A 71,665-nucleotide genomic window follows, 5' to 3' on the forward strand; every position below is an offset into this window, starting at 1 on the left:
TATGCACTAGTTCATAATACACAGACAAGTATACTCTACTTTGTTCCCACAAATGCAGGCTTACATTGACCTAGCTACTTTGTATGCTTTTATAAGCATTTAATATCACTGATACATAATCAAATAGCAATTACCAAATATATTGTGGGATTCCCTTCTGTAAAACATCACAGGCACCAAATGCTTTTTTTTTTTCATTATTCAGTTTTTGTACTTTTTTTTGGGTTTTTTTTTTTTACCTAAAAGAGCTTTAAATATGTTCTATGTGGGAGCAGATTAAAAAAAAAATTCACTCTAAAAATAATAACAAAAATAAAGGGTCTGGGGGAGCAAGCGTGACTTTGTGTGCCGATGTCCTCACAGGTTGATGTCTCTCACATCTGTGGGAGTGCTGGCCTGGTCCAGTTCATCCACTGTCTTCGAGGGGTTGCTCTGCTGCTGCTGCTGCCGGACTTGCTGCAGGCTGTTCACGAGCACCGCCTCGATCTGTTCCTGACAAGCTTTAAGGCAGTCCTAGAGAAAAGAAAGCAAATTTATCTATTAGTAAAGATAAAGGTGGTTACTTTTCCTTTACTGAGCTAGCAGAAGTTGGAAGAACACCAGTCAGGTATTTCCGAGAAGTAGCTGCTCTGACACAACTCAGCCTTGAATTCTGAGAGGTAATCACTGTGTACAAACTCCCTGGGTTAAACACTGTTAATGCTGTATTTATTAGGCTCTGCATCTTAGTATTTTTTACTGGTCTTTGCTCAACAGGTTGCCCAGAGAAGCTGTGGCTGCCCCATCCCTGGCAGTGTTCAAGGCCAGGCTGGGTGGGGCTCTGAGGAAGCTGGGATAATGGAAGGTGTCCCTGCCCATGGCAGGGAGTTGGAACTGGATGGGTTTTAGGGTGCCTTCCAACCCAAGCCACTCGATGACTCTATGATTATGTGATTTATGTGGTCTTCTTGAGCAGGAACCTAATTATTACAGAGAAATAATTTTTCATTCTCCTATGCAGGGTTAAACCACCTAAGTGGGTCTTCTCTACAAAAGAAGTTGCAACTTTATCCTGAAATAACCTCCACATGCTATACCAAGATCACAGAGACAGATGCACTTCATACAAAGCAAACTGATGGGAAATTGGAGAACTTTTGAGGTCTCTGAACAAGCATGGTGCTCTGGGGCTGAGTTTTATCTGTCACACATTTGGGTCCCCAAGGCAAAGGCAAAATGGTCAGTTTATCTATGGAAATTCACACAAGAGAAAATTCACACAAGCCCCAAACATGCAGCTGCATTATTGAATCATAGAATCATTCAGGTTGGAAAAGACCTCTGAGATCATCAAGTCCAACCGTTTTAGCAAACACCACCTTGACAACCAGAGCACTGAGTGCCATATCCAATAATTTTCTGAACATACAACCAGTTCCAAGAGACCACTACATTACAAACTACAGAACATTCAGAGAAACAGCAGGGTACAGTACAGCCACATAAATATGGGAGCCTGTTCATCAGGAGTCCCCCAATAAACATGAAGTATAAATATAGAAATAAATGTGAAGGGTTCACCACATTTAAACCAGATGCAGCAATGAAGAAGATGACTATTAAAATACTTAAAGGATGTTCCACACTCTTGATAATACACTGGAAGACCAAATAATGTGGTAATTTAACAAAAAAAAAAGTGTGAGAAAAACGTGACAAACCCTGAGTTATAGGAGAAACTGAAAAATAAAACCCAAGCCGTGACTGTATGAACACAATGCCAACCACGTTCAGTGTGCTGGCACTGTGAGTATCAATCTGACATTGTGCAGGGGGACACGTGGTGCTACAAGAAATGGCATTTTCTAAAGGCAGCCCTGAGGAGCCCTACTGGAAAAGGCACTAATACCATAAACTTCCTGCAGCCTCAGTCTGCCTAAGAGCTGGGTCTCTCCAGGAGTCTTCAGGAAATAGAGCAATGCAGGGTCTGGGAGGAGGATTTTCACAGCACAGTGCTTTAACCAGAGCCCCCACAGCATCTGGCAGGGATAGTGAAACTCAGCATCACCATTCCCACTGTCAGGCAGGGGAGCTGAAGAACAGTACAGGGCACTGACCTCCACAGGGTTCCACAGGCACTTGTGAACCCACTAGGGGATGTGACTGCAACACTGAGGAGTTGGACCCTGACCAACACACCCCTTTTTCTGCACAGTACCAGGTTATTTGGGACAGTTTGAAATATTCATGTGTGGAGGATTGATTTGTCATCCCAGCCTGACTGGGAAAAACACATCAGGTAAAGAGGATCTGTTCCGCTGGCGACACTGACGTTCGTGATGGGTGCAATTAGCTCTGGTGGGTAATGAACACCCATTTTTCTTGGCCACCAGCCAGCAGCTGCTGGCTGCAAAATCTTGTCCTCAGATATAGAAAATCCCCCATTATCATCTAGGGAGGGCTTTAGATCCATTGTAAGCATTCACCTGTATGTAAGAGGGCAATGACAACAAATCATGCGTGGGTCAAGGCATTTTCAAGTGTGGGGGGCAGCAGTTTGGAGACTCTCGTAACAGATGACACTCGTAATGTGCTTTTTTTGGGTGTAAGAACCTCTTCTTTCAAAGCACAGTTTCAAAGTACTGTGTCCTTCTGAAAACAAGCCAGATTTCTTTTAAGCAGCTTCAGTCTGAAAAGCTTAATGAGGCAATTTCCTTGCAGGCAGGCTTGGGGAAGGAAGGGTGGTGACATGCGGAACATGAGGCTTGAGCATTTGGAGTCAGCTTTGTCTGTTCCTAACCACCCTCATGTATGGTCATTTACACCATCACTATACAAACTTCTGATAGGCAGTGTGATGATTCAATTCAGGTATGAAGAGGCTGAAATCTTCAGATAACCCTATAGAGAAATGGGTCATTTCTGGTGTCTTCATTTTGTACATAAAATCTATTAAGTGGCCTTGACTGGAACTCTCACATGGATTTTACTTCATATGGGAATCCACAGGCCACTGTGTATTATTTCTCTGGTCTACACTTAGGTTTTGAACCTAAAACCATTGAATTCTTTAAAACAAAGAAACCTACAGTAAAATGACCAGCACACTGCACTCAGCATGAAATAGTTTTCCAAAAAAGTGTTGCTATTTGCATACTAAAGCTCCTTGGATGTTAAATCTCACAGGTGAAAGGAAAGAAAAATCCTAATTTAGAGTATCTGGTCAGCCCAGCTGTCCCAGTGTGGTAAGGCAAGTAGCTTTATTGTATAGATGAGGGCACCACTGGAACTTTCTGTCAATCCAAAGTTAAGGGACATGATACCAAAACTACCAAAAACCCATCAGGACAAACAGCCTGTCCTTCCCATGACACAGTATTTTTAATGCCTCCAAGTTTCCTGGGGATTTGCTGCACATGTACATATTCTAGTGGTGGACTTTCATTTGGCAAGCTCTAGACAGCACTGACCACAGAGCATTAAGTTTTATGAACATATCAAAGAAAAAACCCATGAATTGCATTATTTTCAACAAATCTTCCTTGAAAGAACACTATAATGCACTGCAGTAATGACCCCAGATTTTGCAATACAAGGACACGGCCATTCCTTCAGAATACTGCAGGGTTTGCCTTTGTTGTTTTTATAAAAAACTTTTTTAAGTGTGTGTCACATGGATCAACTTCCCCATTCTTCTATATGGTCTAGTAGTTTTAATGATTAAAATAGTTCTGGTACTTTCCATTCCATAGTTTTATTTTTACTTCAGCATGTAGAGAACTAAAAAGGCAATTAACTTTCAGGTTTCTTTTTTTTTTTCATTTTGAAACCCTTTCATCCCTAGGTGATTTTACTAGCACACTTGAAATGCATTTGAAGGAAAAGAAAAGCTTTCCTGTGTCTGATGAGGGGCAGCCACCTGGCTATGATGGAAATGCTGGCAGTGAAAATAGCTGGAAGGAGGAATCAGCAGCTCTTTGGCATGAGCTACTTATTCAAGTCAATAATCATTGAAGATTTCAATTTCCATTCATGACAATCTTGAACGAAAGCACAAGCCCTAGTGAAGATCCTGCAGAATATTACACATAATTCACTTTCTTGAACTTTTCAACACTTCTAGGGTATATGTACATCCTATACTGGCCCCCATCTTTCAGTTTTAAACTGGCATTTATGGTTCATTGGCAAGCTATGAGGGAAGGCCTCCAACTGGACTCAACTTGACTCAAACTCAACTCAACTCAACTCAACCAACAGGCTTCTTGCTTTGCACTGCCCAAAATCCCAAAGCTGGAAATGCTAAGAAAGCCTTCTGGCATTTTTGTGTTAAAGGATGGTTAGTTTTCGACACATACATTAATTACTTCACAAATAAGTGTTAAGGCCTCCAATCTCTTCCTCTTTCTTAAAACTAATTGCAAAAGGAAAATCAGACAAGGACATTTTTTAGGTGCAGGATCTGGTTTGATAAATGGAAAGGATGCTGTAGATACCCAAAATGGCAATACTGTTCACTGATCATGTATGCATTGCTTGAATAATCTAAGAAAGCAGCAATCAGACATGCATTAAAGAGTTGGGATTTACATAAATTCCAGTGTGGAACATGTCATCTGTACTCCTACACACAAAAGCCGGCTGGATTCCTCCACTGGTTCACATTTAAGCCCCAATTCAGACCTCTCCAAAGCACATGCTTCATTGTTGACATAAACAGGGATTCCTTCCCAAAGCGGGGCCTTTGTGTGCTGAGCGCTGGCCTTTACCTCACTGACCTTCTCCAAAGCAAGGGCCTGGAAAGCTACTGTGGGAATATCTTATCCATTTACTGTATTTACAGTGATCTCGCATCTAATGGATGCAGTTTAAAAACAGAAATGTTTTCCCTCCTGAATGTGTGTTTTTGCTGCTGTAACAAAGAGCATCAATCACAGATAAGAATCTACGTATCTTTTTCCATCTGGAAGTACAGAAAATAGCAATTTGCTGTTCCAAAAGGCACTTCATGTGAACTAACAAGGACATCTCATTCAACAAAACAAAAAAAAAAGAAATGCAAAAAACTCATTTATGCCAGAGCTTCTCTACTTACTGTTGCCACATTATTGCAATAATGCAATAAATAAGGTGACTAACGTTAAGAATCTGAAATAGGGGGCATTTTTCTTTGCAATTTTTTTGTCTTTTCAGCAGTTTCAACAGTGTCCTTTCTAGACTCAGTTCCACTGTTTGCTTCACCATTCAGTTTGTTGGTTTCCTGTTGCTGCTGTGGGTATTTCTCACTGCAAACAGGAGAGGACAATGTTTGCAGAACTGGGAAAAGCGAGAGTAAAGCCAACACACCAGTAGGGTGATCCAGGGGCAGATGCCATGATACGGCCTGCTCAACGTGACTTGGGATTTCTGGTAGTCTCTACCAAGTAATACTCTGAAGATGTGAAAAGGTGAAAAAGTGAAAAGGTGTGGGATTTATGCTGTTGTAACAAACACCCTGAGTGTTTAGCGAAAAAGGGGATTTTCAAAAAGCTGGGAGGATCATCTGCCTGCATTACACAGAGCTGCAGGAGCTGAGCAGGGATTCTCCACTGGAGTGGCCGATCCATGGGAGCTGCTGAGCCCTTCCTCGGGCGCCTGGCTCCCTTGGCACACCGGCCACGGCCGCGCCTGTCAATGGACCCGACAGAACTCCGCCATGAGCCCGCGGTGTCACTGCATCACCCCATTGTTGCTACACACGCACAGCACTCACTGGGGAACAAAAAGCTGAATGAAACAGAGCAGCTGCCAACTCAAGCAAAGACAACTTAGGAAACTATCTCATTCTTCCTTTCTCTGGGAGGCTATTTTGCCTGTTGTTTCCTTGCATACAAAATGCGGTCTGCAACAAATAAGACAGGATAAGATACAGCGAGTCCTGTTTCTTGCTTCCAAAACCACAGGCCCTAGACACTACAAAGAAGGGGATAAATGGTGTATGTGCTGTAGGAACAATGTTCAAATGCAATCCATTCAAGATAGATTTCCATGATTTTTTTACTGCAGCTCTGAATTCTTGAGCATGGTGGTTCTTCACTTCCGTTTCTGTGCAGAAATCTGAAGATCTTTATGAAGGGACGTCTCTGATCTTGGGAATAAAAAAAAAAATCCCGACACTGACGTATGTGGCACATGGAAGTGTAGATATTTTAAATGCCATTTATTATGGATCCAGTCTCCAAAACAGCCCCACTCCACATTTTTAAGGGCTCACAGCCAGCTGTTTCAACAAGCCTTTAAAAAATGCTTGGTTCCTTGCTTTTTTTTCTACTTCAGGCCCTTAAATATGCTTTAGATTTTCCAAACCACTCAATACACACCGGTTACCATCTGGGAACAGACTTTTAGAGACGACTTCTGCCCACATACAGGCACTGGCTCTGCCTGAAAACCTCTCCCCGGCTGCTGATGCGGGAGAGACCAACTCCGTGTGTCATCCAGATGCAACCTGGATGGCTGCTCTTCCAGGAGGTGAGGGAATAGATTTACCCAAGAAAGGTCTCAAGCAAAGCAGAATATTGATTGTAAAGTCTTAAAATGTGCCCTACCCATTTAGCTATCCTTCCTCACATCCCGTAATTGTGCACAGCAGGGATGCTCGTATCCTCCTCCAAAGCATCTGGCCCCACCAGGGACAGGATACTGCTCGCACTGGAGTGCTGGTCTGGGATGCTATGGGAATTCCTGACTTCCTGAGTTGTTTATTTTTCCTTTGCAATGACCCACCAAGAGATGCACAGGGAGCTCTGCAGCTTCCTGCCAGTAGGTTTGTTAACTCTTCATTCACCAGCCTCTCCTCTTCAAGCAACCACAAAGGAAATGTTCCCAGCCCCTGGCAGGAGAGCAGACTGGAACATGCAATCCCCATCCTGCAGAGCTGTGTGAAGTTAGAATCAGAGGCACACAATAGTTTGGGTTGAAGCAGACCTTAAAGGTAATCTTGTTCCAAACCCCTGGTACGGGCAGGGACACCTTCCACTATCCCAGGTTGCTCAGAGTCTCATCCAACCGGGCCTTGAACACTTCCAAGGATGGGGCAGCCACTGTTTCTCTGGGAAACCTGTGCCAGGGCCTCACCACCCTCTCTAATTCTAATTCCTTATTTCTTCCTAATATCCAAGCTAAACATACTCCCTTTCAGTTTGAAGCCATTCCCCCTTGTCCTGTAACTACAGTTCCTGGTGAGAAGCCCCTCTCCAGCTTCCCTGTAGCCCATTCAGATGCTGGAAGGTACTCTGAGGTCTCCACACAACCTTCTCTTCTCCAAGCTGAACAGCCCCAACTCTCCTGGCCTGTCTGCACAGGTGAGCTGCTCCAGCTCCCTTTATCAATTCCATGGCCTGCTCTGAACTTGCTCCAATAGTTCCTTATGGTGGGGGCACCAGGACTGTACACAGTATTCCAGGTGGAGTCTCACAAGAACAGAGTAGAGGGGGAGAATCCCCTCCCTCAGTTGTGTGGGATTAGCTCTTAGTGGCTCTTAGGGACAGTAACAATCAGAGAAGGCAGTTCAGATGCACCATGCAGAGCTACTTTCACTACCCTTCAGGCTGCTGAGCTTCTCCACGAGCAGCTCCCTGCTGTTTATTTTGGTAGGTGGAAGGAGTAATGAAACCAGGGTTTGCCTGGCCCTGTTGTCACTTTTTCTCAAGCATGTGATTCAACCCTCACCAAGCAGCCCAGCGCAGCTATTTATGAGAAATAACTGTTATCCCTAAAATGACACTGGCAGGATGCCTTGGACAACCCCATATCAAGTCTGGAACACTGCTCTGGATTCATACAAGGATATCCAACACCAATGTGTTTTTGAAAGAAACACTCGTGTGTTGGTTGTCTGCTTACCCAACAGCTGGGCTCTAAATAACATGTTGTTTATTAATAACATATTTCTGGTCTAATTCTTAATGAAACATCCATTAAAAACATTCATATTAGTCGTAAATGCCAAACTCCAGTCTCAGTTACACTAACGTAAATCTAAAATAACACCACTGATTTCAGCCTCTTGGTTTATGCTGCTATTTCCCAGCAAACAGACTGCACCCTTAAATTATCATTATAAAACAGTGAAAGTTCAGAAAAGCTCACTGCACTTATGTTGCATCAGGGTTTCATTACTATTATTTCTTTTCATCTGCTTGCAGCTTTGAAGCTGAGATTTTACGTGCTTCACCTCAGACAGTGATATTTTTTGAAAAGTCAGTGGGAAAGTCCTATCATCATGCTAAGCAATCACACACTCCAAAACAAAAATTAAGCAGAAGCCCTGGCACCATCTGGCTGGGAATGACTCTTCCCCAGCTGCCTGACGGCTCCTGTGGGCTACCACGAGGCACAGGGGGGCCAGAAGGTTTTCCTCTGCAGAACTGTTAATTTCTGTGGCTTCCCCACTTTTCTCCCATGTGATGATCTTAAAGCCTAGGAACTCTCATTTTTCCTTCTTCGCTAAGCCCCCCTTGGAAAACAAATTCATTCACACAGTGACAATGAATTAATTGTGCCACTGCAGGAACAGCTCTCAGGCATCAGAAATTCGGAAGTGAGAGAACTGAAGCTCTTCATTCAACTTTAATTAAGTCCCAGTGTAAAATATATTACAATAGTCTTTACTCTTTATTAATACAGCCTTGGGCCAAGTCTTACACAATCCAGACAGTACATTTTTTCCAACAATACATTTTACACATGAGGCTGGTATTACTACCTATTGCTAAGCCTGCCCTATGCTTCTCTAAGACCCTATTTTCCGTTGCTTCTCTCTCTCTCAAGCTTTATCATGTGGGATGAAAGTTTCCAGTCCTGGGCCCTTTTGTATTTTTCCAATGCAAAACTCACAGAGAAAACACCTAGCAAAATATTTCTCCCAACTTGAAATAGCAGGCTAATGAAAAGTACACTATTTTGCCCAAGTTCAAAAATTTTGGCTACCTTTGGTTAGGCTGGGGCTTCAAAGCTTGCAGAGAGTTAAGGCTACCTCTGCCCCAACAATGGAAACACCTTGAAAAAAATACCAGCACCTCTAATTTCTGCAAAGGCTTGTCTTTTTTAGCAATTAAATTATCCAGAAACTCCTTTTGTCTTGAGTTTGTTCTGATTTGGGGGATGAGTGAGACTCTCCTCTATAGGCTGTGCTGCTGTGGGCTGAGACCAGGAGCAAAGAGAAGGAGGCTGGTCTCTACTCAGTGCTGACAGTCTCTTGGAGGAGATGGGAACAGTAAAATGTTAGGAGTTCTTTGTTATTTGGGAAGAGTATTAATTTTTTCTTCTGAAGGAATGTAGGCTCAGTCAGATCTGGGAAGATTTTCACCAGGATGGCAAAAACCACACTTTTGACAAAAAAACCCTGCTAAATTTAAAAGGAAAGGTGTGAAGGAATTTTTAGCGCAAAACCAATCCCATCTTCTAACCACTTAAGAACTACTAAGATGTTTTTGTAGGTATTTTCTTTCAGACTTAAACAATCTGGATAGAAAAGATCAGCACAGTAGACAAAGTTTTTCCAATTTGCAAGATGCAGCAAAAAGGCCTTGTAGGCCTTACACCCAATTCTCTCAGGCACAGAAAGTGTCCCTTCTCTCAGAGGGACCAAGGTGATCAGAGGGATGGAGCAGCTCTGCTGGGAGGAAAGGCTGAGGGAACTGGGATTGTTCAGCCTGGAGAAGGGAAGGCTTTGGGGTGACCTCACTGTGGCCTTGCAGTGCCTGAAGGGAGCCCACAGGAAAGATGGAGAGAGACTCTTGACAAGGGCCTGGAGTGACAGGACAAGGGGCAATGGCTTCACACTGACAGAGAACAGGTTTAGATTGGATATGAGGAAGAAATGGTTCCCTGTGAGGGTGGAGAGGCCCTGGCACAGGTTGCCCAGAGAAGCTGTGGCTGCCCAGTCCCTGGTAGTGTCTAAGGCCAGGTTGAACAGGGCTTGGAGCAACCTGGGATAGTGGAAGGTGTTCCTGCCCATGGCAGGGAGGTTGGAATGAGATGATCTTTAAGGTCCCTTCCAACCCAGGCCATTCTGTGATTCTATGGTTTAGACTTTAAGCACTCTGAATAGGAAGTATTCCTTTTTCTGTCCAAATGCAATTTGAATCAAAATAAATGGGAAACCCTAGAACTGCATTTGAAAATTAGGATCAATTTGATTGTAAGAAAAAAAAGAAATACCAAAATTCTACCCTTTTTAGTAAACTGGACTGATTACTTCTTTTTAACCAAATCACAAAACCAAATCTTTATTTAACAATGCTATTACAAATGTAATAATTCCACCTATCTACTATGTGAATTAAAAGCTTAAGGACAGCCTGAGTTGTGCCTGTCTCACGTCCTGCCTCAAAATTAGCTCACTATTCACTTCCTCCAATACAAGAATTTTTAGGTGATACCTGAAGGAGGGTCAGAAGAGCAGTTTCAAGGTTGCAAGCACAGGACCAACAGCAGCACAACACCTCCTGGTTTGCTTTATCCCCCAGGGAATGCTGCCTGCTCCATCACCCCACCCCATCACCCAGGGCTTCTGAGGGGGCTCAGCTTGCTGGACCACCAGCCTGGGCAGGCAGAGCAGGCTCTCCCCACCAAGCCTGAATAAAAACTGAATCCCAGGAGATCAAGGAGCTTTGGAGACTCAAATCGAAGTGCTAAGTCCACATCTACAACTCACTCCCTGCAGAAGCACCCCCCTCCTTCGCTCCACTCAGCCTTCAGGATCAGGCCCAGTTCTCCACTACTCCCTGGGAAGTGAAAGGAGAAGAGGAATGTGGGACACTCACCACATCTGTGTTTGTGATCTTGGCCAGGAGGTCTGTGAGGCTGTCCCCATCATCAAGCTGAAGGCCACAGATGGCTGCTCCCACACTTCCAGTTGCTATCATTGATGGTGGGTACATGGCAAAGTTAAAATCTGCAAGAACAGATCTGGGAATTAGTCCAAGCCCAGACCAGAAAAGCTGCAAAACATCAGAGGCAAGCAACATAAAAAAAAACCACACCCAAGAATAAAACCCGGGGAAGTAGAAGAAAGGGAAAAGTGCCACTCTTTTTGGTCCCATGGAGCTCATTAGTCACACTGCTCATCACAAGCAGTCAAAGGAGGGGGAACAGACCTGCAAATTAAAATGGAAATGCGGTTCAGTCTTTTATTTTCACTGATGCATAAAGTAAACCTGGACAATTTTTAATAGTCTTTCCTTAGTTTTAAAGAAAAGGAAAGAGAAGAAGGAGGCTTTCTGTAATTCAGAAATTTGGGTCTTGGTCACATTAGACCTCTCTGTATAACCAGAAAATAACTGGAATAAGGTATCACAAAGGACCAAAAGGAGATTTTTAGTCATGTCAATTTTTAAAGAGTTAATTAACTCGAGCATTTAAAGACCTGTCCGGGAAAGAGATTTTAATTAACGGTTCATCTTTGCTACCTTAGCAATTAGGAAGTGAGAACACTTACAGCCCATAGCTACGAAATCAAAGAACAAAGATCACATTTGTCATTACTACTACTTCTTAATAAACAAGTTGAAAATACACTTCAGAACTTCCTCTCACACATCTGTCAAATCAGAAGAGAAATTAAAATAAAATCCTGTCATCTTTATAAAGCAATTTTATGGTTTATGATACTGCCACAGACACTGGTTTAGCAGCACTAGTTTCTCTTGCTAAATACCAGATCTGCCACATCTTGATATATTCCTAAAATGAAATTTGATTTGCAAGGTTTTTGGTTCAACAGTAACTCATTAACAAACCTTTCTCTACCAATTTTCAGTATTAACAAACCTTTCTCTACCAGTTTTCCGCTGGGGGGACTGGAGTAGAAGGAAGAGTAAACCGAAGTAATACATAGTAAGAAATAAACCACAAGCAATACATTACATTGATAGAAACAGATAACAGAAAACTGCCCAGCTGCAGATCCCAAATCCCCTCTGCTCACAAATTCCATAACCCTGCTGATGTTTGTGTAACCAATCAGGTTTTAGACACATGGAGAGTTGTTCTCAGCCTCCCAAACTCAGAGCTGGCACATACTTCAGTAGCTGTGGAGACAGCATGTTCTTCTCCAGGCTGGAATATATCCCTGGGATTGAAGCAGTCCAGTAAGAATGGCACTTGGGACATAACATTCACCCACATGGACCAGAGCAGGGATGTTAGAAGTGGGGAGACAAAAGGAGTAGTTGAAACCCTGACATGGATTTCTCTATCTCACAAAGCCACCAGGAGGTTACCACCTGCAAGCCCAACACTGCTTCCTACCAGACATCACACTCTGAAGAGCAAATTCCCACTGGCTGAAGGAACATGGACTGCCATTATTATAAAAATAATAATTAGGCACTATTGTCATAGTAAGAACCCACTGTACATAGGAAAGCTGATTCTTGGAAATGAAATTACACTGCCCCCCATTAATGAGTGGGACAACAGGAGAACCTTGATTCCCAAATTCTCAGTGCGGGACACAGCCCAGAGGATGCTGATCTCAGCACATGGCAAGGGAATGGGAATTACACTTCCAGAACTGCACTTTCTGCCAGTCACCAGTGGTGTCCCCCAGGGCTCAGTGTTGGGGCCAGTTCTCTTTGGTAAATGACCTGGATGAGGGGATCTAGTGCACCCTCAGTCAGTTCTCAGATGACACCCAGTTGGGTGGGAGTGTTGATCTGCTTGAGGACAGGAAGGCTCTGCAGAGGGATCTGGACAGGCTGGATTGATGGGCCCAGGCCAGTGAGATGAGGTTCAACAAGGCCAAGTGCTGGGTCCAGCCCCTGGGTAACAACAACCCCCAGCAGCTCCAGGCTGGGGAAGAGCGGCTGGAAGGAGCCCCAGAGGAAAGGGCCTGGGGCTGCTGGTCCACAGCGTGTGCCCAGATGGGCAAGAAGGCCAGTGGCTCCTGGGTTGGGTCAGCAACAGTGTGGCCAGCAGGACCAGGGCAGTGGCTGTCTCCCTGTCATGGGCACTGGTGAGGCCTCACCCCAACTGCTGTGTCCTGTTCTGGGCCTGTCACTGCAAGATGGACACTGAGGGGCTGGAGTGAGTCTGGGGAAGGGAACGGAGCTGGGGAAGGGGCTGGAGCACAAGTCTGATGAGGAGCGGCTCAGGGAGCTGGGGGTGTTTAACCTGGAGGAGAAGAGGCTCGGGGGGGACCCTCTCCCTCTCTACAACTCCCTGACAGGAGGGGGCAGCCAGGGGGGTGTCAGGCTCTGCTCCCAGGGAACAAGGGACAGGACAAGATGAGAACAGTGTCAAGTTGTGCCAGGGGAGGTTTAGATTGGATATTAGGAAAAATTTCTTCAGAGTGATCAGGCATTGGACCAGCTGCTCAAGGAAGTGGTGGAGTCACCATCCCTGGAAGTGTTCAAAAAATGTGCAGATGTGGCACTTGAAGCCATGGTTTAGTGAAGAACATGGCAGTGGGTTAAACCTGGGTTAGGGCTGGAGTCCATGATCTTAGAGGTCTTTTCTAAGCTTAATGATTCTATGATCAAAATCGTTTTCGTGTTTACCTCACATGGATTTATACAAACACACGTAAGGGATAACCACACCTCTAAGTTGGGAAGCAACTTCCATGTTTGATCTTTGGACGTACCAAACTGTCTCTCACTTATGCATGGGAACTACGGGTAGCAATTGACTTTCCATAATCTTCCCCTCCTTATCCTGTGTTTCAGGCAGGATGTAGTAAAAAGATGATGCAGGGAGCTCCCATGTCCAGCCAGGCAGAGTGGGTTGAGCAAAGGACAGAGCTCCACCTGCCCTCTGAAATTCCTTGCCTCGCATCACGACCTCCACATTATCCAAACACCAGTGTTCTCGTGGCTGATTTTAGATCCACTCTCGAAACTGTCTTCCTAGGAAGCTGAATAAAGAGGCACAGTGTCCCTGCCAACTAGCACTGCTGTAGGTCTGCTTCCACGTGGGGTCACATGCGAACATTTCTATGCCCAATAACCTTGTTAGCTCCCTTAATGTCATTCATAATGCAAATGAGACAGCGAGCGAATGGCCAGAGGCCCAGAGTGACTAAAGCTCAGCATCCAGAAAGTCTTACATTGCCTCTAGCTCTAAACTAACTTCCCTCCATAACAAGCACCATAAACTTGGCTATCAAAGCTACACATGCCCAGTCTTTGTTGTACAACAGGCAGCGATTTGTATCACTGGCTTCTATTTTTAGCATATTAATTAACTACTGCAACTGGTGAGGCAAGTGTCTCCAACTGGAGAGTGTGGCACCATTGTCTGAAGTCATCACCTCATCTCGAGCTATTGAAAATCATGGCAGTGACCCTCCTGCTGATATGAATTTAACCTGACATGCCCACAAAGGAATGGGGGGTGGTGCACCAATTTTGTGCACATGGTTCTCCACATCACCCTGGACCCTATTAGTGTGGAAAGAGCTCATTGAAAGAAAAGAAGCCACATTGTGCTGGGCCACCTAGAGGGTTGAATAGAAAAGGCTGAGGAAAAGAGCAGGCAGCGCAATAAAGGCCATAATTAACATATTTCCATATTCAAGCAAAGCAATAACTACGTGAAATGTTTGTCAAGGTGCAATGAAAGCATAAATATTAAGTACCGTATCTGAGGGGATGCAGAACCGCCCCCCGAGTCTCTTAGATTCCATTGAGAAATTCAAAACAAGCTTTTTACCTGCTATTTTCAATTATAAATCTCTATCACTGCTTCTACTGTGACAACAAGACAAGCCTTGCCATCCTCACTCAGTTTTCACCCAGGTAAAACTGTCCCTGCCCGAACTAGGTCAAAAATTTGCCCTGAGATTTAAAAAAAAAAATTAAAAAAAAAAAAGGGGGGGCACGGAGTGAGAACCTAAAAATGTGAGCTGAAGCATATGCATTTGCTGCAAATTCTTGTAGGAGATGATGAAACCTGAACTACAGAGGAAATTTTATAGAAAGCACTTCTTACTGGACACCTGGAATTTTATAAAAAGCACTTCTCCCTGGACACCTGAAGCAAGGCTATGGGCTAAAACCTTCTGTGTGCAAACTTGGTTAACAGGCACCCAGAGCCTGCATCTAAAGCATGGCTCTGACTCTAATTTTGTTGTGATTTATAGGTTTATAGTTGGGCTCAATGATCTCAGAGGTCTTTTCCAACCTAATTGATTCTGTGATTATGCCATTCCATGGGAAAAGTACAAAAGAGTCTCATTATAAGTTAGAGAAGCAGTGCCACAGCACGTGGTCTATGAGAATCTGAGCACACGAACACTTCAAGGGAAGACACTGGGTTGTTAGAAAGCACAACTTGTTTTACTTTCTATTCCCAGGCAATAAACACTAGAAACCATCCCATCCCCATTTTAGTATCACCTATTTCCTAAACTATCTCAAAAACAAGGCCACAACCCCACTGACTTCCGTGATGGGAATATAAAAAGGCAGTGCAAGAAACAGCACCCTTTGAAACACAGCCACCTGTGGACCAGCCAGCCAGAGTCATCAAGCAAATTCAGGGTACCCTGATCCTGTCCCCCAGTTTCAGCCTGGAGCTGACACAGCCAGGGCATAAGGAGGTTTTTCTGCCAGTGGAGCACACGTAATCCACGCCGACGTTCCAGGGCTGCGAGCACCGTGGCTGAGTTGTTTTGCTGGCTCTCTCCCAATCCAGTGGTCTTCACTACCTTCAAGCCAGGAAAATGCAAGGCTGACACTCAGTCCAAAGCAGGAGGGAACTGGAGGAAGGAACCCAGAGAGGTCCTGCAAGGGGAAGCCTTAACTTGCAGCCAATAAATAAAACCATTGGAAAGAAAAGAGCACTGACAAATACCCAGGCTGAACGTGCTCGGTGTGCCAAAGTCAGGTGGGGGAACTCTACCTTCTTACAACGACCCATGGTACTGCTCTGCTGCTGGTTGGGCTTTTTGAGCAGCCAGTTTTAATCTCTGTAATTTGACAGATATTTATTTACAGAGTTGGAAACTGCTGTCTTAAGGAAGGTAATTCTTCCCATGGTGGGGGGAAGAAAAGGGGGAAAAAAAGGTATGTTACCTCCATCAGGAAAACAGGTATTGATACATTAAAATTATATAGATAACGGTCACAGCCAGCCTCAAACTTCACCCAGCCAATGCCTGTACTATGAAGACAAGCATGGATCTGTATTTAACCATCGCAGTCTAAAAGAAAAGTCTAAGATAAACAATGGAAGTAGTGAATTTAATTCTTGTCTGCTTTGATCCAAATGCAATTCCAGGGTCAGTGCAATACTCTTTTTTTTTTTTCCTAATACAGTTGGTTGTATCTGCATCAGCCATTTTTTTTCTCTTGCTCTTGTATTTCTCCAAGACACTGCAAATTTTCCTCACGTTAACTATTTCTGCTTTTAAAGGCAAAACCAGATGACGCTTCAGCCCTTCAAACCAAACTCAAAACTGTCAAGTAAACCAGGATGCAGACGTGCTTCCATCCTTTGAGTAGGTGGGAGGGCAGACATCTAATTCTTGTAAAGCAAGCAGCATTTAGCCCTTATACAAATGGGTCTGAAGTATCCTAAGCGTTAATGCTTCATCACAACCATCCAAGAGAAGTAAAGACAGGGAAATACACTGAACAACCTATGCAAAGTAGAGGAGCACTCACAACAATATGCTCGTTAGCTGATGGTAAATCCTATTTCTAAACAACTGTTTGCACTGGTTATTTGCACTTATTCTACACTTTCCTAACCAAGGATTAGGATGATGTTAGTGCCTGAACCACCAAAACGACAGACCTGCAGCTGGTAGAAAGGAGGGCAACTCCTCTGGCAGCTCTGGAGTGATGCCAGCTTGGATCAGCACATGCTCTCTTTCTCCATTTCCTTCCACCTCCTCTTGCCAGACTTGACTGGTCATGAAACATTCCCCAGGCCCTGACTACTTGCTGATGGCACTTCCTTGGTTCTTGTGGCTTCATTGGCTGGAAATACTGATATGAGCTGCTTCTCCCTGGAACAAGCAAGAGCCTTCTTTTGTCTAGCAATAAATTAGTGTAAATTATTCTTTCTTCTCCTATGCAAGAAGTTCCTGCAAACACTGCCACTTTGCAACATGTATTTTATTTCTTAAGACATTAATTTACACAATGAAGCCTTTGCAGGCTTCATTCTTCCCCTCCGCAAAGAACAGGTCCCATATAAAACTTGTATCACACTTTGCAAGGACAGGCCCCAGTAACTTACACTGGATGAAAAGGGGATGCAGAGTAGAACTGCCCAGAAGGAATCCTGAGGAGCAAACAGGCCTCATTCTGTGTGGTCACTCTGCAGACCACTACCAGGGTTGTAGGCTTCATCTTGCAGTCTTCACTCAGACAACACTCCCATTGACTTCCACAGAACAACTGTCTGAAGAAGGATGCAGGATTTGGCCCAGAAGTTAAAAAAAGCCTTCTCAGCTTTCAAGTGTAGATGTTTAATGTCCCAGAAACAGTGGGCAGAGGTTTGGCACACTGTACGAAACGGACTTAAAAGCTGACATTTTCCTGCTCTTTCTCGGCCTCTGTACTGACAAAGACCCTGAGACCTGAGATGCTGGATCCACCATGGGCACATCCCACCTGCCACAGGACTCAGCTGAAGCACAGAAAAGGCCACGCAAAGGACTGAGTCCAGGGTTTTACACAAGCTGCCTTCTATCTCTGCAAGTCCACAAAAAAAGGTTTTTGCTTCTAAGTTTTGCTTGCCACCCAACTAAAATCCTGCGAAGCTCCTCATAGAGATTAGTGTCTCCATTACAGCTCCTCTTTCTGAAAGCCTGCTGTGCACAGGCTCCCCTCCCTCAAAAACCATTCCCTTACAGGCTCTCACATAAAAAAGGGGTATCCTGCACCAAAACTGTAGCATGTACAGCCTCTGAGAGGAGAGTATAACACAAGGAAGAAGTTGTGCATCTGTGACTCTGAACAGGCTGCAAATGATAAGCACATTGAAGTGTAAGGAAATAATGCATGATTCTCTTTCCAGCAGCAGCGTGGCAGGCTCTGCACACAACTCTGTAACCACTGCCCTCTCCCACTCCTTCCAGCAGTGATTCCTTGGCTTGGAGCTCAGCACAGGCGAATGGCCAACCCCTGAGAGAACATTTCCAAGCTGTGCAGCACTGTGCAAAGAGACAGAGGAACAAAGGGTGCAGAACAGTAAAGAGATGGAGGTGTGGGCAGAGTGGAAAAGCAACACAATCCTAGCAAGCAAAACAAGGATGATCTCCATTAGGCTCACAGATAAACAGGAACCTCCCATGCTGATGGATCACAGAATCATTAGGGCTGGAAGGGACGTCTGGACATGACCCAGTCCACACCCCTGCCAAGGCAGGGTCCCCTGAAGCAGGTGACACAGGAGCATGTCCAGGTGGGTTTGGAATTTCTCCAGAGAGGGAGACTCCAGGCCCTCCCTGGGCAGCTGTTCCAGGGCTCTGCCATCCTCAATGTAGAGAAGTTCTTCCTCATGTTGAAATGGAACTTCTTGTGTTTTAGTTTATGGCCACTGCTCCTCATCCTGTCACTGGTCACCTGAAAAGAGCCTGGCATCATCCTCTGACACCCTCTTCGAGATATTTACATGCATTAATGAGATCGCCTCTCAGTCTTTTCTCCAGACTAATCAGGCCCAGCTCCCTCAGTCTCTCCTCAGAAGAGAGAAGCCATAAGCACCGCTTAAGGCCCCAAATGCATCCTCTTGGTGCCTTGAAAATTCAGAAGCCTTCTGAAGGAGATTTTGGCTTGCATGGGGAGCCACCAGTGGGATGAGAAAACAAATGACACGGTGACAGATCAGGCTATGCCAGTGCATAGTGTTCATCTATGCACTCTCACTGTGCAGTGAGCAAGGCAGCAGGAGGAAAATGCCACTTCCATACCCTCCTCATGGAGAAGGAGACTCCTGAAACCTTTGTGAGTACAGAGCAATGGAAAACTCTTTATTCAGGAGGACACACAAGCTTCTATCCTGCTCAGCAGCTGTATGTTCCAATGGGACCAAGGGCAAAGAGGGAGACATTCCAGTTCCAGTCATGCTCATGTGAATCATTAATCACTGCAAGGACTGGGGAGAGGCCGTGGGTTTATATTCATGCAGCTTGGTTCAGGAACTGGGCTCAAAATAAAGGCAGAGAAACAGAGAGAGTGCCCAAGTGACCAAACATGACTAAAAGGAATATGCAGAAGAACGGAGTATCACCTCCTTTTGGGGAACATTCAGATGGAAAGGAGAAGAGGGACGAGTATCACAGTGATCCTACACATCCAGCACAACATCCAGTAACTGTTCATGGCTGCTTCCCTCTTCATTTGCTGACCCAAAGTGCTGCAGGACTGAGATCAAAGCCAGCTCTGTACAGGCAGGGAACACCCAGGAATTTCTGGTAAAATGTTTTTGCTGAGAAATTAAAATGGAGAAGCTGGTGAAGAAGAACTAAGGCTAGGGGAGAAAAGTTCGAAATATGCCAGATTTTGTATGACACTTTAAACAAAAAGTACTTGAAAGCAGAAAAAGCTGTGCCAAGATGAATCAGGGAATAGAAAGAGATTCACTGCTGTGCTCCAGACCAGAGCTGTTAGCCAGGCAGCCAGGTAAGATCTGGGAATAGTACAGAGTCAAACCCAGGCTAAAAGCACACATGGCGAGCAAGGGAAGAGGGAGCCACATGTCAGAGGAGGTCCTGTTGCTGAAAGGAGGCAAATGGGGAAATGAAACACTAGGCTTAACCCGGGCTGGCAGAGAGCAGCAGCTCTGAGGGAGAAAGAAGAAACAGAGCAGCCGATGAGACCTCTGCAACAAACAGGACAAGAAAAGGAAATGACAACTGGATCTGGAAGGAAGTCTGATGAGAAGTGCTTTTCTTCAAAGAGTGTCAGTGAAAGGGAAATACTGTAGTAACAACAACATTTCCACAATGGGAATTGAGATAGCAGTTCACAGGTAAAATGGGAATGTGGTATTGAGGGCCTGGGTAAGAGCTCTGTTTTTGAAATGGCAAAGGGTTATGGGTCCTCCTCAAAACTACACAGTGGTCTGTGGACAATGGGATGAGAAGAAAAGAAAATCTCCAGCCAGCACCACAGTGCCCTCGCTTTTGCGAAGCTCTGTGCTCAGCAATTATGTCTTTCCCTTATAAGAGAAGAAACTCTTGACCTGTTGCCTCTTTAAACTCTACACAAAGGACTTCATTTCGTGCATTGGAGACATATAACATGAGAGGCAGATCACATGGGGGAGGACACATGAGGGAACTGCATGACTGGGCTGAGGGCTGGAAAGGGGGCACTGGTCTGGATCTTAGTAAAAGGACTTCTAGAGCATGGACCTAACCACCAAAGAATTCATGGAGTGGAAAGAAGCCATAGATTTTGGAGACTCTTTCATGGCCCACAGTCTTGCAATGGTTTGGTTATATGGAAAACTTTAAGGGCAAAGGATTATGGACCAGAATTTGAAAAGTTAAATCATAATGAAATTCTAGGGCTCTCAAGAAAATGTTGTGCTGGATAAAAAAATAAAACAAACCAAAACACTACTGTAGGAAGTGAAAGCAACAAAAGAGTGGGAAGATTGTCTGGTTTGGAAGGCAACACGGAGGTATATTGGAGTTTGATGGCTGATGGTGTGAAGATCCAGGGAAATGTCCACAGGAAAGACCATCTTTTTCATATCAGATACGGCAGAACAGTGAATGCATCCTGAGTAAGGGGAGAAGGCAAAGAAATCACCAAGAGAGATCCTGCAAAATTTGAGCAATATTTCTATTGAGTCCTGTGGTCTTTGGTCTGAAAAGGATCATTTCCTACTGTAGCAGTAGGAAAAGAAGGGAAAGCCTGCGCATCATGGCAACCAGAAAGCCAATTACCCTAATGCAGCCCATATACAAATCTCTACAACAGATCAACTGAGGTAGGAAGAATTGGCCAACATTGTAAAAGCAGTCACTACATCTTAAATACCAAGAAGAAGACATTCAAACCCAAAAGTTGCACCCAGTCTTCCTTTCCCCTCTGCCAACACGCAGGCAGAACAGTTCCTATCACAAAGGACTAGGTATGTCAAACTGGTGAATTCTAACACTGAGCCATCCACTGCTTGATAATGACTCTGGAAAACACTCCATGGTGTTTGTCTAGCTTCTAAAAAGTAGTCTTACCATCAACCCTTTGAATGAAAATTCAGAGTGCACTTATTTTGTAGAAGTAACTGAGGGAAGAAAAACCCAAACAACAAAACAACACACATACAAAAACCAGTGTTTTGCAGACAGGTCAAAACTAAAAAGCCTCTCTTCCACAGAGGCAATTATTCTCATCTAAATCTTCAGAAACTGTGCTCAGCCATATGACAAAAAGGGAGTGCAATGGTTTCCTACAAAACACAGTAGTTTTACTGCTTTCTTGGATTGAAGTTAAGAATCCAAATGTCTTTAAAAAAAAGTAATTACCTTCTAATCTGTCATTCCCTATGCTTCAGGGATATGGCAGTATCACATCAATGTTAAAATACACAATTTTACCTTTTATCTGGACAGAGTCGAGTTAATGAAAAGTTTATGAACACATTCATGCAGTGCATTAGCTCAATACATTTTGGGCTAATGTGCTGTAACAGCTTCTGTATTTTGAGCTGTCCTTACTAATGATCCGTGGCTCTCTAAAAGAAGCAGTGAATGGCAAAATAAAACCCAGGATGGTCTAATCCAGTATTACAGACGTCACTGCAAAAGCACCACACGCATCAGCTGCACTCCGGGTCACTACTGCAAGAAATCTGTCCTTACACGGTTTTGGGGCCTGATTCACAACACCCTTTGCAAACAGTCCCATGGGATTCAGCTGCTCTTCCCACATCATGTAAGGACGGAGGGGATGATGCACCACCAGGAACAAATCTGCCCTTCCAACCACACCATGAGCAGCAGCAGCAGCCAGAGCAGCTGAGCCTACCTGTGGCACAAAGGGCGATGAAGGTTTGTGCATGCTTCCGGATCAAAAGCAACTTGTCTTTAGGGAGAGGCACCTTCCTTAGGATGTGTTCAATGAAATCATGTGGGGTAACGGCTGCAAGGTTCCACTTCAACTTCCCCAGCACCACCAGCTCCCATTCCTGCAGAGGGGGGACAGGCAAAGCAAAAGAGAAGAAAAGCCGTAAGAAAGCCTGCAAAAAACCTCTGCTTATTTCTTATTATAACTTTATCACTGCTAAATTCGTTTTGCTCAAACCCTTTTTTCCATACGCCTCTACTGCTTTGAAGTTGTTGACTTTATATTCTTTTTTGTTTTTTGAACACCAGAAATGTCAGGCTCTTCTGAAAATAATGAGACCTGGCAGCTCCTGCCAAGGTTTTACTTTTTTTTTTTTTGTATCCAGTGCTGAATACCCACCCAGAAAGTTTAGCCTGCAATTAGATATTGCCAAGGTCACTGTGGTCCTTCCCTAGTAACTTCTTTTAAATGGCTATAGTCCTTACTTTATAGCCATTTAAAGCCCTAGGGACAGCCATGCACAAAAATAACCTAGATATACATTCCTTTTTTCAAAACTGGGGAAGTTGGCTTGATGGCATTCCCTCCCAAAACTGTATTCCAAAGGTCCCGCAGATAAATCTGATGGTACTTAAACTACTCCAAGACAGGCTCTGCAGAAAGGAAACGCACACAACACAGCCAAGAAGTAGCCTGTGTAAATTATCTGCCAGTAAATCATGTAGGAGCCATTCCCAGATTCTTTGCACGCCCAAAACTCCCACTGCAATCAAAGGAAAACTTGGGTGTGTACGTAACTACCGGCCATTCCCTGGAATGGGATTCCATGTGCAAACAGCACCCGATCTCCAGATCCAGCCACGGGCTGCATGACCTGCATGTTTCAACATTTAAACTGAGTTCTGAACACCTTACAGTGCCCCACAGAGCGAGCAAAGTTTAGGCCTCTGACTCCCCTTTGTCTCATCCATCAAGTATTAGCTATTAACTAAATTCCACGCACTGATTCCCGACTCCTGATGATGCCTGATGGAGCCCAGCGTGGTGGGGAGCCCCAGCTGAGCTCACAGAGCTGGCAAGTCAAAAAAAAAAAAAAAAAGTCCTTTAATTTTGCAGCCGAGGAGACGTCAACCAGCGTTGCTGAGAAACCATAAACATGGACCCCACAATGCCATTTCTGCAGCCGTTTCCCTGAATAGATGCCCACTTTAACAGCGAGTTACTTTCCTACGGACATTCCTGCTGGATTATGACAGAGCCCTCCATGGCCTGAAAAATCTCACATATATGCAAAAGGCTGCAGAAACCAGACAGGTTTTTTTAATTTCTCGAGAAAACCTGTAAAATGTTGGAACAGTGTTGGCAATTATGTGAACTAAGGCCTCCTCTTCCCAGCATTACTGATGTGACAGGTTTTCAGAGTGAACAGTCAACCCAGAGGACCAAATACAAGGCAGCACTTTAAACACATCCTTAAATCCACATGGCAAAAGAAGGTAGGGACATCATTCTGCATATTTGCATATGGGGACCATGGCACTTCCCCTGCCTGTCTGTGCCACCAACGGGACACCTCATGGCCCTGACAGCCAGGCAGGGTTTGAGGGCAAGGCTCTTTAACTCCGCGGAAGCACAAGCTCCCAACCCCAACCCCTCCCCAGGGGGAATTCCCAGTGATTCATAGGAAAAATTCTCCTGCAACTCGGATGGCTACAGCCATCTCTCTGACCTAGTATCCATGTCACCAAGGGGCCCTGATACATGTCCAGCACTCCACATCATGATGTAAACATCACTTATTTCCTTCAATAATTATCAATTTGCTTCTGCTTCCACTGTGTCTGAACTGAGAGAGCAGCAGACACGGGGTGGTTTAACTGAGCCGTATCACACAGCATGGGTCAGGCTGGAAGGGACCACAGTGGGGCACCTGGTCCCATCTCCATGCTCCAGCACGGCCATCCCAGAACACAGGGCACAGGATTGTACCCAGACAGCTCTGGAACATCCCCAGTGAGGCAGACTCCACACACTCTCTGGACAATCTGTTCAGTGCTCGGTCATTGAACAGTGAAGAAGTTCTTCCTCGTGCTCCGGTGGAACTCCCTGGCCATCAGCTGGTGCCCGCTGCCTCTTGGGCACGGCCGAGCATCCCGGGCCCCCCCCGGGCATCCCGGGGGCCCCCCCGTCCCCGGCTCCGCACCGCCGCGTGCCTGCCACCAGGTGGCGCCGCCGCGCCGCCCGCCCGCGCACGTGCGCCCGGCGAGGTCCCCCGTGGGGACAGCGGGACACGGCGGGGACACGGCGGGGACACGGCCGGGACGGACCCACGCCCGGCACCACCAACCCCAAAACCCGCGGCAGCGCCATGCCCACGCACGAGGCGGGCAGCGGCCGGAGCGCCGCATGGTACTGCCAGGCGGCTTCGGAGGACAGGGATGTCCCCGCGGGTGTCCCCCGCCCTCAGCGTTGACCCCCGAGACTTTCTGGCCGTTCAGAAACGCAGGAAAAGCGTGGGTTTTTCTAAAAGACAGGGGTCGGGTGGCGAAGTGCTGGGTGCTGTGCCAGCCAGAGAAAGCTGCTGTGCCGGAGAGAAGGGAGTAATGGGGCTGCTTACCAGCAGCTCTTGGGGTTTGATGGAATTGTCCGTGTATATGCACAGCTTCTCGGCTGTGAGGGGGATTGTCTCTTTCAGCTTGGAGGCCAGGAACATGCACACCGCCCCCAGCAGCTGCAGATGGCACTTCCGAGTGGGCACCACAGCTAAGAATCTGTCCAAGTAATTCATGGCCAGAGGGAAAACTTCTTCTTCGCACTTCTGCTCTTCACAGACCTGCAAGTGAGGAGCGTGGGGAGGGAAGGATGGGGCAGTCGGAGGGGAAACGGGGGTGGGAAAAGAGAAAGAGACAAGAAGGCAAAAATAAATAAATGAGTGAACCCACCAAACAGACCACTACTTCCCTTGCTTTTGCTCCTGCTATTTTTGTTTCCCGGGGAGCTAAATTTTGGGGGAGGGGGAGATCTCTGGAGAGGCTGGGAAGGCTGTCAATCGGCTTTCACATTCCTTTAGTTCATTCAGTAAGAAATGAATTCAAGACACTGTGTGGGAGAGCCGAAAAGCCCCATCCAACAGCAAGCGAGCAGCCTCAGACTTTTTTTTTTTTTTTTTTTGCGACCCAATTTTTCTTTTTTATTTCGTCATATTTTCAAAAAATCGATAAAAAATATCAAAACTTCTCCGGAGGTCCCGATTTTGGGGCTGATGGCATCCCAGGACGATCCCCTATCGTTTCCGACAATTGCAAAAATTCCCCCGCCGCGTGTCCCCCAGCCCTGCGCCCCCAATCCCGCGTTGGGGGGGAAGGACGGGAGACATAGCGAGGGCGAGGTGGGGTGGAGAGAGAGCCCGAGCCGCCTGGATCCTTTTAGCAGGCAGCGAGCAGCAAAATTCTTTCAAAAATTTACCAAAAATCGGAGCCGCGGAGGAAAAGCACAAATCACACATGAAAACCAAGCGGGGAGTCTGGGCTTTCCAACCCAAGGGGTTTGGCTCGGGAAAGGTCCCCCCTAAAGGAGATCCGAAGGGGCAAAGGATGGCTGGTGGGGCCAGAGCAAGGCAGGCGAGCCGGCGGGGCTGCGGGCCCGCTGCCGCTCTGCCTGAAGCCTCGGGGCGAACAGGGGGCTCAGCGCCCGCCCCACGGCCCCGACACACCGGGGGTCCCGTTCCGCGGGGGCGGGGGGCACTCCCGAGACCCCCGGAAAGGAGCGGGGGCAGCCGGGCTCGGCGCTTGCGAGCAGAGTCCGCATGCAGCGCAACATGGCGAGAAAAAGGCACGTCCTCCCCACTGCATACGTGGGCACGGAACCCTCGCCGGGCAGAACGCGGGGCACACGGGGCAGCCCCCGACCCTCGCCCTGCCCCGGGCGCTGCTCCCTTTTCCCAGGAATGCCTCAATCTCAAGCGCTCCCGGAGGCGGATTTTCTTTGCTTTTAATTGCAAATGACTTTTCCAACTCTCTCCCCCCGCCAACACGCCGCGTTTCCTCCCCTCCTGCACCCCGCTGCCGGAGCCCCCCGGAAGGGGCGACTTCCCCCGCGGGCTGTCGGTGTCCCCCGCGCCCCTTCCCGCACCGGCTGAGCTCCGGAGGGGTACACGGAGGGGAGGGGATCGACAAGAAGAAGCCACACGGTGACCAGAAGAGCGAGGGGCTGCAAGGGGAGAGGGGCCGGGGTGCTGCCCGCGGCCGCTCTGCCTCCCCCCCGCTCCGAGGGGCCGGGGTGTACGAACCTCCAGCATCCAAGTGGCCACCATCCTCCTCATGAAGGGCTGGATGTCCTTCTGGACGCACTTGAAGTAGGAGCATTGGGGCAGATACCTTTCCTCTATGGTTAGTAAGTTGTGCAAAACGCGGTCATCGTAGAGCAAGTTCGGGTCAGGCAGAGCTCTCCTCATGGGATCCACCTCGCAGCACAGCAGCTCCATGTTTCCAAAGAGATCTCCCTCTTTCTCTGATGGGAAAGGTTTTTTTTCCTTTTTTTTTCTTCTTTTTTTTTTTTTTTTTTTTTTTGGAGGGGGGAAGGGGGTGGGGAAAGGAGAGGGGTAAAGGAGGAGGGGTAGGTGGGTGGGAGGAAGACGGCAGGGCTTTCCAGCTCGCTCCTGCCTCCCTTGAAACTTGTCTCTCCCTCTCTTGATTTCTAGCCTAAAGTTGAAGCGAAGTGACGCAACTCGCCAGGGCAGGCAGTTCTCTCTCTTGTTATTATGGAGAACAGCAGCTGGTCAGACGTAACATCAAACGCTTTTTTTTTTTTTTTCCCTCTCTATAAGCTAACAAGGAACCAGGAGGCCCTCGTATAGGGACACACACACACAAATGACAGCTTCTCTTTTGCTTTTTTCCAGCAACGAAATTAAACCCGTTCCACACTTTCCTTCTGAGGGAGCCCGTCCCGATCAATTTCCCTCCCCTTTTCTTATTGCAAGGAACTGTGGGCTCCCCTGGGTACCCACCTAGACGATGGGGGCGAAGTGTGAAATGCCCTGGCACAGCAGGGTGCCAGATCCATGTCTCGCTCTCCCTGCTCCGGCACCCCCTTAACCTGCAGCCGGAGGGGGACAGAGCTCTCCGCTAACAGCAAACCCCAAAAAAAACCCTTGAGGGGTGGGGGTTCCGCGGCGTCTTCGGGGTGAAATCTCCCAACCACCACGCTACTTCCGCCGGCACACATTCGTGTTTCGAGCAGGCGAACTGTCTTAGCGCTGCATGGCCACACTGATACAACTTTCTAGGAAACGCAGCGGAGGGAGGGAGGAGGGAGGGAGGGAGGAGGGAGAAAAACTGGCTGGGGAAGAGGGGGGAGGTGAGAGATGTCCCGCACAGGGTGACTTCCACCCTGCTCCCACTTCGCCGGCAGTCGCTCCTCGCCTGCAAAATGTGACAACTTTGCGAAGTCTCTGCCGGCTGCGGCAGAGCAGAGGCTCCCGAAGGGGAAGGCGCTGCCGGGGCGGGCGCGGAGCAGCCGCAGCCCCGCGGGGTCCCCGCAGCGGCTGCCCCTCAGCCCCCCGGCCGCGGCCGGCGCGGAGGGTGGGCCGGGGGCGGCGGGCACGGAAATACCGCCTTAAAAGTGCGAGCGGGGACTTAGGGGCGCCGCTTCCCCTCCCGCTATTTGCATAGCCAATAGCTCTGGGGCTCTCGCCGCTGCGCGCTGATTGTTACCGGGCAGATTATATTTTAAGGGCGCATGATATCCCGGCATCGAGAGCAGCTTGGAGGGATAGCGGCGAGGGGGAGCCCCCTCACCTGAGCGCACCGCCGGTCCCGACAGCCGCACGGGCTCTGCCGGCCCCGGGGGCAAGGCGGGCGAGCGGCCGTCGTTGCCCGCGAGTGGGCACCGGCGCCGCCTCCCACGCCAGCCCTCGCCCTCCGCATCATAGCGGACGGGAGGGGTGGGACCAGCTTCGCCGAGTCTTGCCGGAGTTCAGCAGCAAGGCTGCCCTGGCAAAAGCTGGCTGGGACGCGGTCCCGCAGCGAACCCGCCCGTCGGAGCAAAGGGCTACTTGGGCAGCAAAAAGCCAGCGGGAATGTCGCCCGCTCTCCCCCTGCCCCCCTCCGCCGGTATCGGGGGACAGCCGAGAGCAGCATCTCCCTACAAACTCAGCGCCGCGCACCCCTCGTCCCGTCTGCGATGCGAGCAGCCCTCGGGCGCAGCCGGGATGTGGAGAGCAGCCGGGCGCCGTGTGTGGCCCCGGCAGCCGAGCCACGGGTTACAGGGACCCGGGCAGAGCTGTGCCCAGCACAGCTCGCGTTTGAGGAGCGGCGAGGAGGGGGCACCCCCCGGCGCACGGCGAGGGCGGCGAGCGGGACCCGCTGCGGCGCGCTCCGCAATGAAAGGCTCTTTAACTTCCACCATTCATTTCCCCTTCCTGGCCGCTCCTGCGAACAGGGAGCGTGTTGTGTCAGCGCACGTTTTCCTTCTCCAAACTTAAATTCATAAGCGCTCCCGTCTGGCTTTGTAGCCCGACAATGCAGCGATTGTGATTTATGTGGGTTTCGGGGGGGAAGACAACGGGTGTCCCGATTGTCCGTCAGCGACTTTCCGAAGTGGGGTGATGTCTGGGGCACGGCGGGGAAGGGATGCGGGGCCCCCCGCGCCCCGCCATGGGGCGGCAGCCGGGAGAGCAGCCGAGGGCACCGCGGGCGGGCCACCGTGCTGGACGTGTGATGGGGATGTCCCGTTAGGGAAAAAAAAACCCTCGCTAAATCAATATTAAATGGAAGCGTGCCAGCTCTGCACGGGAGGTGCCGCTGATCTGCAGCAACGTCGTGGAAAAAAAAAAAGGAAAAAAACCCAACCAAAACACTTTCTCCCGGTGCGACGGCTTTTATGTGCTCGGTGCCCGTTTCCAGTGGGGAAACACCGTCCCTGGGAAGCGCGACCGGGGGGCAGGGAGCCAGGGACCCGCGGCCGCGGAAGCCAGCCCTTCGCCTTGTCCCCGTGCCCACGGGCGCTACTGCATGCATTTGGAGGCAGCAGATGTTTTAACAGCCTCCGTGTAGAGATTACCGAGTGCCATATGTTAAATACCACCCTTCCTCCGGAAAAAAAAGAAAAAAAGAAAAAAAACCAAAACAAACAAAACCACCAAAAAACCCGACATCCCCCCCTCTTAAAAAAAAAAGGCAAAAAAATAATAACAAAAAATAATACAACAGCAAAACCCACCCTTTTCGCACTCGCTCCCCTTCTTTAGCTGAGCTGCCTCACCCTTTTTAAAGCATAAATAGTTAAATCAAACATCGCGGGGATGTGCGCGGGCTGCGCTCCCGCGGAGCTGCCGCCGCGGCCGCGGGGGAACCGCGCTCCCGGGACAGCCGCTCCTCCTTCCCAGCCCTGCAGCCCCGAGGGAAGGGGGCTGTGCTGCTCCCAACCCCACCGCAGCCGCCGGGTGGCAACACCGCCGGCATTATTTAGGTCTTGGGACACTTCTGCAGGGCACCAAGTCGGTGTCACGGCTCCTCACCACGAACCCGACGCGCGGTTATCGTGTAATCGATAATATGTAATGATATTTTATTGGGCTCTGTTGGAGACCGCTGCAAAGCTCTTGGGGTTTTTTAATAAATCCTAAATTCGTCATCACTCCTCTTTATTTAATTTCTTTTCCCAGCAAATCCCAGAGAACCATCAGGAAGGTGCTGCGGGGACAGGATGGGCTTCAGCTTTGCAGAGCAATAGACAGGGTGTGAGTGCGCCCGGCAGCCGCGGGGTTTTTGTTTGTTTAAATGGCATAAGTATTCCTTTGCAGTGCTTGAAACCTGAAGGCTGGAGTGTGAAACATGAGAATCTGAAAGTGAAACCGACTGGAAGCCAAAAAAGAATCGGATGAACGTGTTTCCACTGTCCAAGCTGAGGAAAGCCCTGAAAGCAAACAAACACCATGAATAATAAAATGTGCAATATATTTGAAATAAAATTATTCCAGCTTCAGTCACTGGAAATAGTCTATCTTAGTGGTTTGGGGGTTTTAAAATATATCTGGTTTTTAGCCATTTAAAGGTATATTACGTAATTCCATGCTGTAAATTCAACAGGAAAAACATGATAAAAAATATCTTTTATTTCCTCTTGGTTTTGATTAAAGACTAGGAAAGGATTTGAATAGCACAGGATCTGCTGCGTATCACCCATGTATTTTCAAGGAGTATTTTAAATGTACAGGTAGTTTTCAACTCTAAATAACTGTAGGGTAGCAGCTTTATGATTAACAGCTATATCCAACAACATAAGTACTGAGCAGGTGAAACATACCCTGTAATAAAACTATTCTTACCTTTAAAGGGTGATTTTATGCAGGCTCAGTAGTTAACAGCATTAACTATTGTATTCTGTGATTGATTAACATATTTTTAATAATTGCTCCTTTCTGTTTCGTGCAAAGTTTCTTCTTTAACCTTTCTCATTCCTTAGTTTAAGCTTTTTCAGAGCAGTAATTAGAAACTGTGTTTGTGCAAAGAGTGCACGACTCCAGTCAGATTTCTTTATTAGGTGGGATGGGAAAGGAGTAAAAAAAAAGCTGGTCATGTACATGGGACTGATGTCTTATGCTGGAAGACTCGATAAATTCATCACATTTAGCCCAAAGAATTCCCAGGTTGACATTACTGCCTTATCTGGAGCACCGCGTCCTTTGCTGCTGCCGCGCTCCTCTCCTGGGGGGGCAGGGTGATAAGGCTGTGTTCGTTTACTAGAACAAGGAACAGGGAACAGGTGCCTCCCACACGTCAGGAAGTCAATGGAAAGTGACATTTTTTACCCTGGCATGCAGAACTGTACAGAAACACCGTCATTCTTTTCTTGGGTTTGGGTTTTTTCTTTTTGCTTTTGGAGCAGATATTTGAAAGAGCAAGCACGATTCTGATAAATTACAGGTATGAACCACTGATATCTATTTCATCATTAATAATATGGTAGAATCTGAAGGTGACAATCCCCCCTCCCTTTTTTTTCCTTTTCTCCTCACTGCCTATGAATCAGCTTCCTTTTCTGCTTAAAACAGCTTTGCTGTTAACCTCTTGCATTCCCTACCTGCTGGCATGTTTGTACCAGTCCTTAGTTCAAGAGTGGCTTCAACATAAATGCATGAGGTTTTTTTTCTTTTCAGACTGTTAGGAGAGATCAATAAAAGACTTTCTGCCCCCAAATCTTCAGCTGAGCTCCAATATTTAGAGCATCTTGCTGTGACATAGCTTCCTTCCTTCTTTCAAAAGCAATGCTCAGACTTTTCTCTGTGGTCTCTCAGGTGGTTCTGCTCTAACTAAAACAAACGTGGCGCTTCAATTCCATTTTATTTGCTTTCTGTCTACACTGAGGCAAAGATTTTATATTTCATACACATGTGTAGCACGCCCAGATCTGTACAAACAGGGAACAGGAAAGCAAGATGTTAAGAGGAAATTGCTCCTTTTATGGGGATTTGGGAAGGGCATATCTTAGTTGTCTTAACAGTGCTGTGAACTGCTAAATAATCACGGTATTTACTCCCAGGAGAGCAGCTGTATTTGAAAGGTAAGTGCATTGATTCTGTTAATCTGCAGTGAGAGAATTATCCTGCCACAGGTTCCCACACTGAATAGTTTGCTGAAACATATGAGGCATATATTGTCTGGCAAAGAACGAGATGTTTTATATGGAACTTCATCAAGGTGGGATTTTGGTTTGGAAGCCATGTGAATGACTGTGGGAGGGGGATAAGCTGGACCTCTCATTGTGTGCAAATGTGTAGAGAACATCCAAACTCTGAAAACGGGAGGATTTTTAAAGGGAAGAACAGCTTGTCTTGTTACCTCTGTGAAAGCAGCAAAAATTGTCCATGAAGAAATATTTGGCTCTCAACCAGTATTTTGGATGTCCCCTTTGCATTCCAGGGACAATCTCTAGATCTGTTGACTTTTGTCTTCTTAACATGATCAGACAAACAAACAGAATAAACTTTTATTGCCTGACAAAGAGACAAACACATAAAACCCTCAAAACAATAATATCACAAAATAAAATGGTGTAAATAAATTCTCTCTACTGATGTAAATTATTTTACTTGTTAATTTCCTCTTCCAAAACTGCTGAATTAAAAGCTGTTCCCATGGATAAACTGTCAGGATATTTTACTATTCGGCTCTGTATCGATTACACCTACACCTGGGAAAATTAATTGCTTTTAAAATATTAATAGCCTAAAATGCTACATTGCATATAATATTAATGACCACCTGAACGCAGTGCTATCATTTGCTTTTTTTTTCTCTCCTTCTCTTTTGGGAATGCAGCATTTTAATCCCATAACGGAGTGTTCCAACACCAGTGTGCTCCAAAACTATGCATTTTATAGTGGTCAGATTGAAGCATTTTGAAAGGTGTTGCTCCTTCTCACAGTGGCACTTGCAGCCAGAGCCTTCAGTCACTGGCCAGGTGCCACATGGCTTTTGAATAAATGGCTTTATTGAGAATTCAGACAGCGTGGGCAGTGAGAAAACCCTGTCACCCATGAGCTACTCAGCATCCCTGGCTTCCCCAAATCATTCTGCTCAGCACTGCTGCCCGTGGTGAGGCTTTGCTGGGCATTTGAGTGAGTGATGGGCAAACAGGAGCTCAGGGACTATCCCTCTGTGCAGGGGGGTGACAAACATCTTTGTTCCAAGCTCAGCCCTCAGCTAGTTCAGATCTCAGCTCCCAGCATTTACACGCAGGCAGGTTTTGGCTGACTGAGGTGTCTTGCTAGGCATGATCAAAGTCACGTCTGCTTTGTCTGAGTTCCATCCAAAGTCTGAGGAGGTCCTTGTTTGGTCTGGGCAAAGCTCCTGATGTGGGTGAGAAGGTCGTTTGGGCAGAGACAGGAAGGCTGGTGAAGTGATAGCTGCCCTCCTGGTGAAGAAATTCTCAAAGGTGTCTGTGAAATCCACTGCTGCTGCCCCTGGAGAGCTCCCAAATCTCCTCCATCACTCCACATGGGCAGAACACTTCAGCAGCAGCTGGGCAGTGGTGAGGGATTTCTCAAGGGCTGCGTCTCTCCAGGGGTGTCTGAGGAAATGTCCTCCCCTCTCTGCAGCTCTGCTACCTCACCTTGGCAGCACCTGGCTTTTTACTCTCAGCTAAGAAACCCTCTTGCTCCACTGCTGTTTTCCCTGAATCTGGAGCTGGAGTTAACTGACAGACACAACTTCCTGTGCACGACCTTATGCTGCCTTCCAGATGTTTTACTGCATGTAAATATACACAGGTCTGAGGGAAACATTGCTCCTATAAAGAGTTAGGTTGGAAGACATCTAGTCCAGTCCACTGCTCACAGCAGGGCCACCTTCCAAGCTGGATTGGGTTGCTCACGGCCTTGTGCAGCCAAAGTATCCAAGGATGAGGATCTCACAGTCTCTCTGGGTAACGCCTCAGTGCTGCACCAGCGTCAGATGGAAGAACCTTGTAAAGAACCTTTGTTAAGAAAGGTTAAGAACTTCTGCTTCTCTGTTAAGAATCCTTGTGGCTGGTCAGAGTTTGCCTGGCTGTAATTCTTGTCCATCCCCTTGAAATCTCCTGAGTATCTGAAAAGCAGAAGGAAGCAGTGGTGGGTGCTTGCTGGCCACTGTCATAATTTCATATACATAACTCAGGATGTAGCATGCAGGATCTGTAGTGTGGCTTTTATAGGTGAATGGAAATTGCCTTAGTAACTAAAAAAATCACTAACACATGTACCACGCTGCTCTTCTTCATTAAAACCTCCAGATCTCCCCCACTGGCTCCGTTCTTGGTCCTTCCTCATCCCTAGTGGTGGAAATCTGTACCCCAAGCAAAACTGTTGTGCTGTTGTCTCTTTTCTCTGTGTGCTGAAACTCTCGCCTGGGCTTTCACCTCATTCTGACATGGCAATAACCTCTTGGAGCAGGTTCCTGGGGTGATGTTGGTAGCTCCTCATGCTGTCCTTCAGCTCTTCCTGAGGTACTGTCTGCTGGCTGGGTTGGAGCCCTTTTGCCTGAGCGGGTTCTCATGCCCAGACATGGATTGTTTCTTTATTGGGTTTCAAATTTTTATTTAGAAGGCTCATTGATGCCAACCACCATCCTCAAAAGAGAACCTTCCCACAGGTCAGGAGAGCACCATTTCTGTTTTACAAACATCTGAGGCTCTGTGCTGTAGAGCAATGTCTTACATGAGCTCCATGGCACATCGTGAAGTGGCACTGCCTTTCCAGTGTAACAGCGGTTCCTGCACAGAAACACCTCCCTCATCAGAGAGGAAGGTTTGTTTTACAGATGATTTCCACACTTGTGTTCTAGCACCACCTTCTCTTGTGCCCCTATCTTACAAATGTTGCACTGGAAGGAAGGGAGGGCAACTGGTTTCTCTGTCTATGAATAGATGGACTATTAGAGACTGTTGGCACCTGAATGGGCTTGTTATCTTCAGATAACAAAGGAATTGCTCCATCCTGGAGAAGGCCAGGTTATGTAGATTCTCTGGGGGTTGAGGGACAAGCATTCCCTTAGAAGCAGGGCTAAGAAGCCATTTGCAAGGAAAGCTTGGGAAGGTAAAAAATCAAGAAGGGAACACACCTCTGCAGAAGAGAATCTGTTTTAATGAGTCAAGTACCTGTGAAAGGGAGCTACAGAAGAAAGGCTTCAATTTGATGTGATGTCCAGGAATGAAGTAAGGTTGTCCTAAGAGGATTTGGAAAGGGGCTGGCAAAGGACAGTGAAGAACCAGAGGCAGGGAAATGCAGATAGGCTCTGCTGTTGCATTATTTGGCTCTATAGATTTTCTTGCACATCTCAAGTAAAGCGTGATCATTTTTACAAACACAATTGCTCTGCTATGTATTTTAATAGCTATTTATCCCTGAGGTGGTAAATTATAAAGTAGACGGCCTGCAAGGGTGGGATGCAAACAGAAATATGAGTTGGAACTCCTGGAGAGCTGGGAAAGCCCTGTTGCTGGCTGTGGGGTCTCAGGAAAGAGGACTCAAGGGAGGAGCTGTGTCCTGAGAACACACTTAGAAAACTCCTGTTCCTGGGATCTGTTTGGTTTAAAGCAGCATAAAAACCATCTGCCATGTCCCACACACAACCCTGTTATGAATAATCAAAGTATTATATGTAGGGTTTGGAAAGGACTCAGCAGGTTTGGGGGACAGAAGTTTGGGGTTTTTTTTCATTTTGTCCTTTTTCCTGTGAAAGTCAGGGACACATTGATATCTGCTGACTCCAGCACTTAGAAGATGGTTCAGAGATGGCTTGGAATTTCCAAACCCTGATGGGAATCAGAGCATATGTCCAGAAAAGCATTAGATACCCAGAGAAAGTTAGAAGTAGAAGTAATTTGGTTTATCTTTGGAGCTGAATAGTAATTATAATGTTTGCTGACAACTTTCTGATGCTTATTGTAACTGTAGCTTTTTTTCCCCCCCTCACACCACAGAAACAGCATATTCTTGTCATGCAGCTGTTGCTTACTGTGTCTTCCTTCTGCTTTGGGTGGATTTTCCCATGTTCATATCCGTAGCTTTTGAGTCCTTCTGTCAGTGAACAGCTGCAGGCTGATACTAGATAGAGCTGGATTTTTTTCTGTATTCACACACAAGCAGGCTTGTGAACAAAAGATTTTTAAGGGAGCTGATAAATGAACAAGGTCTTTTGGACGATGCAATGTTGCTAACAGTGCGGACAATGGAAATCCTTGTACTTGTCCTCACTGAAAGCCAAGGAAGACATAACTCAAGCTGCTTTATCTGTGAGCCTCCAAGCTTTTCCCTACAGGCTCCAGAGAGGATGTTCCCTAATGGACTCATCTTTCATGTGACAGAAAGGGAAGTGCTATCTCCCAGCCTAATGCTTGCCTTTCTATCTGCCATTTGACTTGGATGTGCCCTTCTGAGGAGAGCCCCTGTTTTTAGAGCTTCAGGGAGGATCGGGCCTTTCCCCGGAGTTCCAGATGGGGCACGTGCAAATCCCAGAGCTTCCCTGTGCCTCCAAGGGAAGCAGATACACTTCTCTGGATGGATGTCCATCTCAGCCCTGCTCTGAGGCTGGACTCTGTGCACTTTGCCAGCTGTTCAGCTGCTGGGCCCAGCCAGGCACAGTGGCTGCCATTGTGTCCCGAGGGGATGGGAATTGGAGCGTGTGTGGGGAAGTTGAATGTACATTTGTCCTGTTCCTGCAGCTCTCTCACGTTTCCTTTGGGTTCTGCCTGAGGACCCTGGGGACAGCAGCTTTATTTGTTTGTTTTTCCTGCGTCCTTAGCTTCTTTTTCCATTCTTGAAGTAATTATTCCACTTATATGAAAAAAAACATTTGCAAATCAGCAGCAATGGACCCATTTGGCTGCCACCATCCAGTGTCCACTCTTGCACACAGGAGGACAAGGGGGACACAAGGATCACACAGAGACAGATCCTAGTGCAATGGGAAAGGGCACCACGGGGAATTCTCTGGCCATCTCACCCCAAGGAAAGTACAGGAAGTTTTTTGAGGAGGAAAAGGAGAGGCCAGAGTGTTCAGCAATGGCTTTGGCACAGAGCTGGCCACCCTTTGCCCCCTCTGCCAAGGGGCTTTGCCAGCATGGACATTTGTGTGTGGAGTGTGGGCTCAGGATGGGGGAGGCAAATACAGACAGATGGACAAGGGAGGGTAGAAGGGTTATGGCCAGCTCTGCTCCCTGTGTCACAGCTGCTTGGGACACTGCCAGGGTGGGCTCTGGGGTAAGCAGGGGGAGAGCCAGGGGGAGCACCAGACTCAGGCCTGACACTAGAACACAAAAAGAAAGCAATAAAAGAAGTTTGAGAATAACTGGAGACGAAATACAGGGCTAGCTGTATCCTTGGGCTGAACTGGCTCAGCTGTGTCTGATTGTTTTCCCACTTTGCTTCATCTGTCTCTTGTCTCAGGTGCAGCATTGCAAGGTTAAAAGATTGGGCCATTGATTTGTGTTTGAGCACAGTCAGACACCTGAGGAAACACTGTCCGTGTGCCAGCAAGGAGATCCAGGCTCATCTCCACTTCTCTTAGGGCAGCCCCAGTGTTACACACCTGTAGTGAAATATGTGAAGGCTTCCGTGGCATTCTCCCTCCTACAGGTGGTAGAAGGGCTGAGTGAAAGCATGACATGATTTTTAACAGCTTTAGACAGTGCAGCCTGCCCTGGGTAAATGTCAGCCTGCCCAGACACACTGCTTTGTTGGGGTAGGCCTGTGGGCACTGTGGCCTTGTGGAGGAGAGTCAGACTTGTGGAAGGTTTATCCTGTGGTCAGCTGGTAAAAATGCAATAGTCTGGCTGAGTTAGCTCTTGTATGAATTGCCACAAAGCCAGAGTGCCAGCTTCTGCTCTGGAAAAGTTATTCCCTCTCTTCATCCCATCAGTGAGATCAGCACCTGTAACTGAGTGGGTTGAGGAAAAGAAACGTGAAGGGGTAAGTGGTATTTGGGATACAACTGGTCCACTTTTGGCACTTTCCAACAAATGTGCACTTTTCCCTGTACTCATCTTTGCACAAGAAGGTGCTGAGCCTTTTCACCATCCCACAGACCCTTCCATGCTGCTCTTGTCTCCCTTGGCCCCTACAAAGACTTGGCAGTGGCAATGCCCCCGGTGTCCTGTGAATGCTGCTCAGCATGCTGGATGGTCCCAGCTCATTTCTTCCCTGGGCTCCCTGCCCTCCACTGCAGCCCCACCTGCTGCCCCTCATTGTCCTGCTGCCTGTGTGGCCAGGCACACAATGGGAGCCTGGGCTGTTGTTTCCAGCCCCGCAGGGACAGAGCTCTCCAGGCAGTGTGGATGAAGTATTCTAAGAGAGGGGTCTTATGCTGGGGACATGTTGCTCGACCTACCTAATTGCAAATATGCTTCCTCTGACACTGAGAATGGAGGAAGGGGTTCCTTGGAAGCTTTTTGTTTTTTATTCCTACTAATTATGGCTTAATACTGTGGTGGAAGCATGGATGGGGTGTGAGTGACGGGAAGGAAGCATATGGGACCTCAGGCACAGAAGGAACAGGGCCAGAGAAGAAAAGTCAGAGGAACAAGAGGAAGCTTTTCTTGGGGGAGAGAAGGGGGAGAGAGTAAAATGTGTCCGTTGTGTGAAAAGTGGAGACCTGCAGGAAAAAGCAGGGCTTAAACTGTGCCTAGGGTGCTGTGCCAGCAGGAGCTAAGCTCCAGCAGTGGGGACTGATGGAAAATGACAGCTGCAGTTTAAGTCAGGGAGGCTTCAGGGCCATCTCCCACCGCATTTTGACAGGCTACAGTGTGGTACTGGCCCACAGATACTGCACCATCTCAGCTGGCACAAAGGGGAATTAAGAAATCTGGCAGTAATCTGAGTAAACCCAGGAGCTGAGGTGAAAGAACACGTATCAGAGACAACCCAACTGCTATAAAGGCTTTTAGTTAAAGACTTAGAGAAAACAATGTGCCTTGGAGAGATTGCTCACACAGTGACTTAATATTTTGCACTGAGGAATTATTACTATCTATAAAAACTTTTTAATGGGGACAGTATTTTGTAAACAAGAGGAACAAAAATTTTGCTCTAAAAACTAGCATGGGATTAGAAGGGATCACCTTCCTCCCCAAGGCAAATCCTTTGCAAATCACAGGCTCCTGAGCAAAGGTGCTGAGCACAGAGGGGTTCATCCACCATTGATTTCCAACAACCATCAGAGCTCAGAAAATTTTTCAGCTTTCCATAAGAAAATCCTTCATGAAAACCCCCCAAAAAGGCATGGGAGAACAGTGTCATGGGAAACTGATCAAGGACTTTGCTGAGATGGTCTGCTCCTGCACTAACAGGGAGTTTTACTTCACTGTTGTTCCTTAAAAGTGGTTCTTCATCAAACAGCTTCCAAACTTTCTAGTTTGTTGGTTTTGTTTGTTTGTTGGTTTTGTTTGTTGTTTTGTGGTGTTTTGTTGGTTTATTTTTTCCCCACAAAGAATTAACCCAGCAGAAATACTCAGAAAAAAGTGACAAATAAAAAGTTTTCAGTTCCAAACAGAGCTGGAGGGGAAGTTTCTGATGAGGTGGAAAGGGAAAGGCTGTTTGCAAGTCTCTTGGAGAGCAATAGGAACAGTATGCACTGAGTATCAGAATATTCTGAGCTAGAAAGGACCCACAAGGATCATCAAAGTCCAACCAGGTAGCATGGGAATTGCTGGCAAATAAAAAATGAGACTTTCTTGTACCAGGCATGTAGACAATCATATCAGTAACATCATATTAGTATTTGTTATCACAAAGATAAAAAGGTGAATACAAGGAGAGAAGGACAGATCAGACAGTTTTCATTAGAAAATAGCAATCCTTCAAAATATTCTTTTGTAACCTGGTTTCAGTTTCTCTGAGATTCCATATAGGAGAACTCAGGAAAAGGCCCAGTCTCATTTTTAAAATAAAATGGTGTCATTTTTCTCTTTGAAAAAAACTCTTTCAATGAGACTTTATATTGAATCTGTGTGAGCCTTTCCTCAAAGAAAATCTGAACATGAACTAAATCCTCAGGACTGTTCTGAAGAACTTTACCATTGCTGATGAAATTTTTGTCTGTGGAGAAATGTGGAATTTTTAGTCTCCTCTCTGCTTGAAGCTGAGCTGAATTTGGGCTTCCAAAATCCTTTTGTGTGAGTGGAATCTACACACAGCTGCTGGATATGTTTCATTAAGAACCCTTGGAGCATCCATGAGTCCTAAGAAGATCAAAGATGCATCATGGGGGAAAGTTGTGGAAAGATGTGGGGAATAGAGCTCAGTCAAGGTGCTGAGCAATCTGGTCTCAGTTCAGCACAGCTTTTAGCAGCTTAGTTTCATTCTCAGTGACTCAGTAACAATTTACATGCCCGAAGTTAAGCACCTGCCCAGGGATTTTGCTGGATTGCACCCCTGGGATGAGGTCTGCTTTTAACTCATCACTTCCAGACCCTTGTCCTCCTCAGTTTTGCTGCTCTAGTCCAGATCCCCACTTGATTCTTCTCCCATCCCTTATTTTCCACATCCCAGCAGAAACTCCCAAATACCTCTGCCTTTTCTTTTTAATTTTTTTAATTCCACTTGTGTTTGTATTTATTTCAAATTTATTATCAGCTGTAACTTTCATTCATGCACACATCATCCATCCATTCTTGAATGCAATTTAATAACACCGGAACTAACTCTGATCATTTTCACACCTCGGGAATGAAACAAACAAAGCCTTTCCAATATGATTCATTGGTTTTTGTCATTTCCCTTTGTTTCTGTTCTTCCAGCCTGTTTGCTGCCCACATGTTAGTTGTTTTGGTTTGTTTTTTTCTCAAGCCAATTTGGACTAATTTCTCCACTGTTAGTTTCATAGGACACAGGATCAAATATCTTGGTAAAATCCAAGCACATTGTATCCTCTTGTATTCCCTTCACCCCCTAATTGTGTAATCCATCCACAAATTAATCAAAGTTATCTGGCAAAAACCAGTTTTCTGAATCTCTTGCTGCCTATTCCTCATGATTCACTTACCCTGGAGATATCTAAAGATGTACCACCCCCATCCTGCCACACCATCGTTGCTTCCATGCTGTATTTTGGATAGAAGCTGGACTTATGGGATGAGGGGGGCCACCCTGTGTTATGCTGGGCTGTCCTGGGAAGAAGGAATGCTGCTGGGAAGGGTGTGTTCCTGGAGGCACAACCAGATGAAACAGTTCCCTGCCAAATGAGCAGTGACTGGGAGTGCTTTCACATGGTGTCATCCTTAGTCCGTGGTCCAAAGGGCACTTTGAAAAGAGTAGGCACCAACTCTTAAGCAGTGAGAGGAAAGCAAACAAAATCACCGATTTCTTGGACATTTGGGTGTCTCACTAATGGTCTGAAATGTCCCAGCTATCAGTCATTTGGATAGGCTGACAGTCTGCTGTTTAAACTCTTACACCTTGGAAAACTCTGGATATCTCATCCAAGGCCCCAGGGCAGCATGGGAGAAGGGGTTTGTCCCTCTGCCCCGCTCTACTGAGACCCCCCTGCAGGGCTGCATCCAGCCCTGGGCCCAGCACAGGAAGGACAGGGAGCTGCTGGAGCCAGTCCAGAGGAGGCCACAAAGTTGGTAAGGGGACTGGAACACTTCCCCTATGGAAACAGGCTGAGAAAGTTCACCCTGGAGAAGGTTGTATGGAGACCTCATAGAAACCTTCTGGTGTCTGAAGGGACCTTTTCATCAGGAACAGCAGTGACAGGAACTTTCACACTAGTGGAGAGTAGGTTTAGATTGGATATGAGGAATAAATGGTTCCCTGTGAGGGTGAGGAGGCCCTGGCACACGTTGCCCAGAGAAGCTGTGGCTGCCCCATCCCTGGCAGTGTCCAAGGCCAGGTTGGACAGGGCTTGGAGCAACTTGGGATAGTGGAAGGTGTCCCTGCCCATGGCAGGGAGGTTGGAGTTTGATGATCTTTAAGGTCCCTTCCAACCCAAGTCATTCCATGCTTCTGTGGAATTAGGTGTGTTGGAGTGACCAGGCTCTGAGTTATCCCTCACTTAGAAGGGCTTTTTAGGAAAAGGGCCACTGCAGTGGGAGGAAGGACATCCTTGTAAGCCCATGATGGAGATACATGTGTTTGAATCAAAAGGGTGAATGTATAGTGCTGCAAGTGCTGAGGAACAGAAAAGATTACATGGAAGGAGAGAATGAACTTTAACAAGGAGCTACCGCAACAAAAAACAACCCAAGCAGAAAAATGAGAGTTTGAAAATAATAAATATATATTTTTAATAGCTAAATTTTTGTTGGTTTTCAAATTGGGGTCAGGGGTGTGATATAAAACCATCTGGGAGAGGAAACAATGAAAACCAAAACTAGATGATCATATATCTGGCATTTTGTACCATGAGTTTTCTCCATGTGTGTGGGTGCTCCAACAGAGCTACTAGCATTGCATACTTGAGAGCGATTCAATGACCACAAAATATTTCTTTTATTCCAGCGGGAAAAAAAAAATAAATCTTGCTGAGATTTTCAAAACTCTCTGAATCTTTCCAGCAGGCTTCCCAGCACTGCTGTGTTTCAGGTGAGTGTGATTTTGAGATGGCCCCATATGCTTTGACTGGCAGAGACTCCACATGAAACTGTGGGGCATGTTTGCTTCCTGGGAAGGGGAGTTGAAGTCCTGAGGCTGCCATCTCTCTTGGACCAAGAATCCCAGCCATATAGTGGAGTTTTCCCTTTAAGCAAGGTGGCAGGAGGGCAGGGATGGGTGGCCTGTAGTGATGAAGTAGCTTGTGAGCTCCTCCACTGCCACTTCCCAGGAAGCAGAATTCTGGCACCATTGAAAAGGGCTGGTGGGTACTGACCCAGCTCAAAATGAAACATGCCTTTGCTTACCTGCCCCTAAAAGCCCCGCCTGGACGGATACATTGTTGGCTGCTCAGTGAAAGCTGATACACAATCAATACCTTGTAGCCTAAGTTTGCCTTTCATGGACGGGTTGCACCACTCAACCGATAGATACAAGATATTTTCTGGGAAAAGTCACTGTAAACAGAGCTATACTTCTCCATCTCATTTTGGGGATACATATTTCATTATCTTAGGAACTCATGGACACTCACAGGTTTCTGTAGAAAATACATTTGTAGAGTTTTTACTGCACTTCCTCTACACTTTTACCAAATTGAGGTGTTTATGCAGCACAACCGGATTAGACCTACACCTAAACCAATCCCCCCATGACCCAATCCAACCTGGCTAAATCCGTTTCACTCTTTTGGAGAGTATTGGATTTGCTTGTCTTCCTGAGGCTGCCTGGTTGTTTCTCCAGGAGGGAATGGGAATAGACTGGGCTTAGGCTTTGTGTTTGCTTTCTGCCCAAGGAAGAGCTTTGTGTGCTTCAGAAGACCCAAAGCTCTATTGCCAAAACATGTTTCTTCTTTATCTCCAGTTTGGTTCATTAGCAGTCTCCAAGGATAAACCACTGGATTTCCAGCATGCCTTTCCCCTGTTCATTGCCAGCACTAAGGTAAATATATTTTAACCTTTGTTGGTTTTCTTTTTCCTTGTCAGTGATCAACCAGCACTTGCAGGAATTTCAGAGAAAGCAAGGCAACAATTGATCTGAAACTTTATGTTTCTGCCTGACACTACGCTCTACCTACAGACACCTGGAGCAGGTGACATGAGAATGACCCCAGAGAGGGAGACTCCAAACCCTTCTTGGGCAGCTGTTCCAGGTCTCTGCCATCCTCAGCATATAGAAATTCTTCCTCACGATGAGGTGGAACTTCTTGTGTTTAGTTTATGTCCATTGCTCCTCATCCTGTCACTGGGCACCACTGAAAAGAGCCTGGCACCATCTCGACACCCTTCGAGATACTTGTGTGTGTTGATGTGATCCCCTCTCAGTCTTCTCTTGTGCCAGTGGTGAAATTCCTGTGTCGGGAAGGGAGCCAGCACCAAGGCCTGACCCGGCAGGAAGCTGTTCAGTTGTTGCAGATGGACTACTTTGGCAGCAGTTTAGGTCATGTGTGTCCTGTGTCCCCCAGATTAGTTCCTTGGGAGGTCATCTGAGCTCCAGAGCTTGTAGCACACAGACCTTGGCAGGCAGGCCCGGTGCAGCAGAGGCCTTTCCCTGCCGCCAAGCTGTGCTGGTCCTGACGGCTTTCCTGAGACAGGTTAATGAAGCACCTCTGCATGTGAACTGTGAAATTACAGCCTTTTAGAACCCCAGCTAACCCTTTAACAGCCCCAGTGCCCTGTGGAAAACCCCAAAGCATCTGGCTGATGGGTGTTTGCCTTGAGCTTGTAGCTGAAAGGAGAGGAAGGACAGATGGCGGCTCCACATCCCAGGGTAAGCTGGGGCAGAGCGGTTGGGCAGGCCAGGCCTGCACTGCCCCTGCCTTTCGGGTTTTTTGGGGCTGTTGTTCACTGCATCCCTCCTTGCTGCACAACCCTGCATTAATCTATTGCACTGTGGCTCCTGAAGGCAGCATACTGCTAGTATTAAAAATAAAAATAAATCCATGCGTCCATCCTGGGGTTTTATACCCAGGGAAATGCCTCTGGGGCCAGACTGAGTGGCACTGAAACTGCACCACAACTGTGAGGAGACATGTGTCCTGCTGCCCTTTCCAAGCACCCAGGGATAACAGGCACTTGTGCACAGTCTGTGTGTGTGCTGGATGGCCCAGGGCAGTTTCCATGGCTCTTTGTGTGCAGTAGGTGTCATTAAGAACTCAGCATTTGCCCCCCTGCCTCGCCTGGAGCCCTGGGTGGTTACAGCTCCCAGGTGCAGTGGGATCAGGAGTGGCCTGGTGTGATGGACTTAAGATTTGGAGGGAGATGTGGATGTCCTTTCTCTGGTTAGAGATACTGGTCATGAAATGTGTTGCATCAAAGTGTCCATGCCAGTCAGCAACATCAAATCTGATTGGAAAATATTTTCTATGAATGTTTTATCCCAACTTTTACTTCTACCACCTTAATGGTGAGGATGGGGGAAGTGAAAGAATGGTGAAAGTGCAAGGATCTTACAGGGCAGGGTAGACCAGCCTGTGTTTCTTCCTTCATTTTTTCTTTAAAACATGGCTTTTCCCACTGTCAGGTTACCTACAAGACCAGCAATCTCAAACCTGCTCAGTTTTTGTGTAGGCTGACTCAAGAAACGTGGTAAAAAACAGTGTGGTGGCAGCTACAAGTCTGAGTCAGAAAAATTGGTAAAATCCAGTATTAAGACATAAACTGAGCATTGCACATCTTCCTCCATATAACAGATCTGAACTGTCTTTGAACAGCTGCAAATTCAGATGAGCCTGATCCTTTCCCCTCTTCATGACGAGGGGAGGAGAGGGCTGTGCTGATCTTTTCTCTCTGGGTGCAAGGGAATGGCTTAAAGCTGCATCAGGGGAGCTTCAGGCTGGATGTCAGGGAAATGTTCTTCCCTGAGAAGGTGATCTGGCAGTGAAAGCTCCCCAGGGAAGTGGCACCAAGCCTGATGGTGTGCGAGGAGCACTTGTACAACATTCTTTGATACACGGGTTAATTTTTAAGCTATGTGAAGTCTAGTTGGACCTGATGATCCTCACAGGTCCCTTCCAGCTCAGGATATTCTGTGCAGTTGAGTTCACTTTGAATAACCAAACATTTCACCCGGAAAGAACTAAGGTGTGCAGTGGAGTTTGTTGTGGCTGACTCAAAAATTGCTTATCTCCACATAAACCCCAGCTGTTGGGATATCAAACAGCAAGAAATAGGTCCAGAGTGTTCACTACAGCTTTGCCATCTTTCCTTGCACTGAGAACAGTCTTGTTTCCACGTTGGATTAATTTTTACCCATTCTTTCTACTGAGGGCATGGAGATTACAGAACCATCTTCTCATTATTAGTAATTACTACTAATTTCATAACTAGTAGAGATAGAGAGAAAAATCCTCATTCTGAGTAACATATGCATAAAGAGGACTAAAAAGATGAAATTTGAGTGATGAAGGCTATAATTCTTGTTTTTCATGGGTGAGACACAAGGCAAGAAAATCAGTTGATTTCTCCCCTTCCCAAAATCATATGGATAGTGGATGATTTTTTTATTAATGGCCTTGGATGCCTAACCAGACTTCTGAAAGGTTGGCAGAGTCCAAACTTCCCTCAGGCTCTTAGTCCTTTGTCTGAAAAATGTGTTTTGAAGAATTTCCGACCTGATTTTTATAGGTCTCCATATTTCTTTTTTTTTGTACTTCATTAACCACCATGAAATGCTCAGGTGGGACAATAACAGTAAATGAACCAAAATTGTCAACTTTTGTTAACATCAGAGCTCTCAAATATAGAAAGATTCCTAAAAATCTGCAGAAAGTTGGGACATGGTTAAAAGCTAGACACAATATCTGAGTTGCCACCTGGAAAAGCAATCAGGAATGCGGCTTTCTGTGGGCAAATCCAGCTTCCCTCTGTACATGAAAGCAGCACCTTGAAATTACTCTGAAGCTATAGTGATGTCATGAAAACAGAACATAAATTCCTTGGTTAATCTAGGTGGTCAATTGGTGTGAGATTTCATGTAAGCTTAGTTTTAATGCCCTTTGACATTTGTTTTGCAGTTTGGATTTTTTTGCGGGTTTTTTCCTTTTTCCCTTAAGGCTCTTACAGAAAATCTTTGAAATCAGATGCTGTGTGAAATTCAACCCCTTCTGGGTTTAAATTTATATATCCATCTATATATGGATATTTTTCTTTTTTGGTGGACTACATCTATACAGAAACACATAGTCAATTAAAAAAGGTAATTGTCCTGGATGCTGAGTTTTTATGGTTTAACAGCTGATTTAAAACTGAAATTGGATTTCCTTCCACTTCCAGCCATTATCCATGGCGTAACTAAGCAACACCACCCTCATGTTATTGATGGGGCTGAGTGCACACAGATCTTGCTGACTGGGATAGGTATAACTACACCTCTCTTTAACTGGTAAGCCTTGGGTTTCACAGCACTGATTTCCTGCTGGTGCTGCTGATGCTGTAGATGCAGAAGCATTGATCTGGACCTCTTTGGAGGTGTGTCCTTCATTCTGATCTGTGCCTTTTCTGGCAAAGCCTCCCTTTCTTTCTCTTACATGTCTCTTCCTCAAAACTTCATTTTCACTGTTTCCAAAACTACATTTCTGAGTACAATTTACTCCTGCAGCAGAAGTAGCAGAGCTGGAGGAAGAAAACCAACCTAATAAAGGTTTAAACATCAAATGGGGCAGAATTAAGGCTGATGTGGCTGTAAATGTTTCTCAGATGGGCAAAGGAGCTGGTGAAGGGTCTGGAGCACAAATCTTATGAGAGGAAGCTGAGGGAGCTGGGGAGGCTCAGCCTGGAGAAAAGGAGGCTCAAGGGGAACCTTCTCACTCTCCACAACTCCCTGACAGGAGGGGCAGCCAGGTGGGGGTCAGGCTCTGCTCCCAGGCAACCAGTGACAGGACAAGAATAAATGACCCTAAGTTGCACCAGGGGAGGTTTAGATTGGATATTAGGAAAAATTTCTTTACTGAAAGGGTTGTCAGGCACTGGAACAGGCTGCCTGGGGAAGTGGTGGGATCACTGTCCCTGGAAGTGTTCAAAAATGTGTGAATGTGGCACTTGGAGACATGGTTTAGTGGTGAACATGGTGGTGGCTGGCTTAATGTTTGGACTCAATGACCTTTTTGATTTTTTCCAACCTTAATGATTCTGTGATTCTTTGGACCGCAGTGTTGACATGGCGGGAGCTGCCATGAATGTGCAGATGGCAGCAGCAGCTCTAGGTAAAGTGTGTAGGGCTGTCTTGGGAGAGCTGGGAAGATGGGAAGGGAATTAATTGATGCTTCCAAGCAAGTCATGGAGCACCAATGGCTTTGTTGATAGCTGTGGGAGGGGAGGAGTAAGTGTCTGTGTGAATTGATGGCCTGAAGATGCATTTCCACTGTGGATTTGGGCTGGAGCTATTCTGTTCCACCTCAAGTTGCCTCAACAGAGTGTTTGGCAGGCAGATTAAAAAATTAACTTTAAAGACTGTGGAGGGATGTCAGTCAAAGGTGCTAAAGAAAAGCCATGTGCTGCTTCCTGAGAGTGAGGATGGATATCCAAGTGTGACCACAAAGCCTTGGCATTGCAAGGGTTTGAGAACTGTGCCTCTCCCCCAGGAAAGAGCAGTTAGGGAAATTTAATTGTGTATCTGCTTGCACTGGAGTCAGTGGCGGCATTCCCAGGCTCAGCAACTGCTTATGTACTGTCGACTGATATCCAGAATTCATCTTCAAGGACCTGCCTTAAAAGAGGGAAGGATGTAGACACTCTACTAAGTATCAGTGGGATCCACAGAAGAGGTCAAGCTAAGACAAAACACACTCCCAGGATAAGGTCTATCTGTCTGAAATTCTGACCTGAGTTTTCTAAGCCCACTAAATGGATGCTAATGCAAAATTCCATGCTGGCTAAATGGATTTCAGTTAATTTTCTGCTATGAAAGCATTTCAATTTTAACAATAGCTGTCACTCCCAATATAATACAGAAATAGTTTAGTAATATAGGCCTTAAAACACTACTCTGATAAATATTTATGTTACTTATTTTAAGTTAAAAGCTTGGTTATGAATTGTTTTCATTCCAGCAGTGTAAACATCCTTCTAGAGTCTGCACTGTAATGTTGAGATTGAAGTCGCTTTCCCTATTTGCCTTCTCTTATTTTATCAGTGCAAAAATATTCCTTAGTGGAGTCTGATAAAAGTATTTCACTGTACAAAGGCCCTTCTTTTCTGTACAATACAGAAGGGAAAAATAATGTTAGGTACTTTTTTGCAGTCAGCAAAAAAGCATCAGTTCTTTGTCAGATTTTAGTTTAGTTTAAACAGAAATTGGAATACATGAACATAAAACACAGGCCTTCTGTGCAAGGGGCATTTTCCTGGTGATAAATGGATTTTGGCTATTGTTTAGTTAATGTTTTATGCTTATTTAATAATGGAAAGCTTTATAAAATGAAAAACAAAAGCTATTTAAGGTGTGTGAAGTGAGGTACCAGCACAAATAGCCTCAGCCCTGAATTGACGAGCAGTAATAGATAAACAACTGGATATGGGGTTTGAACTGGAATCCCAGCCATATTCTTGTGGTGAAAGGGAGGGATTTGAATGATGGCAGCAGAATGCAAGCCTCCCCAGTATCATCAGAGTCTGAAGTGGCTGTAGAAATTCAGGCAGTCATTTAATAAAAACACCTCTTTTACTATGGAGGCTGTAAATTATACAAGCCTGTCAAGTTACAGCTCTGCCTTTGTGCCCAGCATGATTGTAATGTTCTCAGTCCATAATTTAGAAAAGGATTAAAGTTCTCCAATGCTCTGCTGTTTTTACAATGTTTTGGTGATAATAAGATTACCTCAGCCTCCCTCTCTCATGTGAAAATGTCTCTAAAAAGACATACCATATTTGAAGGTGGGGTTTTCTCACACACAGATGCATATATTTGAGAGGGAGAAAATACATGACAGTGGTGTCTGGCATCAAACTCATTGTGGGGCTGGAGATGCCTCATTACTCATGGATGCTGAAGGCACGCAGCTGATGTATGGATGTACTCTGTACAAGTGCTACTGAGTCTTTAAGGTCATGTCAGCAAGGTTTCTGTTCATTAAAGAAAACGTTTCAAAAACAGTTTTTAAAAAGCTCGTGGAACAGCAGAGCTTTTAGAGGACCTATTCCTTGGAGAGCCAAGTTTCTTTGATTATCAGGGATAATTACTGGAAAAACCTTAGAAGGACCAAAAAACTACCAGTGTTGTCTGTCAGAAAGTAAGAGCAAAATAGATTTTCTACCTGAATTAAATCATGCTTTTAGAAGCCTGGTGTCAGTGGGTATTCTGGAGATGGCAGAAAATTACACATGCTCTGCTGGTGGTCTGGAAATTCCCTATTTTCAGCTGCAGGAAGCTCTGAGTTCTCTATCATCTGCCTCAGCACATCAGGTCTTCAGTTCGCCACGGCTTAGAACTTGGCTGCTGTGCCTTTTATGATGAGGAGGTATCTTACTTTTGAAAAAAATGGGAAAATATTCCCCTGACAAGCTTGTGGTTTGGGGTTGTTTTCAAAGATGGCACCCAGATATTTGGCAGAGGTCCTGTGGAAGACAGATTAGACAGCAAATGTGCCGGAGACTCAGGCAAAGAAGTATGGAAGACAAAAATTTGTCATATGCTGCTTCAGTATTCCTCTGATTACCTCTACCACATACCAGACATATTTAGGTTTCAATTTCCTTGCAAAAACTCGTGTTAATAGCATTTGCTTGAATTATTTAAGAAAAGGAGAGGATTCTAGAAGACATCAAAGCCCGAGTCCTCACCTACAGTCAGAGCCTACAGCCTGTATTATAGAAGGAAAAAAAGGCCACAAAAAAAGACATTAAGTTCTTTGTCTTCTAAGACCCAGGACCAGGCAGCTCCCCTGAAGTCAGTCATTATTTCAGCTGTGAATGACCCCAGAATGTCATTCTGTCAGGAAGGCTTGACTGTCATCCATGGACATCTTGATCATGCCTCCCTTTCCCTTCACCCTGCTGCTGTGAGGAGGAACTGAACAACATGAGCAAGCTGCCTCAGAGGAGGGGTAGGGTGGATATCAGGAAAAGGTTCTTCCCCCAGAGGGTGGTGGGGCACTGAACAGGGTCCCCCGGGAATGGTCACAGCCCCAAGGCTGCCAGAGCTCCAGGATTGTTTGGACAATGCTCTCAGGAATGCACAGGGTGGGACTGTTGGGGTGTCTGTGCAGGGCCAGGAGTTGGGTTTGACAATCCTTCCAACTCAGCATATTCTGTGATTCTATAATTCTATGAATGTGGCCACCTTTATTCCCCAGAACTACCTCCAGGCTGGATCACGTAGATAAATGTGGTATCACTGGCCTGTCGTCAGACATAATTTCACCCCCCAAAACCCCCAGTCCTCTCCTCTGGTGTGGAGCAGCCAGTTCTCAGAGCTGTGCAAATGCCCACTTCAGCTGTGCTGTCCTGGCTGTTCACTGCACTTTATGTGCAAATGCTGGGAAAAGCTGAGGTCTTCAGTGGACCACGACGGAATTGGACAAGCTGGAAACCGTGCCCACCACCTGGAAAAATTCTTCCACGAGCACTTCAGATACCTCACATACTCCAAACACCAGTGTCTGCCTCTAGAGCTGGGAATCTCTGGTGGCCGTGGAGAGGCCTGGAAAGAAAACAGAGATCACAGGATGGGTCAGGTTGGAAGGGACCACAGAGGGTCATATGGTCTCACCTCCCTGCTCCAGCAGGGCCATCCCAGAGCACAGGGCACAGGATTGTGTCCAGATGGTTCTGGAATATCCCCAGTGAGGGAGACTTCACACCCTCTCTGGACATTCTGTTCAGTGCTCGGTCACTGCACAGGACAGAAGTTCTGCCTCCTGTCCAGGTGGAACTTCCTGGGATCAGTCCCTGCCTGTTCCTCTGGTGCCATGGCTGGGCCCCCCAGAGCAGAGCCTGGGCCCTGCTCGGAGCCCTCCCTGCACACAGGGACACACAGGGCTGAGGGCCCCTCTCAGCTGGGGCTCCTCTCCAGGCTGGACAGCCCCAGCTCCCTCAGCCTTTCCCTGTCAGGGATGCTCCAGGCCCTAAATCATCTCTGCAGCCTCCACTGGTCCCGCTCCAGGAGTTCCCTGTCCCTCCTGTCCTGAGGATGCCAGGACTGGACACAGCACTCCACATGTGCCTCCCAGGGCCGGGCAGAGGGGCAGGATCACTTCCTGACCTGCTGCCACTGCTCTTCCCAGTGCACCCCAGGACACCTTTGGCCTTCTTGTCCCTCAGGTCACTGCTGGCTCACAGACAGCCTGTTGTCCACCAGGACCCCCAAGTCCTTCTCGGCAGAGCTGCTTCCCTGCAATCCTGTGCTATGTGCTCTGGAATGGCCCTGCTTGAGCAGGATTGTGGGACCAGATGACTCCCTGTGATCCCTTCCAACCTCAACCTGTCTGTGATTCTGTGTGAAGGGAGGCTGAGGGCACTGGGTTTGTTCTACCTGGGCACGACTCAGGTGGGTCAGGGCAGCCTTCTCCCGACTAAAGTGGAAATTTAGAAAAGGCAGAACTGGATTCTCCTCAGAGGTGCATGGAGAAGGGACCAGAGGCAAGGGGCACATGTTGCAACAAGAAAAATTCTGATTTTTGATTGGGAAAAATTCTTCCCTGTGTGAGTGGTGCAGCACAGAAGCAGGAGCCTAGGGAAGATGAGGGATTACCCACACTTGGAAAATGACCGAGCTTGACTGGATAAGGCCTTGTGGGATCTCATCTAGCTTTGGAATTAGCCCTGCTGTGAACAAGGGGTTGGACTATGGACTTCCAGAGGTGCTTCAACACCTGAATTGTTCAGTCAAAACAGTGTTAAAGTTTCAAAGTTCATGCAGGCTGTTCCAGCTTCTCCAGAGCCACTTTCCACCTCGTGTTGCTGCTCCAGGGGTTGCTTGATCAGCGTGTGCACCTCATGATATCATGAGAAAAAGAAAACTTGCCTAGTCCCCCTGGCTGTTCCTGAGTAAAAGGTTATTCTTCCTAAACAGTAAACTAGGAAATTATAAAACCAGCTCAATTTTGTGTATTTCCTTGTCACCCCCCCCATCCCCTGCTTCCCTCACCCCGAATCTCTTGAACACTTTGTTCACTCAGCCTCAAGTTTCCTGAAAGGACATTCTACCCTGAGTTAATATCATGCCTGTGAAAGTTCAGGCTGATTATTTTTCCTCTAGAGAGGGAGTCAAAATTGGGCTTATAATGGAGGTCTTGTTTCAAACAACGATGAAAGAATTTAGCATTTCTGACATCAGTGGGGTGGCACAGGCGTGGAGTCGCATGCGAGCGGGCGGGGGGAGGTGGGCTCTCCTCTGCTCCACTGGTTTTGTGAAGGACTCTTTCACTGGTGGAGGTTTATCCTAACCCACCTAAACACATGTACATATTTATTTGCTAAAGCAAACCAGGCTACAAATAGGACCAAAACCCACATTTAAACGTCCCTGCAAGCAGCCCCTCCACGACAAAATCTTTCTCCAGCCCTGCTTAAGAAAAAGCGTGGGAGAGTTTATTTTCTTCAGGCTTTACAACTCATTGTTTTCCACAAAAGCACCCCTCTGCTTTTCCAAGAGTAAGAATAATTCTGTGGCTAGAGCATATGATGAGGACTCGGGGTTTTCTTCCCAGCTGTTGCACAGACTTCTTGTGTGTCCTTGAGTAAATCTGATTAATCTTGCTGCACATCTGTAAAATGGATGCACTGCTCTTTCTCCTCATTTACAGAAGCTGCTGTGAGCCTTTTAGACCTTTACAAGTCAACTGAATAGAAATGGAAAGAAATAGGCATGAAATTTTTTGTACAAGTGCTTATCAAGGAAATAGTGGATTTCTTTTCTTTTTTTTTTTTTTTGCCAGCATATATTTGACAGAGCTTATTAATTCTGTACAAGCTTGGCTTGTACATTTGTATCTAAATGTGTATTTGCATTTGTATCTAAAAAGCTTACGGGTTTTTCCTTCCAATCTAAAGGGGATATTTCTTTGAGTGAACCTTATTTTTTTTAAAATGAAAATGAGAACACTAGAAGTTACTTTCTTAAATAAAAAGGAGAAATGTTCATTTTGTCAGTATTATGTATTATTTTTAAAGGGGGAAGTAGATCTTCCCGGCCAGCTATAAGCCACAGGTTTTATGGGGAAAGCAATGTCGTTGTGGCTGAGTGCAGGCACACCGAGGGCTGGGAAGTGACTGGAGACAGGAACACCCAGCTCCATCCCCACATGCTGGTTCAGTGGGCAGACAGGCAGGATTTTCTCATGAGGTGGTGGAGTCCCCACCCCTGGAGGTGTTCAGGAAATGGCTGGATGTGGTGCTCAGCGCTCTGGGCTGAGTGTCAAGGTGGTGAAAGAGGCCAAAGGTTGGAGCTGCTGCTCTTGGAGGTCTTTTCCAGCTTTAATGGTCCTGTGATTTGTTTTATCCTCAGGGTCCGTGTGCAGCCCTGTAATTCACCATCCACATCTGAACCCTGCTGTGAGGAGAGACAATTGCCACCTTCCTTTGTGGTTGTCTGTCACACTCACCATCCCCATCCCTTGAGTACTTCAAAAATATTGATGGAAATATGTCCAGGAGAAGGCATCTACCACCACAGGCATTTTCTGCCTGAGAGCTGAAGTTACAAAGGTGTCTCCAGATACGTGGTGTCCTTTTAGGGTTAAACCTGGCTTGAATTGGAAGGAGCTACATATGTAGAAAAGCAATATAGGATCAATATATTCAATCCTCTGCACTTTAAAAGTATAACAACAACAATTCATTATGGGCCAGAGTTTTTCAACTGCCTGGTCAACTTCTGTGCCTTGCTTCCAGCTGTTCATAATGTGATACCTCAGAGGGACTTGGTTTTCTGTGTGCTGAATATTCACAGCTGAAACTGAATTCTTCTGACAGTGGGGTTCCTTTCAATTAATTCAAGATTAAGTTTTGAAAATAGTATGCAGAATTACTAGCTGAATTGAAATATCAATAAATATTTTAAAAATTCTGCAATCATCCTAATTTTCAATTTATGTTTTCCCTTCAAATTCTTTTATAATAATTTTATCAGGCATCATGTGGCTGAAAACATTAGTAAAAAATGGGAACAGCTCAGTAGGATCATGCAACTTCTAAAAAAGTTTTTAAAATTAATTTTTGAAAATTATAAACCACTTACAAAATTGCGAGTCTTAAATTTTGCATATTTGTGATAGTAAATTCCCACTAATTTTGTCAAACCGTGATCTGCACCCTGCACTTTAAAGCACATGAAAAATTACCAGTGCCAAAAGTTCAGGCTGCAAGTATTTACGGGAGTGGCTGAAAAATGAGATTTAGGAAGTAGTTCAAGTTCTGTTCACATTTTTCAGTTTTCATTCATCTCCTGTTACATTTCTAAGCTTTCTCATCAACAGCAAGCACAGATGATTCACTAAAAGAGTACGAGTGAGTTGCTTATGTCACCACATATCTCCAGGAGCTGGAAATTTAAACAGAAGAGTATCATGGAATCATGATAAATCCCATTCATTGGCAAAGTTAATTCAATGCAATGTGTACCTGTGTCTAACAATTTAACCCAGTACTGTACAGAGATGATCCTGTTCCTGCTGACAGTGATTACAGAGTTGTGCAGGAGCAAGATGGGAACATGGAGAAAGGCACAGAGCTGTGCCAGGGGAGAGTTAGACTGGATATCAGGGAAAGGTTCTTTCCCCCAGAGGGTGGTGGGGCACTGAACAGGCTCCCCAGGGAATGGTCACAGCCCCAAGACCGACAGAGCTCCAGGAGCATTTGGACAGAACTCTCAGGGATGCACAGGATGGGATTGTTGGGGTGCCTGTGCAGGGTCAGGAGGACTTGATGATATTTGTAGGTCCTTTCCAGCCCAGGATATTCTGTGATTCTATGATTTCAGGCATGGTTTTCTGACAAAAATCCCGACTGAAATATGTGTGTCATGGGTTAGATTCTGACTCCAGACTAGGGAGGTGATTTGCGTGCTTTGCATTCCCACAGGCTTCTCGTGTGAGCCTGGGCTGTCAGCCCTCTCAGGTGGTACCTTCCTGTTTTGCCTATGGTGACAGCCACCTCTGGTCTCACAGCAGGTTTTCAGGATCATGGCAGTTCCTTTCTGAACCATTCCTGGCTTTTTAATGTCCTCTGAACTAGCCCGGACAGTAGCACCACATCCTCCTGTCAGAAACTGACAGACATTGCTGATGTGTTGAGCCCAGATGTGCAAAGCTCACCACACCAGCAGATCCTCCACCCAGGTGGAGCTCCAGGGAGCCCGTCTGGGTGCTGTAACACTCCCAGGGCCTTTTTCCAGCATCAGAGGCTCACAACATTTTAGACTTTTCCTTATTTTGACAGCCAGCAACTTCCAGGCCTGGAATCTGTTTGTTTCTTTATCAAGCCGGCTAATAAATGGTGCTGCACTGCTAAATCTGTCTTCTTCAGCATCTTATGATTATATCAGCCTGTCTTAACCCAGCCAAGTATATTTACATGAAATAATGGAATGAGTTTTGCAAATTTCCCCCCCTCTTTTTTCTATATATTTTAAGTGACTGTCTAGCCAAGTTCATTTCCTCTCCTGTCTGAGCCCCTCTCTGAAATATATTATCCCACTTATTAGAAGCCAATAGCACTGTGCTTTGCTTTTCTTCCACCCTCTCAGAAGAAGGAGCATGCAGGGGATGCTTGGATTAAGTGAGTGGGGCACCCCAGAGCTGGGATTCTTTATGAATGAGCTCACATCCTCTCTCCGTATGATAAGAGGAATGCCGTTTGCATCCCGGAGCTTGCTGCATAAACACACACACACTTGGATGGGGGAGCATTTAGCCTCAGCAGAAACTGGGATATCCAAAAGATTTCAGGGACAGGGGATCATCTGCTGGCCCTCTGCTTGGACAGACTGCGGCCACTTCTTGGTGGCCATGGTCCCTCATTCCCGGTGAAATCCATCCCTCCCGGGAGGGGGAGGGCAGGAGGGGAGAGGAGATGACAGATCCCTGTTTGCATTCTTCAGAGGGAGCAGCTGCAATTGTCTTACTACAGTATGTCAACATGAAATTATGACAAATCAGGCCGGGATGGACCGGCAGATGAAAACAATAAGGAGGAAGCAGAGCAGAGGGAAGCTGGGAAGAATGAATGACACCTAAAACTCAAAAGGCCTTTACCATCCTGGTGGGAAATGCCTTTGGAAATGTAATAGGTCTGTAAGAGGACTGAAATCTGTGGGTATGCCTGGAAATGACTCCAGGAGCATATGCTGAGTTTTCAGGTTTGTTTAAATCTGCCTCTAAAATACTTTTCCTTTTTTCACATTCCATAGGAACCTTTCAAAAATTAACCTGAGAGCAGCTGGAAAAGGCTAGTCTGACACCTTTTCTTGTGAATGGGACACAGTCAGGATTCCCACAGTGCCAGCTTATTACCCAACACTCTCACATTCTATGTGATGCCAGGCTTTGACCTTGGCAAAGGTAAGGAAACCTCTCTGGCCTCCACAGTTACACAGTTTCCTTTATTTCTTTACTTTTTCATTTAAAGTAGTGCTGTTTGGTAGCAAAGGGAGAACTACCAAGAGTAAAGCTTCATCTTCCTGTCTCCTTTCTATCTAATGGAAGTTCTTGAAATGGGATGCAATGAATGTTTCCTTTATTAAAAACTGAGCCTTCTCCAACCCACACAGTTTCACAACACTTGATAGAATGCACATTTTTCCAGTTTCTTTTTTTTTTTTAACAATGTCCAACAATTAAAAATAAGTCACTGAAGGGGCCATATTCAGCATTAATTGGGAGCAGTTCCCTCTGATCCCAATAGGAGATGCATTTACTTTCACCAGAGCTGGATCTGCCAGCTTGTGGACACCTCAGATTTAGGATTGTCACCAGTGTCTGCTAAGAATGGCTTATAAAGTTCCTCAGGTTTGTGAGTCTATCAATTTAGTGCTGTGCTGCAAAAGAAAGAAGGGAAAAGGCAGTGAACACAGGATCTTCCCCTAAAAGCTGGCTTTCTTTCCCTTCACCCAGGTTGTGCTGCCTCTCTGCCTGCTGCAACTAGCTGGCACCTCTGAGGAGGCTGCCACGTCACACCTTGCTGGAGTTGGGGAGAATGTGGTGGGTTTGCTCTGGAGGGTGGAGGGTGCATGAAAATATTTTCTGTGGTTTCAGTTTGCATGTCTGCATGGAAAAGTCTAGGGAAATGTAATAGGTATGAATGCAGGAGGATCCACAGAAATATGTGAGGACAGATTTCAAGGAAACTAGTGAAAAACCCCCAAAACCTTTTCAGGGGAACATATATTCCCAATAAGCTTTCAAAATCTGTAATAATTTTTTTCTGTTAAATTCCACAGGGGTTTTCCATAGGTTTGGTTCAAACCTCCCCTTTTCTAAGCTCTAAGCCTTACATTTAAATGAACTGAGAGAGCTTTGCTCTGTGCTCACTCATTACACCTCTCATCAGTGGCACTTTTCTAAGTGCTCTGAAACCCTTTTGTGCTTGCACTGCTCTTCTGAGACAGTGGGAAGTCCCCAGGCTTGGAATCTGAGTGAAAGAGATGCCTTTCCCTTTGTAATCTTTAAAACTTCAAGTAATGTGACAAACATATCCTGCAAGATCATATCCTTCCTGTTGGGTTTGCTCCCATCAGGGCACAAGCTGTTGTAACTGTTCTGCAGATCCATGGCATCCATCTTCTCCTGGAGATCAGCACAGGAAGGACAGGGAGCTGCTGGAGCCAGTCCAGAGCAGGGACACCAAGGGGAGCAGAGGGATGGAGCAGCTCTGCTGGGAGGAAAGGCTGAGGGAACTGGGATTGTTCAGCCTGGAGAAGGGAAGGCTTTGGGGTGACCTCACTGTGGCCTTGCAGTGCCTGAAGGGAGCCCACAGGAAAGATGGAGAGAGACTCTTGACAAGGGCCTGCAGTGACAGGGCAAGGGGGAATGGCTTCACACTGACAGAGAGCAGGTTTAGATTGGATATGAGGAAGAAATGGTTCCCTGTGAGGGTGGGGAGGCCCTGGCACAGGTTGCCCAGAGAAGCTGTGGCTGCCCCATCCCTGGCAGTGTCCAAGGCCAGATGGGGCTCTGAGCAAGCTGGGATAGTGGAAGGTGTCCCTGCCCATGGCAGGGGATGGAATGAGATAATCTTTAAAGTCCCCTCCAATCCAGGCCTTTCTATGATTCTTCCTCCCTGGCCTGAACGAGACAGAAGCAGCAATGTGTGCTGAGAAGTTCAGCTGAAACACTGGAAGAGTTTCAAGCTCTGAAAGGCAGGAGCTATGAAATGATCATAAACAGCCTATCTAGAGAGCACCTTGCAAAGAAGGATCAGGGTCAACATCACATTTAAAAGGTCAAGTCTCCTTAGTTTGACCTTATGTCCTGCCTGCTTGGCTATCACAGGTATCAAAATCCAAAGGTTTTTTGCACGTCACCTCCCTAAACTGTTCCTGAATTTTACTGTAATGATTTAATGTAAAAATACACAAGACTAAAGACAGACCCCTTACCCCTCTGTGGACCCTAATTCTTGAACTTTTTCCCCCCCATGTGCTCTTGTTCCAGAGCTGGGAATCTCCTTTGCTGTATGGGGCTCAGCATCAGCAGGCAGAGTCATGGTACTTTTGCCACGAATTTGTTCTGCACACGAGCAGTAAATCTGGTGCTCTGGGGAGGTGTAGGAAAGGAACAACTGCACTGTGTATGAGAGGCAGTCACAAGACAGAGGTTTCCTGTGCCCACCTGAACCCCCCTTGGTGCTGAATGAGGCATGTGGGTACTCACAAAGAACAGAGACCAAGCAGAATTGAAATCTCAAATCTAACCTCCAAAATACACCCTTGGCACAGTCCTGTGATGCTGAGTGCGAGATCGCTGTGGACTCACCCCCTCCTGACTGCTGGGAACTGAAGCACAGAAGCACTGAATGACTTGATCAGACACAGGAAACCTCGAGGGCCCAGGAGCTGCCCCCTTTATAAATGTCTCTGTCCGGTGTTTTACCATAAAACCAAGGCTCTTCTCAGAACAGTTTTCCCAGGACCTTGCACTATGTGTTGCTGACTTTTACTGTAATGAAGTTGATTTAAAAATAATGACTTTTTTCTTTTGAAGGTGTGACAGCAGCAGAGGGGAAGCCCTGCACATATGTAGGTGAAGAAATGAGAATGTGCAACCAGAGAATAGGTGTTTATTCTACCACATTTTCTGTTTTGCTTAACAGTACGAACCCCCCTTTACTTGCAAGCACTGAGTGCATCAGTGCCTTTTACTTTCAATTTGAATCATAAGTAATTTTAATCTGATTATCATCTCACAAGGCACCCACCCACTGCATTCCACACCTTTGTGAGCAAACTCCTAGTTCCTAATGATCACAGAATCATAGAATATACCGAGTTGGAAGGCACCCATAATGATCATCCAGTCCAGCTCCTGGCCCTGCACAGCACCAACCCCAAGAATCACCCTGTGCTTGAGAGTGTTGTCCAAACACTCCTGGAGCTCTGGCAGCCTTGGGGCTGTGACCATTCCCTGGGGAGTCTGTTCAGTGCCCCACCACCCTCTGGGGGAAGAACTTTTCCTAATATCCAGCCTAACCCTCTCCTGACACAGCTCCAGCTGTTCCCTCAGGTCCTGTCCCTGGTCACACAGAGCAGAGATCAGTGCCTGCCCCATCTCTTCTCCTCCTGAGGAAGTCATAGCTTCACACCAGCTCCAATGAGACACAGTTCCAGTCTTCTCTCTTTATTCCTCACTCTGTCCCCATAACTAACTCTGACTTTTTGTTCCAGTCTTTATCTTGTTTGGTTCACTCCTGCTGCCTCTTTCTTGGTCTCCTGACCACTGCTCTCTGTTTCCTCCCTGTGCTGCAGTGGCAGCCAGACCTCCAAGATGCCCCTAGGAACAGTCCTAAATTTCCCTTGGTGTAGCTCAAGCTGGCCAGCAGAGGCAGCTCCAGGGAAAGCAGGGGTCTGTTCCTGTTTTCCTGGTGAGACTTGAGGAGGACCTTCTGCTCTCTTTGTGTCCCAGGTCCCAGGTGAGGGTTGTGAGGATTTGAATTTGGACTCTGAACTGTCACGTCAGAAGTCACCACAGAGGTATTTTTTTTCAGGCATGGTCGAGACAATCTGCATTTCCACCTCTTCCTTCTTATAATCAGCTAAACTATTTTTTGCTTATGTCTAGGAAAAAACCAAACCAACAGTTTAACCTCAGGATATTCTTTTCCACTATGGACAAAGGTCTTGCCGAGGTAACACATCAACTTAGTAATGTGGCAAAGTGATAATTCACTGAAAGCAAGGTCTTATCTGCTAACAGCACTTACAACAAATCACTTTTCTGACCGCAGAGCAAGTATGTATCTTACTTCTGGCTGCCCTCAGATGCTCAGAGCACTTTTATGCCATATTTCCACAGGGTGAGATCTCTTCTGGTCACCTGTGGCAGCCTCCCATTCCCATCATGAGGGGACAGTGCCAGCAAGCATCCAGGAGGGCTGAAAGAAGTTAATCATACTCTTACAGATTTGAGAAGATCAGTATCTTCTATTTCGAATGTTTTTAATCTTTAATTCTTTCCAAGCTCTAAAAAGCTTGATCAGGAATGATGACATAATTTGTGCTCAGCTTCCAGTTCCTATTTTCTCTGTGACAACCTGATTATTTGCTCTTTCTTGCTTGCAGCTGCATCTCTCCACCTTCTGTGGAGGAAACAGCTGTTACTTCTCTTTTCTTGGGCCAGGATGCTGGTACTTTGTATCTCATTTTGTACATATAGAAATCAATTTGTTTGACACTCTAAGGGTCCATCACCTTTGACAAGAGCAGAACTGAGCCTTCCTTCCTTCCTTCCTTCCTTCCTTCCTTCCTTCCTTCCTTCCTTCCTTCCAGGCTGTGGTATTCCTACTACAGAGAGCAATAAACATAAAGAAAAAAAGAGGGATGTGGAAGGAATGTGCTTCAGTAATAAAAAGCAGAAAAGCTTCTTTTATTCCTGAAAAGCAGCAAAAATACCTTGTTTTTTAAAAATCCTCCCATTTCTGCCACAGAGACTCACAATCCCTATGTGCACTGCAGTGCACACACCAAGAGTTTTGGGAGAAAGTATTTATTTTCTTCTTTTTTTTTTTTTTTCTCTCATTCAACAGTGTTACATGATAGATGGAGTCAGCTCCTTTGGGTTTTCCATGGCCTTCTTTCTAATCATAAGTCCTTTGAGAAATGTGGAGGAGGGGCCAGTCCTCTCTCAGAAGTTATGGGAAATGGAGACCGATTAAATCATAGGCTTTGCCCTGTCAGTAAAAATGTAAAAATGTCAAACATGAAAAAAACGTATTTCCATATTGGGTGATGTGTGGGGTTTTTTCTCAGCTATAATTGCTCTAGCAGTATAAGAAAGCAACACAAGGTTTAGATTAGTCAAGCACATTTTTGCACTCTGTATACAAAAACAAAAACCCCAGACCTGCCAACCCACCCCCAGGCCTTGAATTTTTGGTAGACTTTCTAGTAAAGTTCCCTCTACAGTCCTTAGGGGAGTCTTCAAGGGTGAGCTGATGAAGACACGCCTCTGGTACCATTTGCATTTTTACATCTTGAGCTCCACTGCCATCTTCTCTGTCTGAAATTTGTTCCATTAATGCTCCACTCAGTAGGAGCAAGGAGAGCTCCAGTTCCCCCCTGCTCTGGAGCAGCCCAGATCCCCTCTGACGGCAGCTTTTCTTGCTGGTGGAATGCCACAGCAGCAACCTGAGCCCACTGCCCTCCCTGCCACACAGCCCAAGGTGTTGTGCTTCTGATTGCAGAGTGGAACCAATCCCAGTTGCCTTGATGCACTGCTTTTTTACTTCACCGGTCTCAAAGATCAGAGTAAGACCCTGAACAGGCCATGGAAATAACTCTTCTCTGTCTTTGTTCTTCAAAAAATTAAAAATCTGCTCCTAACTAGTTGCTGAGGCAAGCTGATAGCCCACTGTGAGAAGTGGATGGTGCACCGTCCTCGAGCAGTCATTTGAGGCAGGTAGTAAGAATTCAGCTCTGCCAGGAGAGCTTTTATTTTAGTGGCCATAGAAGATGGCAAAACCCCCAATTTGGATGGGTCATTTAGCTTTTAAAGGGGTAAAAATAGGAGAGATAAATCTTATTAACTGTGAGTTGGAAGGTGTCAGACCTTGCCAGGGGTAAAGAGCTACTTCATAAGCACAAGGATGGCAGATTCTGGAGTGGGAGGGGGAGCTGAGGGTGGGCTGGGCTGAAGAGACTTCAACCAGCTAGAAGAGCATTTTCCATATGTCAGAGCAGAGGCTGCCAGCTTTGCTCCTGCTGAATGCTACCTTTCCCCATGATTAGTCCCATTGATTTTCTCAGCTCTGCTCACAGGGAGCTAGACCAGACCTCGTGCTTCAGCCCCAGGAAAGGAGCCACCCACTGCTGAGCTACTGCTGGGACAGACCTGTCTCCTTGCTGCTCTGGGAAGGGAGCAAAGTGTGACGGGTCTGGAGCTGGCACAGCACATGCTTCTCGCTGCCAGATGCCTTGGGAAAGGAAATGAAGGATCTATCAAGTTCTCCCCTCTTCCCACTTGGGCTAAGGAAAGGGCATAGTCCGCACAAGGCTATTATTCCCCTGTGTGTGAGAAGCAAGACACGGGACACGTTAGGGCCCCTTACTCCTTGCATTGGCATGCTGGCCATGATCTGGCCCAAAGTGAGGTGCTACTCTGCATGAAAAAGGGGCAGAGCCTGGCTCTCAGTGGCCAGAAGGTTTTACATGGCCCAGAGCATGAGGTCAGTGCAAGCCCCTTGAAGAAAGGTGTAGCGACAATGCATCTAGTGCATTTTCTGGTAAACACAAAAGCCATTTACAAGAAGAGGGAGAAAGAAAAAAAAAACAAAAAGAAGGAAAAGAAAAAGGCATGCATTTATTCTCAGGGCAGAAAGAGTGTATGTGCCATCGAGTGCCCACTGAAAGGCAAAGAGTTGCTTTGCCACAATGCACCATTTGCTGGAGGTTTCAGCCCCTCTATGATATTATGGCTGGTGGCTCAGAGACCTTGCCTTGCCTACCAATGTAATTGGCATGGCCTGGATGCTTTTGATGGGGTTTGAGCTGCTCCCCAGCAAATCTGCTGAATGATGCTGTGGGACCTGTGGGTGTGCAAAGCCCCCAAATTCCTCACTGACCTGCCCCTCTGGCTTGCTTGTCATGCGATTTACACTAACTAGCACTGTCCTTGTAACGCTAAGGTAAGAAGTGAAACCCCTTTCTTTTCCCCCTAATTGTTCCACTGATTTTACAGTTACCAAGCTGTAAAGCACCTCATCACTCTTGTTAATTCTTTCTTCCTTTTGAGCTGCCAGTTAGTAATCAATTATTACCCTTGTCATTCATGCTGCAGCACAGCAGCTGGTCACAAGAAGCCTCTGTTTCGTTGGGCTGGAGCCAATCAAGTCTCTCCAGCTGTCCCTTGCTGCTCTGAATCATAATGTACAGTACTTGTTGCTTTACAACTTCCTTTACCACACTGCTTTAAAAAAAAAAAAAATTAAATGAAAAAAAGTTTTCACTCCCAATTCTACCCTCATGGTACATCTGGCTGCTGGAGGTTAAACTAAACTCCCCAGCACTGCATTTTTATGAGGGGTGGGGGAAATACCCTGCTACCACTAGTACAACAGATATTTTTGTCATACTCTCTGTTTTATGCAATGACTGCATTGATATAAAGACTGCTGATAGATCAAAGGTTTCACTGGTAAAACGATATGAAAGGCAGAGATATTAACATCCATCAAGGTCCTGTTAGGATTTGCAGAACAGGGGTTCTGGGCCTCCCAAGTGAAACCTAGCAGGAAGGTCTGCGAGCCTGCATAGCAAATGAAAAGAAAACAAGAGAGGGCGCACAGAATATTGGAGGAGGTAGTGACCCACAAAATAGTAGCAATTCGAGCTGCAAGGCACCCTGATTGAATTGCAGCGGAGGCAAACACTCCCAGGCTTGCTGGTCTTGTTCCGAGGCGATGTGCTCTGAGCTATCAGCTGGGCTTTCAGAGTGGCAAACAACAGTACCACCAGCTTGCCTGGCTGTCTTTGTTCCCAGCTCCCACTGCTTGCTGTGGAGATAAGAAGCCTTGTGAAAATAGCCAAGATGCAAAGTACTGGGGAGAAGCGGCTGTTTTTGGGGAATTGATATTATCATCCTGTAACTTACCTTCCTCCCTGGGCAATTTAATCAAAAGGAAGAAACATATTTCACAAGTCTGCTACTGATGTGGGGATTTTGATTGCCTTCAGCCAATAGTCACAGGAATAAAAGTTTGGGATACATCTTTCCCAGTTACTTCTTTTCCTCTCTCACATGTCCCAAGGAACCAGTTTCATGGGAGCACTAAGCAACAAATTAAGGCATGGTCTAACTCCCACTAATTACCACCTGTTGCAAGAATTTGTCCCCCTGATGCTTAGAAACACAATTAGTGTTAACTGTGTGATGTCCACCAGTGGCATTATGTAAAATTGTGTAGGTTTTATTGCTGCTGCAGCTGAAACCAATAAACTCCACTCTGCCAAACTGAGCACAGAAAGGGTTTTACAAAGGCACTACACAAATCATAGCCATCAGTGAATGTTTGCCATGGGCTTGGTAAGAATTTTCATCAAAATTGTGAGCTGTAGAGAGGTAAAAAGAAATGCAATACAGACATCTGTATTCCATGTGACAAGTCCTACTGCTTTGGCTTCCCAGCTCTTTGTGCCAAAGTGCCTGGGTGGTGATGGTGCCACAGTGCTCTTCACAATGACACAGGAGTCTTGGAAAAGCCAGCATCATGGGATGCAGTGCTGTGCGGGTGGATCACTGAGATAAAGAGAGCACAGGTGTCAGGCCAGGTGTAGATCCTAAGGAACCGTAAAACACAATCACAAAATCATTTAGTTTGGAAAAGATCTTCAAGATCATCAGGTCCAACTGTCTGATCACCACTGTGTCAACCAGACCCAAGCACTCAGTGCCATGTCCTGTCACGTCTTGAATCCCTTCAGGGATAGTGACTCCACCACCTCCCTGGGCAGCCCCTTCCAAAGTTTAACAACCCTTTCAGTGAAGAAATTCCTTCTGATGTCCAACCTGAACCTCCTCTGGTGCAGCCTGAGGCTCCTTCCCCTTGTCCTGCTGCTGGATTCCTGGGAGCAGAGCCTGACCCCCACCTGGCTGCACCCTCCTGTCAGGGAGTTGTGGAGAGTGAGAAGGCCTCCCCTAAACCTCCTTTTTTTCCTGCCCTAAACACCCCCAGCACCCTCAGCTACTCCATATATGACTTATTCTCTAGAGAAAGGGTAATTTCAGCCTCCCCTTCAGTTCTAGCAACTCTGCTCAGAGGAGTGAATGTCTCTGATGTGAAGGTTGTGTTGGCCAAGCACTGTGACAGGTAGGCTGCTTTGGGACCCCTAAGAGCCCCCCAGGCTGCTTTGATGATGTCCATATGGCCCAGCCCAGTGCTGCATAGAAAGGCCTTTTGAAAGGCAGGGCATTTTGTCATTGTGCACTTTCAGGGTGGGATTAATTCTTGGTCAGGGGCCAGCACCCGGGTGTGCTCTGCTGGTGTCATCCTGGTTTGCCATCAGTGCCCTGCTTGGACACGGAGTCTGCTGGGCTGTGGTGCTGTTCAACACACTCGCAGCTGTGAATGGCTCTCAAGGAAAAGACAAGCTCAGGAGTCCTCTTCAAGGAGCAAAAGTTTTCAAAGAAAGGGCATTTTTCAGGGGAAGTGGCCTTTTCCACGGGTATATTTGGGAATCTGATGCCATGAAACCCTGTAGGCACAGAGCTGACACAGATACGCCTTGAATGTCGACCCTGAGGGTTTTCCAAGTTTTCCGGCCTCCCAGCACATCCTCTAAGCTTCACATAATAAAATTAGTCCTTAAAACCAGAGAGGAGAAGCATGTGATGAGAAAAGAGGGAGAGCTGTGTGGTTCTGGTGTTCCAAATTGTCCTGGAAGAACTGCTGGTTGGACTCCCTAACCTCCATCACTGAGGACATGGCAAGTTTGCACTGAATATTTGACCGATCTCCATGCCGTAAAAAATGAAGTCTTTTGAAACAGACTAATCTTAAAAGTATATTTTGGAGTTTTTCAAACTTTGAGGAATCAAAAATAAGCATTTACTTTTTTAATATGCTCCTCTAAATGACAAAAATAAAACTCCTTTTAAAGAGGAAAAAATAGCATTTGTTCCAGTACAGAAGGAGTTTGATCCTATTGAAACACTCCAAGACTCCTTTTTTATTTTTGAGATCCATCACTTTGTATTGCATTTAATATTCTCCCACTGCTGTGTGCTTGTGTCCATACATATTATTTAATGGTCACATGAAATGAGCAGTCATGGTGAACTCCATCTTGTTACACAGCATAAACTTTCACAGTGAAATGTGAAAAATATTTCATAAATATAATAGAACATGCATCTAAATATATCACAGGTACATTTGGAATTATATGAACTAACATTAGCATGTCTACTGGAATAAAAATATTGGCTGTTTCTTAGGTTGCAGAGAGGAAGAGAAGAAAAGGGTGAGGCACCTTTTACACTTGACCTCCTGCACAGATCTGGTGGAGAAGACAATAAATTTTTTTTGTCTTCTCTTTCCCAAAATATGAGCTTCAGATCTAGTTCATAATCTTAATATTCCAGGATCCACAGCAGAATAGGACCATTGGATTAGGCATTCTTTCCTCTCTGTAATATCTCTACCCCAAGCTGCCTGGTACCAGCAGAGTCACAGCTGGAAGAAAAACCTTCCAGGAGCCAAGGAAGGAGAAGTTTATGTGATTTGCAGAAAAAGTCTTATACAATTTCACATTTCTCTGGAAATTCAAGTCAGGATTCATCTCACCTACCATCAAGTGTCCAGGTGAGACTGGACACTGGGGCTATGGATGCCTAAAGGAAGTAGTGGGAATGGCAGTGGTTTTCCCAGTCATTAGGCATCTCCATCTGAGCTTGCTGTGTAAGCTTCCCTTGGAGCCACCGAATCACCGAATCAGAGTAGTTTGGGTTGGAAAGGATTTTAAAGATCATCCCGTTCCAATCCCTTGCCATGGGCAGGGACACCAGTAAATGGACACAAACATGGACTCCAGGTTTTGGTGTCTTAGATGTCCTTGCTCTGAAAGGAAAAACTGTCTCCATTACTCAGCTTATCTGAAACTATAAATTTCTGGTTGTACTTTAACACTACGATGAATCCTGCTTTAGGATTTGTGGCATCAGGTCACAAATATCCCTCCACAGGACACCAAGGTCAGTGTTGTGTCATGCAGCTCATTGGTTCAAGCTCTTGAGAGATCAGTCCTGTACCAGCAGGGTTTATGTTGTATCAGGTGTTGTGCATTGCTGCTGTCCAGCTTTGTGTTAGATCATGCACCTGTGATGGCTCCCCAGCAATACTCAAGGCAAGAAGCTTCTTAAAGCAGTGATCCCATCAGGAACGGCAATACTAAACCTGATCTTGGATTTTTGGGGTTTTTTGAAGCAACTCTACAGCTCTAATGCTACAGTTTAACTTTTGCTGTTTGTGTGGCACTCACTTTGCAAGTACCAAGTGCATCTGCCTTGAAAGAAAGATTTTGTGAGATTCCTGAATATAAATTTCCATATCCAGAGTTTTATTCTGTTCAGCGTGATTCATATATCAATACCTTTTGCTTTCTTCAACTAACATCCACACCATTTTTCTTCTAAATCTTGATTTCCAATAATTTTGCCCTCCCCTCTTCCCTGGAATCAGAGGTTTGTGGTTAATAGCTTCCTGGATATACAGCCTGCCTTACACACTTTGCAAATTAAAGACAACATCCCACTGAAATAAAATTCAAGTCTGATAAAAACACAAAGGAAAATACAGAACAGGGCACTACCCAGATGTGGGATACTGGACTAATTTCTCATCTTCACTGGACTTTGTGCTGTGGAAATGAGAGTGCTGGTGATCATGGGAAAAATGCTACTGGCTTTTCTCGTCATAATAAGCCGGTCTTTTCAATATAGTCTGGTGGCTCACTCACTTTATAGCTACAGTTTTCTATTCAGTTTGATCAGCCACTTGGAATTCCCAAGTGTCAGCTGCACAGTTTAAAAACTGCTTTCCAAAGGATAATTATGCAGACCTATTTTTAGATTCCTAAGTACCTGCTTTTAGAAGCAGAATTGTGGATTTAGGCACCCATCTTAGAAGTGCAGCACACAGCAATACATTGCTAGCCAGACTCCAGACTTGGGGGCTGAGCTAGGAGGATGGCACTGTTTATTTGTCCTCTGTCAGTGTCTCTCCATGGCTTGCCTATGGCCAAAGACTTTACACACTTCCATAAAAAAAATGTCTCCACAAGAACTGGGATAAGGCAATACCAGCCCTCAAATTAACGGTTGTAGTTTGGTGAGAAATCTACCCCACTGCCTTCAATTTTCCATCTTGCTTTGGGCTGTGGTCACCCAAGCATTTGTCCATGTTTACTGGACAAGCCATACTGATTAGAAGTATTTTGAATTTACTGCATTAGCTGCAAATGCCACCTACAAGGAACAGAGAGAAGCCCATTGTAGGAAACCCACATATGGCACTTGATTAGAGCTTTGGAGCATTTTAAAACTCCTAGAAAAAAGACAAGATTCCAATTTCAGAGTATCCCTGACGCAGTTTGTAACCTTAGTTGTCCTCTAGGATTTTTTCCAGGCTGGAATGACCCATTTTCATTGGGCCACTCTGCAGAGTGAGTTCTCACTGAGATTTTTCTCGGCTGCAGAAACCTACAGGTCATCCACCCAGGGTCATGTCATATCTTAAAGGTTATCTTGCACAGTTAAGCTTTAGGTGTGCTGGACACAAGTGAGGCTCTCTGAAGCTACCTACACTTTGTCTGTACCCTACTTCATTCACTGGGGCATTTTTTCTCCCCCTTTATCCAGGCACCTATGATTGCCATTTCCAATTTGTGGTTACTCAGTGAGATTTCTAGAGGAAATCCTTAATTTCAGTAGTGCTGGGAGCATCCTTACCTATAATGCTCCCTTTAGAGGCATCCCCATTGTTTGACTGGTCCCATAAAGAACCAGTAGCTGCCCAGGCAATGTTTGGTTCAACAGACATGTAAAATCAGCTAGCACTGCTGCCTAAAGAAACAGCCCCACTCTTGTTCTGTGTCTGCTGGCCACTCTTTTTCTCTGGTCTGGATTAGCAGGGAGAAAAATTGACTTAAACACATTAAAGAAAAATAGTATGTTTTTTCAGTTCCCCAGGACATTCCACCTGGCTGCAGGAAGACCTATGCTAGAAGAAGGGAGGAGTGGTACAGGCGATTAGACCTGCTGCTTTCAATCTCGTCAGCCTCAAGGATTTGTAGAACTGCAACTTAAAGGAAAATATTTATATAAATTACTGTAAAATATTGGGAATTTTTTACTGTAAAATATTGTAAAATTACTTTGCATCTCATGGCTGTCCTGACTTTCTGTATGCAGTGATTTTTGTTGGGACACTTCCTTTGCTTTTCTGGACCATAAAGATATTTGTAGGTGTTGATCACATCGTTCTTAGCTGCAAGATTGGAGGCTGCACAGATTTATGCTGTGAATAAGAAGAGTCTATTTTGTGTTCAATAATTTCTAGTGCAGATTTGAGGGGTTCCATACAAGAGTCTTGCAGCTGATGAATCACAGGTAAGATGTTCCTTTCCTTCCAGACTGGAAGTCTCTTTTTGTCTCTGTAAACATGTCTTGATATTTCAGCCAAATGGTTCTTATTATTAATAAAGACCCATCAGAGATTTTAATCTAAACCCCAAACACATATCCTCATTAAGAAGAAATTGTTCCCTGTGAGGGTGCTGAGGCTCTGGCACACGTTGCCCAGAGAAGCTGTGGCTGCCCCATCCCTGGCAGTGTCCAAGGTCAGATTGGATGGGGCTCTGAGTACCCTGGGATAGTGGAAGGTGTCCCTGCCCATGGCAGGAGGGTGGGACTGGATGATCTTTAAGGTTCTTTCCAACCCAAACCATTCAGTGATTCTGTGATTAGACCTCCATAGTGATGTTGTCTGACAGAACCACCTTTTCCCTGGGGGATGTTTAACTCAATTCAGAAAAGGTGTGAAAGTCTTGTCCTCCAAACTGCAGCTGACACTCAGGTGACACCTGTGACTGGGTGATTTTTATTTTGTTTAATTATTTTGTATCCTCTATTTGTTGGAAATTATAGTGGTGACACTATATTATTCTCACACTAGCTGGTTATTTCAAATTTGACGTTGCTTTGCAGTGTTTTTCCTATGGCATCCCCTAATTTGGACCCTGTAGAACCAGATGTTTCCTTTTATGTTGCTACTGATCACAGGAAAGAAAAAAACAGAACTAATGTGCAAAAATTTTGGCAAGTGACAGCTTGAGTGCAGAATTTTGTAATGCTGAGCCTGTGAGCCTCATACTAAACTAATTCCAAAACAGGATGTTGCAGTGCATGTCTAATATCCCTTTTCTACCACACCCCAGAGCAATTTCTGTTGCTATCTGAGCTATGAATTGCATTAAAAAGCAGCAATCAAATCTCACAAAGAAAGATTATATCTACTTCAACATGCAGCAGGCACAGGTTTTATCCATTTTGCTGGGAGAGATGAACACAAAGGTGTTCCACTTTGAGACACCGTGCAGTGAGAGCCCCCCTTTGCCACCCCATGCCCTGACAGTTGTGTTACTACAGCGACAGAAACAATCATCCTGTTTGTTAGTCATATCCAAAACTCAGACTTGCAGAGCAGAGTTATCCTTTCCCATTGCTGCCCCTACCATCTAAAGAGAGCCAGGATAAAAATCAGATCTTAATCTGGTCAGTCATATGGCAATCCACGCCATCCTTGATTATCAGCTCTTGTTCCCCAGCAGTGAATATGCCGTAGTTCATTCCACAACAATCTTAATTTCAGGATATGGTTATTAGCAAAGTTTTGAGGGGTTTATTAACATTGTCTCTTGGTCTATGGGATGTCACAATTTGTGTAGCTTGGGGAAAAGCACTTAAAAAAACCTCCATAGTTTGCACTTTTTTTAACAACAGGCTGCTATTTATTATTGGCAAGAACAGAGCACGGGCTTTAGAATTTAAGCAAAAAAGACCTCTGGCAATGAGGAAATGAGCCTAGACATTTTTCATGAATGGGGTAGAGCTGCTTAACTCTGACTGGCTTGTTTTCTTTTCTTCCTATTCACATCACTCAAGTCCCACCTTCCTGCCTTAAAAGGCATCTCGTTCCCTGGCAGCAAGACAAGTATCTGTTTGATGTCAGCACCCTTTTATTTGCTTAAAAGCATCTTTTTTTCAAGGCAGTAAATTGAAAATGACTACCGCGTCGAGAACTAGCCAATTTCCAGCACTCTCTGCAGAACTGCTCTGCTTTCACATTTGAGAGTTATCATTAATTTTCTAATGAATAATGAGATCAGAGAGCTTGCATGCTGTATTATGTGTAGGAAAATGCTTATGTAAATCAGTATGGCTGTGGTAGCTTCCCAGGGGAAC

General features: G+C 46.0%; 1 protein-coding gene and 1 long non-coding RNA gene across 2 annotated transcripts in view; one reads left to right on the forward strand and one right to left on the reverse strand.

The window, feature by feature from the left end:
- CCND2 (cyclin D2) overlaps window positions 1-27,500 on the reverse strand; it is a 31,249-nt gene extending 3,749 nt beyond the window's left edge. Inside the window, exons 1-6 of the mRNA XM_048302051.1 lie at window positions 27,007-27,500; window positions 26,287-26,507; window positions 24,616-24,831; window positions 21,960-22,119; window positions 10,788-10,918; window positions 1-513 (exon numbers count right to left, since the gene is read on the reverse strand). The exon at window positions 1-513 is cut by the window's left edge and continues 3,749 nt beyond it. Coding sequence (XP_048158008.1) covers window positions 358-513; window positions 10,788-10,918; window positions 21,960-22,119; window positions 24,616-24,831; window positions 26,287-26,481 — 858 coding nt within the window. The 5' untranslated portion in view covers window positions 26,482-26,507; window positions 27,007-27,500 and the 3' untranslated portion in view covers window positions 1-357. The remainder of the gene's footprint in view (window positions 514-10,787; window positions 10,919-21,959; window positions 22,120-24,615; window positions 24,832-26,286; window positions 26,508-27,006) is intronic.
- A 3,265-nt stretch (window positions 27,501-30,765) lies between these two features.
- LOC125325297 lies at window positions 30,766-57,196 on the forward strand. The gene is made up of 5 exons (XR_007203259.1): window positions 30,766-30,925; window positions 41,974-42,057; window positions 42,928-43,005; window positions 56,407-56,557; window positions 57,110-57,196. It is a non-coding gene; the product is annotated as an uncharacterized LOC125325297 (long non-coding RNA).
- The last annotated feature ends 14,469 nt before the right edge of the window (window positions 57,197-71,665 follow it).

This window comes from Corvus hawaiiensis, chromosome 4 (genome assembly GCF_020740725.1).
Source record: "Corvus hawaiiensis isolate bCorHaw1 chromosome 4, bCorHaw1.pri.cur, whole genome shotgun sequence".
NCBI classification, from domain to species: Eukaryota; Metazoa; Chordata; class Aves; order Passeriformes; family Corvidae; genus Corvus; species Corvus hawaiiensis.